Consider the following 72,089-nt stretch of genomic DNA (forward strand, 5'->3'; position numbering starts at 1 on the left):
ACTCACGTGGAACCTATGTGGGTAGGGCCCTCTGGAGTTGTACCCTGCACAAGTCACAGTGTACCCCGTAGTGACCCTGACCACAGAAACAATAGTGATTTCTTTCAGAATGCCATGTGTGGTAAATGAAACCTAAGCAGTCTGCCTGGCTTACTGGCTCTTCTTGTATTCAGAACAAGCAGATATGCAACACAAAATTATTTCAGCTGGACAAAGAAAACATATTTTTATTTACTTAGCCAGCTCTCAATCACTGTCACATTGAGTTGTAGTAAACGCACAGTACCAAGAATAGCCTGAGTTTTAATCCCAGCTTTTGCGTTTCCTACGAGTTATGTGAGCCTTGGGAATGCTGCTTAACCTCTGTGTGTATCAGTTTCCACATGTGTAACGTGAGGATGCTAATAGTACCTGATGGTAGGGTTTTTATAAGAATTGAATTAAACATGTACATATTTCAAAATCCTTAGAACAGTGCCGGGCACATACTAAGCTTTATGTATGGATTTGTTAAATAAGTAAAAAATACAAGTACCTGTTTGTTATCATTTACTGACTGTTCCAGCATAATTTATCTATTAAACAAAATATTATATTAGTCTACATGTTGAGGGAGCTCCCAGTTATACACTTCCAGTTATACACACTGGAAGTACACTTCCAGTTATACATCTGACTAAAATTTTACTGATACGATAATTAAAGCTGAGAGAAAAATAATATATTGAGAGTTGTTTAAAACCTCTCCTTCTCTAAAATAGACTAGACGACGTGAAAAATATGAGTTACATTCTTAGCAATAAGGTACTATTTAAGATTTTGAAACAAATATTAGGTTCAGTATTTTGGACATAAATTGGATTGTTAGTAAAGGTGAATACCTTCTTACAGGTTTCACTTCTTCTTTCAAAGTCATAAATATAAATTGTTTTCCTAAGCTGACTATTATCCATTTCATTATGAGACTATGTAAATTCAAAGAAGTTAATTTGCTCTACTAATTTGAATTTATTACCCAAATAGCATAACAACAATATTAGAAGGAAGGAAATACCATTAACACTTATTCCATAACATACCAGTTGTTTTTATTTTGCTTTGTTTCTTTCTATATCAAGTGGTTGGGGAGAAAAAAGTAAGATGCTTAGTAAGCCTCAGTCATCTGTCCTCTTTCCTTATCCACTGGGAGAAGTTTTTATCCATTCAGTAAATATTCGTTGAACATTTCCTATGTGCCAAGCACTGTTCCAGGTGCCTTGATATGGTTATGAACAAGACAGCCTAAGGCCTCAGTCCTCAAAGAACTTAATTCTAGTTGGGAATAAATAAGTAAATCAATAAATAAACAAAATAATTCCAGACCTTTTGGGTTCAGGGAAGTCCCCTCTGAGGATATTTGAACTGATAGAAGAATGTTAAAGGAGGTATTAACATAGGCCATCCAAACGCGCTGAAGGCATCTGGAGGAACACGTGCAAAAGCCCTGGCGTGGGAGCCAGCTTAACATATTTGAAGAAGCGAAAGGCGGCCAACGGGAATGGGATTTGTCAGCAGAGGCCCAGGAGACAGGCAGGAGTCAGCTTAGTAGGGCCTGTAGGCCATGGTGAAGAGCTTAAGATCTTATTTTAAGTGCAACAAGAAGCCTTTGGAAGAGTTTAACCAGAGGTAGCACATATTCTGTTGTTACTCTTAGGCTACGCTGGTTGTTTAGTGGACAGTGAATTATGGTGAGGCAAGAGCACCAGGCAGACCCATCAGTAGTCTATCCAATCGCAGTAGTCAAACCAAGAGAGGATGGTGGCTTAGACTCAAATGATGGCAGTGGAAATGGACTAGAGTAGATGGATTCAAGGTATATTTGGAAGTAGCACCTACAAACTTCCCAATGGATTAGATGCAGAGAATGAGGGAAAGGAAGAATCTAGAATGATTGAGATCTCAGTTTTTTGGGTTAAGCAATTGGGTATATGATGGGAGTATATACTTAGACTGAGAAAGAAGCATATTTAGGACAGAACTCGAATTCTTCATTTTAAAGTACATTTAGTTTGTAATGCCTATTTGGATTCAACTGGAAATGTCAGTTGTGCAACTGGATACACAGGTCTGAAGCTTAGGTCAATTACATACCTGGGAGACATCAACAGATAGTAACATTTAAAGCCATGGAACCAGAAGAAAATGAAGGAGAGAGAATTGAAAATTAGACCCTGCAACAGTCCAACTTTCAGACTTCAGGCAGAGGAGAAAGAGCCAGCTATAAAAACTAAGACTAGTTCAGTGGTTTAGGAAGAAAACCAAGACAATATGATGTTCCTGAAGTCCAGAGCACAAATTGAGTCAAAAACGAGAGAGTTCTTATGAATGCAGTTAACAGGTCAAGTAAAGTGAGAATGAAGACTTATCCATTTGATTTGGTAATGTGGAGACTTCTGGAGATTTTGACAAGATCAGTTTTATTGGAGTCCTAGAGATTAAAGCCAGAATTGAGTAGTTGAGATTGAATAAATGTAATGCAATTGCAGTAAAAATCTAAATAGAATATTTCTTAACAATTGACAAATTGATTCTAAAATGTATATAGAAAAGAAAAGGGCCAAGAATAGCCAAATTACTCTTAAAGATCAGTGAGGGATTTTTTCATATAAGATACCAAGACTTGTTAAAAATCTAAAATAGTTATGGAACATTGATATACGGACATGCATGGCATTGCATACTTTCCCCGGTGGCTCAAACAGTATAAGAATCTGCCTGCAATGCAGGAGACCCAGGTTCAATTCCTGGGTTGGGAAGATCCCCTGGAGAAGGGAATTGCTACCCACTCCAGTATTCCTGCCTGGAGAATTCCATGGACAGAGGAGCCTGGCAGTCTATAGTCCATAGGGTTGCAAAGAGTCAGACATAACTGGGTGACTAACACTTTCACTTTCATCAAGACTTGTTAAAAATCTAAAATAGTTATGGAACATTCATATGTGGACATGCGCGGTCAGTTTTCATTCCAGTCCCAAAGAAAGGCAATGCCAAAGAATGTTCAAACTACCACACAATTGCACTCATCTCACACTCTAGCCAAGTAATGCTCAAAATTCTCCAAGCCAGGCTTCAATAGTATGTGAACCATGAACTTCCAGATGTTCAAGCTGGATTTAGAAAAGGCAGAGGAACCACAGATCAAACATCCACTGGATAATCGAAAAAGTTAGAGAGTTGCAGGAAAACATCTACTTCTGTTTTATTGACTATGCCAAAGCCTTTGACTGTGAGGATCACAACAAACTGTGGAAAATTCTTCAAGAGATGGGAATACCAGACCACCTGACCTGCCTCTTAAGAAATCTATATGCAGGTCAGGAAGCAACAGTTAGAACTGGACATGGAACAACAGACTGGTTCCAAATAGGAAAAGGAGTATGTCAAGGCTGTATATTGTCACCCTACTTATTTAACTTATATGCAGAATACATCATGAGAAATGCTGGACTGGAGGAAGGACAAGCTGGAATCAAGATTGCCAGGTGAAATATCAATAACCTCAGATATGCACAGATGATACCACCCTTATGGCAGAAAGCAAGGAAGAACTAAACAGTCTCTTGATGAAAGTGAAAGAGGAGAGTGAACGAGTTGGTTTAAAACTCAACATTCAGAACACTAAGAGCATGGCATCCGGTCCCATCACTTCCTGGCAAATAGATGTGAAAACAGTGGCTGCCTTTATTTTTCTGGGCTCCAAAATCACTGCAGATGGTGACTGCAGCCATGAAATTAAAAGACACTTGCTCCTTGGAAGAAAAGCTGTGATCAACCTAGATAGCATATTTAAATGCAGAGACATTACTTTGCCAACAAAGGTCCGTTTGGTCAAAGCTATGGTTTTTCTAGTAGTCATGTATGGATATGAGAGTTGGACTAATAAAGAAAACTGAGCACCAGAGAACTGACACTTTTGAACTATGGTGTTGGAGAAGACTCTTGAGAGTCCCTTGCACTGCAAGGAGATGAAACCAATCCTAAAGGAACTAAGTCCTGAATATTCATTGGAAGGACTGATCTTGAAGCTGAAACTCCAATATTTTGGCCACCTGATGTGAAGAACTGACTCATTGGAAAAGACCCTGATGCTGGGCAAGATTGAAGGCAGGAGGAGAAGGGGACGACAGAGGATGAGATGGTTGGATGGCATCACCAACTCAATGGACGTGAGTTTGAGTAGGCTCCGGGAGTTGGTGATGGAGAGGGAGGCCTGGCATGCTTCAGCCCATGGGGTCACAAAGAGTCGGACACAACTGAGCGACTGAACTGAACTGAACTGATGCATGGCATTGCATGACAGGTTATTAGTCAATGGAATGGCTGGTTATCTATATGGAAAGAGTAAAATTGAATCCCTGCCTCACATCATTCTGGTGTATCAATTATAGGTGGATCAGGGATGTAAAGTGAAAGCCAACATTATTTTGTCCTGTAGGAGAAAATTTTTTGAAATTTTATAACCTCAAGGTAGAGAAGAATTTCTTAAGATAAAGTTCTAACCATTAAAGCAATGAATAATAAATTTGCATTAAAATTAAAAACAATTTATTTCTCAAAAGAGACCATTTAGAAAGTGAAAACTTAAATCACAAAGTAGAACAGGGGATGTTTGCAACAACTACAACCACAATGGATTAGAATCCAGGATATCTCAAGAACTACCAATCAATATCACAAGACAAGTGACTTGGCAGAAAAAGCAAAGAACATACAGAAAAATGTCATAGTAGAGAAATCCTTAATGATAAATTGACATATGGAAAGACAAGTGCAAGTCCATCAGTCGTGTCTGACTCTTTGCCACCCCATGGACTGAAGCCCACCCGGTTCCTCTGCCCATGGAATTCTCCAGGCAAAAATACTGAAGTGGGTTGCCATTCCCTTCTCCTGGGGATATTCCCAACCCAGGGATTGAACCTAGGTCTCCTGTATGTTAGACAGAAAAGATGTCCAGCCTTTTTAATAAATTTTAAAATGCAAATTAAGATGATAATGAGATAATACTTTACATCTGCTGAATTGACAAAATTAGGAACTCAAGCAATACCAGGTATTGAAAAGGATGCAGTAATCAGAAACTCTTAAAAATTCTTCTGAGAATTCAAATTGGTAAAACCAACTTAAACTATTAACATTATTTTATAAAATTGAATAATCACATAGCCGAACAATTCCATCCCTGATAATATCCTAATGAAATCAGTGTCTTGTTCATTGCCTCACTCTTCATTAACAGTACAAATGAGAAACAACACAAACATCTACTGACCAGAAAATGGATTAATAAATTATAGAACATTCTCATAATGCATTATGTTTAAGTATAAATGTTTTACATTTAAGAATGAACTGTAGCTACATCAAACAATATGGAAGAATCAAAGTCCATACATAGAGAATGATACTATTTTTTATAACATTCAAAACCAAAAAGAAAAAAATAAGCATCATATTTTTTGGTGATTTGTTCTTGTCGTTCAGTCACTAGGACATCTGACTCTTTGTAATCCCATGGGCTGTAGAGTGCCAGGCTCCTCCGTCCTCCACTATCTCCCAGAGTTTGCTCAAATTCATGTCCTTTGAGTCAGTGTTTGGTGATAACACTATCCAAAACCCAACTTAAGTTATCATCGCAGACCCATGTCAAAACAGGGCTTCTCTGAGGAGCAGACAGTTTGAATTGGTGCAACTGAGGAACTGAGGAATAAACTTTTTGTTCTGCGATTTGTCACCAAGGGTCTTCAAGAAGTTCACACATACACACATGCCCTGCCCTGCCCTGCCCAGGTTTGACCCAGAGGTGAGGGGCAAGGAAGGAACACAGAACACTGGAATCTGAATCTGAATTTGTGGGTGGTTCCTCCCTCACTGCAGAAGACTTTTTTGTCCTGTGGAATAGGAACTTGCTTCATATCCTATCCAATGTATTCCTGCTCTATGGCTTCTTAGAATAAACTATGGTTTATTGGCTCTTCATAGCCTTTTGTGTTCTTCCCCAGTGGCTCAAATGATACAGAATCCGCCTGCAATGCAGAAGACCTGGGTTCAATCTCTGGGTCAGGAAGATCCCTCGGAGAAGAAAATGGCAACCGACTTCAGCATACTTGCCTGGAGAATTCTGCCGACAGAGGAGCCTGGTGGGCTACAGTCCATGGAGTCACAAAGAGTCAATATTTTCTATTTCAAAAAGCCAAATTTTTGCAAATCTAAAGATCTTACCCTCTGGCTATTTTATCTCCCTCAGTTAGTCAATCAGTCGGTCATTTAGTCATGTCTGACTCTTTGCAACCCCATGGACTACAGCGTGCCAGGCTTCCCTGTCCATCACCAGCTCCCGGAGCTTGCTCCAACTCATGTCCATTGAGTCAGTGATGCCATCCAACCATCTCATTTTCTGTCGTCCCATTCTCCTCCTGCCTTCAATCTTGCCCAGCATCACAGTCTTCCAGTGAATCAGTTCTTCACATCAGGTGGCCAAAGTATTGGAATTTCAGCTTTAGCATCAGTCCTTCCAATGAATATTCAGGACTTATTTCCTTTAGGATTGGTTTCATCTCCTTGTAGTCCAAGGGACTCTCAAGAATCTTCTCCAACACCAGTTCAAAAGCATTCATTCTTCTGTGCTCAGCTTTCTTTATGGTCCAACTCACATCTGTACATTACTACTAGAAAAACCCTAGCTTTGACTAGATGGACCTTTATCTCCCTAGGTAATTAAAAAACTATTTTGAAATTCAAAAATCTAGGCAGTGACCTCTTTGTTCTCTGCTGTATCAAATACTCCTCCTTTCCTAGGACAATAAGCCTTGGATTCAAGGTATACTGTTAATGGCAATGAGGGTGAAAAAAACATAAACTACTGAAAAATTCAAGAGATATTAAAAATATTATTTTCCTTTGCTTCTTAGCATAGGATTCCCTGCCCTTCAGAACAAGATCCCTTTCTATCATTCTGGTTGCTCTGCCTGATACTTTGTCAATGCATTTTGCATTCAAGCTACAACTGATTTCATAGTTGTAATTCCCAAGAGCACAGAGCACTTTGAGGGCATCATGCCTTTGCACATGTGGTTTCCTTTTGCCTGAAATACCTTCCTTTTAAGCCTTCCTCCTCATTTTATAAGATACACTCCTAAACTGGAGATTGAGCTATTTTCTGTCACTGCCAAACTCAGCTTTCTCAGGTTGAAAGTGAAGTCGCTCAGTCGTGTCCGACTCTTTGCGACCCATGGACTGTAGCCTACCAGGCTCCTCCCTCCATGGGATTCTCCAGGCAAGAGTACTGGAGTGGGTTGCCATTGCCTTCTCCAGGGGATCTTTCCAACTCAGAGATCGAACCGGGGTCTCCCACATTCCAGGCAGACCCTTTAACCTCTGAGCCACCAGGGAAGCTGGAGCTATGCAAACCAGCTTCCTTTTTAGCCATCAGAACTCCTGTTGGTTTCTGTCAATAGGGGGCACTAAAGGAAGACCGGGAGATGGGAAGGCATGAGGAAGTTGAAGGGACTAGTTCCTTCCTATTTGCTTGCTGTTTCCGTAAAGTCACCTAGCAGTGACCTTTATTTTGACAACAGCAATTGTTTCCATCCCTTGAAGAACCAGCTTCATACCTTCCTCAGAAACACCAGCACTAGCCAGCCATATCTCCTCCTCCAAGGTCTGGGTCCCACCTGTGCATAGTATTTCATTCAGCTTCTAAATTCTAATAACTCTGATCTCTTCCTTTGGTTTGCTCAGACCTAGGAGGTGGTAGTTGCTTCCTGAAGTTGTTGTCTCTATGAAACCTCAGTGTTCCCTTTTTGCATTTTCAGTTCTCCAAGACCTGACTAACTAATTTCTAATACTAAATTTTCTCTGTTGGAATTCTTAATTTGCTTTTGTTTCCCTGACTGATACTTGTTCTCTGTTAAGTGAAAGGTAGCAGAATATGCCACCTCAAAATATGCCATTTTGACATAAGGATTGTTTAGAGCTGAAGGAAACTGAGAAGAAATAGATACAAGAAAAGCCCTGTGCCCTCTCCCTATTTGCCTAAAAGACATAAATTTGTAAAGGTGCTCCCCACTCCCTTCTCTACCAGGAAGAAGTTAATTACCCCAGAGATATCTACTTCACAGACCTTACTGGTTAGTCCTTATGTTCCATTAAAAAACCTTCCGCAATTTACTGCCCTAGAAACGCAAAGTCTTTTCCCTTTTTCTAGTCACTTTTCTAAAAAAAATCTATTATTTTTTTTGGCAAGATGCTATCGAGCACAAGTTCTAACCACCCCTTTGAGTTATTCATCACTGACTGCTCCCATGTATGTGTGCAATGCATGCACTGATAGATTTTTGCTTGTTTTTCTCTTGTTAATCTGTTCTTTTGTCAGTCTAGTTTACAGAGTCTCAGCCAATAAATCTTGGATGGGTAGAAGGAAAAGAGTTTCCTTCCCTGCATAGGACTACCTGGACCATTCATGCACTCCCTCCTCATCAAAATGTTTGTTTTTGTGCTTCCCCACTGCCTTTCAGATGACTCCTTTGAAGTGCTTATCACAGTATGTTATAATGACTTTCTTAAATGAGTGTCCCATCCCTGTGTTAGACTCTCAGATGTAGAGATTTTGTCTTATTCATCTTTATGGTACCTGTGCCTGTCACAGTAAATATACACTCAATAAACTGGTCCTTGAATTAACAAATGAACAATCAAATGATTGCATGAATGCTATAATAGCCATGTATTTTATCCTGTTAAAACTACAATGACATCTCTTCATCAATAGAATAAATCCCAAAGCATCCCTCCATCTGGCCCTTTCCTCTTCAGTTTTATCTCCTTCCCACCCCTTTTATTTCAGCAGCATTGAATGGCTCTCAGCTCTCAGAACACCCCTCCAGGCCTCCGTCCTCATTGTCCTTTTGTTGTCTGAAAAATGGGGTGTGAGAGGATCGTCATGTTCCAGGTCTCCAGTGAATCCCTAGCACTGGCCGCCAAGTGAGGATCCTTGGCTTTGCACAGGAAAGAATTCAAAAGCAAGCCACAGTAAAGTGAAAGCTCATTTATTTAGAGAGATACACACTCTAGGAACAGAATGTGGCCCGTCTCAGGAGGCGAGAGGGGCCCTGGTAGGTACATGTTCCATAGACAGATTGCAGCCCATCTCAAAAGATGAGAGGACCCTGAGGTGAGGGGGTGGTTAGTTTTTACAGACCGGATAACTTCATAGGCTAAAGTAAAGAATGGGAGGAGTATTCTAACTACTTTGGAGAAGGGCTGGGGATTTCAGGGGTTTGGGGCAGCGCCCACTTTTTGGCCTTTCAAGGTCAACCTTGGAATTGTCATGGCATCTTTGGGCATGACATTTAGCATATGCTAATGTATTATAATGAGGGTATAATGAGGCTCAAGGTCTGCTGGGAGTCGAACCTTTCACCATCTTGGGCCTTGTATGTTCTAACTGGCTTTTGTTGTATCCTGTTCTTCTTAATGGTTGTGTCATTCTTTTCATTGTCGTGCCCTGCCCTCTTCCTTTCTGTCTCACTTTCTTCCTAAAATGCTTTGTTTATGTCTGACTTCCTTACTACCCTGCAAGCTATTCATGGTGTTCCTTTATTTCCACTGTCTAGCAGGGTCCTGGGATACAGTAGCTACTCAATGTATAATTATTAAATAAGCATTTCCATACTATTGCAGTTTCCATTATAATTTTTGGTCTCTGCACAATACTTCTTGTAGGTTATGTGCCACAATTTACTTAATCACTACCTTATTATTGGATATAAAGACTTTTTCCAGGTTCACTATTATAATCAATGCAGTAGAGTATTTTTTGTGCAAACAGCTTGTTTTCTCATAAAGAGAGTTATAATTTTTTTTTTTCTTTTTCTTACGAGAAGGGTAGAATATGAGTTAGTGGGAAAAAAAGAGGAGTTTCATTTTTCCCAGTTGGTGTCGATGGTAGGCCATTGATGGTAGGTTAGAGGATGACCGGGCTTCCTTGGTGGCTCATATGGCAAAGAATCTGCTTGCAATGCAGGAGAACAAGTTTGTTCCCTGGGTCAGGAAGATCCCCGGGAGAAGGGAATGGTTACCCACTCTAGTATTCTTGCCTGGAGAATTCCATGGACAGAGGAGCCTGGTGGGCTAGAGTCCATGTGATTGCAAAGAATCAAACACGACTGAGTAGCTAACATACTTAGAGGATGTTTGGGAGGGGTCCTCATGTGTTTAGAAGGCCAATGAAATAATTTGATTCACAAGTTAAAATAGTTTCCTAATAACTTCCTAATCAAGGTATTCACATCCAAGTATTCTAGACCAAGTATATCTATATGCCTGAATCCTCATTATCTCCAGCTTCTCTTTGAGCACACAGAAGCAGAAAGAAATTAGGTGACATTTGACCTTAAAAATGGGGTGGTTGGAGTTTGAGGAACAGGATAATATATAATTAGTCAATAGAAATGAAAATCTGCAGAAACCACTATCTTTGAATCATTACCAAAGTTTGATTTCACTCTATTTGGAAACCTCCAAAATATAAAGAAATCTCTTAATACGTAAAACAGAAACACTCATGAAAATTTGTTTAAATAGAAGTTCCCTCTATTGAACTTTCTTTTCCTAAATAGTTTTCATTTTGTAATTGGAGGTGTGTTTCCAACCTGACATGAAGTCTAGCCCGCATTCTTTCCTAAGCTGTTTTCTGACCATTATAGTTTTGTTAGGTAGTTAGAATAGGGAAAAGGAGTCCAGAATGGCGGTGGCTAAAAGACCTGGAAGGGAAAAGCCCACGAAAATAGAACAAAGGAAGGTCCGAGGACCAGAGTGAGAACCTCAGGTAAAACAAACAACACTCCTGGCTGGCCCAATTTACATAAGATAGGCCCAGGGACAGAGAAACATATAAAAAGAGGAGCCAAAACCCTCTTCTCTCTCTCTCTCTCCCGGGCGATGGGACGATCTTCTCTTCGCTTGGATCAACGTGCCCTCATGCCTCGAAGATGGATTTTCCTGTTTTTATCTAAATAAAATAGAGCTGTAACACTGAGCTGTAACACTGATTTATCTAAGAGCTATAACACTGTCCGAGACCTGAGAGCTATAACACGGTCTGTCCAAGACCCGAGAGCTGTGACCTGCCGAGGTGGCTTTAATGTCCGTCACTCCAAATTTTTGTTGTGATGAGACAAAGAGCCGAGGAGCATACACTCGCCTGACAGTTTCAAACAGGTTTAGAATTGCCAAGTTAAAGAAGAGAGAGGTAGACAGACAGAGGAAAGTGATGCAAGCCTAAAATTGACTTGACTTCTAGCTTTGGGACAGAATGCTTCATGGATCTGTGGCCTCATCCATAAATTGAGTAGAAGGTCCCCAAAGCCCTTTCTAACTCTGGCTTTCCATGACCTTAGATGTTTTAGTCCTGATATGTGCAGAGACCTCAGTGAAGCTCAAATTAGCTTTTGTCTTCCCTGAGTTTCAAGAACACAGAGCGCAACCTAATTTCCTTGCAGATATAAGGCATCTTGCATCCCCCTGTCCAGATTTAAAAAAAAAAAAGCAAAAAAAGCCCAAAGAATTAACTGTTGTGATTCCTCAGGAAATGTGTGCCTACTTTATTCATTATGATTTGTATGTTCTCCTTCCTCCAGATCTTTATGGAATCTGACTTGAACTCATTTTGCATTCTTTGTTGACAGAGAGTCCTGAAATAAATCTCCTACAATCTGCAAAAGACATTGTTGCCCAATTTAGCTGAACCTAATCAGGAGAAATCTAATGGAAGTGAATGGCTTTTCCTTGCAATTTATCAGGACTGTTTTTAATTTTATATTGCTATTGTTGTTGTTTTTAGCCCAGGGTTAGAGTATATTCACTTCGATTTGGAGAAGTCGCCCTGGGCCGTACCACATGCCCCGGGCTTGGTTTGCAGATAAGGAAATGACTGTTGTCTTCTCTGCCCCTTCAGGTTTACCCACAATTTGTCAAAAGAAAAGGCATTCATACAGTTCCATGGTTCATTTTTTTTTCAGTTCCTCCAATTTCCTCTCCAAAAGCACATGCAGCTGTTTATAAAATGCCTCTATTTAGAAGTCCTCTTTAGGAGGCAAAAGGAAATCTTAGGCTTCTTTCAGATAATGTTTTGTGAATGAGGCTGAGAATAAATAATATATTACTGTTTTTAAGGAGAAAATTCACTGCTGCCACCCCTACCAAGAGGGATCAGTATCCTCACCATGGACCTCTGCTTAGGAAAGGTGGCATTCAAAGGCAACCAGCCGTCTCTGCTGCCGGCTCATCAGGGTGGGGGCCAGGACCGCCATGCTCCAGTTTAACTAGCTGGGAGGGACTGTTTTCAAGGGGAATGGAGGTCATTAAACAGGGCAGCCCTTATTTGGCTATCTCAGCATTCTGAAGTGATGCTAGACATGGAAAGTGATGAAAATCAAACAGGAATGTTCAATAAGGGCAACTGGTCACTCTTAGGAAAGCAGATTTCCCCTGTACTATTCCTCTTTGTTTGAATTCAAGCAGTGAACCTTGCAAAGTCCAACTAATGTGAAATGATCCAGTAAGTCATGACACAGTTCAATATATATTTTAAATACAAGCCAGAATTTGTCATTTAGTTTGAATGTTGCTTAAAATTAGAACTGTTCTTTTATCACAATTATAGCCTCAGTTTAGTAGAAGGCAGTATTTCGGTTCTTTGTCTTCATAAGCAAGCGATTGCATATTCAGCAGTCAACAAACTCTTATTGAACACCTACTGTGTGCTAGTCTGATTCTGATTCAGAACCTTGATTCTTGTCCCATTCACCACATTATTTTTAATGCAAAAATTAAAACTAATATGTTATATTTTAAGGTCTTTTCCTATTTTTCTGTAGGCTGGCAGAGAGAAAATTGCCCAGGCAACTTCTACTACTACTGAGATCTGGAGATACAGTCTTAAAAAGAAAGAAAAGTTCCCTGCCCATGTGGAGGTGTCTTTCTTTCTCCAGAGAGAAGCAGATGGGTAAGTAAATAATTGAAAAATAGTTATAGATAATTGAAAAATAATTATAAATAATTGTAAATTTTGGGTAATTAAAAAAAACTAAAACAGGATCTTTTGATAGAGACTGGCAAAGTAAGGGACAACTCCTCCAAGGTGATTGTGGAAGACTCATTCAGGGGGTCTCGTATGATCCTGGGCTTCCCTGGTGGCTCAGTGGTAAAAGAATCTGCTTACAGTGCAGGAGATGTGTGCAGGAGATAGAGGTTTGATCCCTGGGTCAGGAAGATCCCCTGGAGAAGGAAATGGCAACTCACTCCAGTATTCTTGCCTGGGAAGTCCCATGGACAGAGGAACCTGGCAGGCTACAGTCCATGGGGTCACAAAAGAGTCAGACACAACTTAGCAACTAAATAGCAACAACATATGATCTTAGACCTGAATTATGAGGAAGGCCCCAGCCATGGAAAAATTGGAGGAAGAACCTGGGGAGCATTCAGGGAAAGCCCCAAGGAGGTAACCTTGGTATAGTCAAGGAATAAGAAGGACAAGCTGCCTGCAGGGCTATGAGTTAAAAGAGATCTACGAGAGGAGGTCATAGAGATGGGAAGGGGCTGGATAATATAAGTCCTGTAGACTATGGTAAAGTACAACTGGATAACATTGAAAGACTGCAAGGTATCAATATTATTTGTGCTTTAAATTTATCATTCTGGCTGATTTATGGAAAACAGGTGGAAGCAAAAAGGCTAGTAATTAAATTAAAGTAATTGTGATAAGCAATTAGTAGCTTAATATTGGCAAAGACAGGAAGTAGAGTGGATGGATTTGAGATGTTTTAGAAGCAGAACCTCTAAACTTGCTGAATAATTAGATATGGAGGTGAGGGATAGGTAGGAAACCAGGAAAAAGGTTAAGGTTTGAAAAACACAGAATGACAGTGTCATGAGATGGAGAATTGAATTCACAGAGGAAAAGATTTGACGTGAAGGTGGGAATGGAGAATTCTTTGCACCTTGTTACATGGGAGATTTCTTTTGGACATCTGACTGGAGATATGAAGACTGGAGAAATTAAGTAGGTACAATTGGTTTGTAAAAGATGATCTAAAACTATGGGAGAAGAAAAAGTAGGAAGCCCAGGACTGGGCCATGAGGCACTCCAACATTAGAAGGTCAGGACAGAGTGACAAGGAAATTAGCATAGTACTTAATATACTGTAAATGGAGGCCAAATGATGGATGTAAAATGCATTAGAGGAAGAATCAAAGGTATCATACACGTGCTGAAAACTGCAGCACTCGAGCATGTTAACTTCCTGCTGTGGTGAAAATAAAGGTGAAATTCATTTCATCTGAGTTAGCAAATATCATGGAAAAATAAATGATCTTTATTCCATGAGGGTATTTATAACACGTGATGTCTCTGCATCACTGCCACCCTTGTAAGCAGTTCTTCAGGTGCCATGATTTGTCTCAGATAGGGGTGCTCTGTGTCCTGGGATGAGTTTGGGGAAAGCTATAGCACACCTGTGTTTATTCATGATTTGGAGAGTCCTGTTTGGTAATACTGAGTCATTTCCCCAATGCTTCGAGAAATTAGATAGGGTGGGGATCGTACTTATATGTGTAAAATCTCTGGCTTAGTTCTACAGGAGTGATGGTCCAGTCTAGTCAGTTCTTAGAAACCAAACCCTTCAAGTCTTCTACAGGGACAGCTCGCATGTTAATATGAAACGTGAGGCATGCCAGCACTAATCAAGACAGCATCCAGTGGCCCAGGCAGTGGCCAGGGGCTTTGGAACCAGGCCATCTGTCTTCAAATCCCAGCTCTGCCATTTTCTGGCTACGTGTCCTAAGACAAGTTACCCAAGTTCTCCAAGTCTCAGTTTCCTCATCTGTTAATGATGACGATACTTCACAAGCTTGTTATGAGCTTTAATGAGATACCATGTGCCGAGTGACTAACCCCTGGGCCTCGATGAGTTGCTGGGAGATCCTCAAAAAATCTTGGTCTCTTCTCTCTTCATCCCAGTAACATGCTCTAACCCACTAAAACCCCAAGGTAATTCTGATTCTGGCCCCATTCACTACATTACTTTTTGAATGTAAAAATTAAAACTAAAATGTTATACTCATAGATCACTTCCTGAATCAGTGATCCTTTTTGTGAGCTGGCAGAGAGAAAATTGTCTAGGCAACTTCTATTGCTATTACAGTATGAGAAAAATTGTCACTCAGAGAGCAGCACTGTTTCTCAGTCTGGTTAATTTCCTCAGCATTGGGACAGTGCTGAAACTTCCTATTTAAATTCTAGAATTTGAATTTAGTATCTAAACCCAGTAATAACAGAAAAACTTCCGAGCAACTGCTTGCCAGGTTTCTCTATGATACACGGTTCAATAAATCTGTCACCGAACCATTGCCATTTTTTCTCATTTAATTTGTTAATTCAACTAGTATATACAAAGGCCCTACTAGTGCCCAACACAAGGTAGACATGGGAGTGACCGTGATGAGCAAGGTGGACACAGTCCCTGCCCTCACTCTTGCACAGGCCGAGGTTAAACAGCCCGTTCCACTGGCAGAGAAGTGGCAGCCCTCCCCTGCTCCATTCACAAGAGGTCATTCACTTACACGCAAATGCAACTTGTTTAAGATTCCTGGAATTGTTTGGAAATAGGAACTAAAGGTTATTGCCATCTTTTCCCAGACAGCTTTCTCTTTAATCGAGGAATAGGACCTACTTCTTTGTCTGTATATTTTTAATTATAAAAATAACACATGCTTGCTTTAAAATGTGTTAATTTCTCCTAAAGTGGGAAGCTTCTTCTCCTTGCCAGAAGAGAAGCAATTAGAATTTGGTATCTACACTTTCCAGGCTTTTTTTTCTAAGAAGATACAAATGCATATCTATGCATACCCACTCCCATGTCCCATGGATACCCAATGTTTTGTTTGCTTTGTTTTTAACAAATATCATACTGTTTTGTAACTTGATTTTTTTTTACTTAGCAGTGTGTTATGGACATATTTCAGCATATTAATCTAACTGCATTTTTAGTGTGCTACATAATAGTTATAGAATTAATCAATCATACTTGTTTTTTAACCTTCTATCACTAGAACTTCTATTTGTTTCCAATTTATTGATATTAGAGACAATTACTTAGTTAATGTTCTTGTACATATATATTTTCTCATTTGTATGGCTTATCTGGACTAGAATCCTTTAAGTGAAATTGCTAGGTCAAAGAAGTTGTGCGTTTTAAACTTTGAAAATTTAAAATTGCCTTCAAGAAAGATGACACCCAATTCAGTTTCCTGTCAACACCATGTGAAAATACTCACTTCCTCCCTCTCTGAATATTATTATTCTTAAGTTTGCCAGTCTGATGGGAAAAATGGAATTTCATTCTAGTTTGCAAACTTCTGGTTTCTACTCTGACATGTAGAAAGCTTGGAAAACACCATTTTCTTACAAGGATAATCTGGACAAGCTGAAAATCAATGACTTTTCTTAGATACATCACAGAATTTAAGTTTCAAGGTAAACCACACCCTGAAATCTGGAGAGACAGGTGCATCCAGAGAGAGACAACAGAAGTCAGTGGACCAATAAGGGTGTGACCACTTAATTTAACTAGTAATTGTGACGAATAGCTGGAGGCAGAGAATGGACTAGTGTGACTGAGAAACACCTGGGGCCCCAATCATCAGAGGGCCCCCCAGTTTTGAAGTGTTTTTTCCTCCAGGAGCCCCACCGCATTCTCATGGTGAGGATCTGAGAAAAACCTCCTCCTCCCCCATGGGATAGGGAGGCAGAGGGAGGAGATGGGAACAATAGCAAAGATATAACGCTCCTGGATCCTTCTCCATAGTGAAGTCTCACTCTCCAGGGACAATACTGAAACTGTATCCCACTTGGAGGCGGGCATTTCCACCATAGCCAGCCCCTAACCTTCCTGTCTCAACTAAAACAACCTCCCAAAATGTAGTTAATAGGACACGGGGAATGGAGCATGGGAGAAAGTCGTATACTTAGTGAAGAGGGAGAGAAACATGTTTAAGACACAGGCCCGCCAAAGATGAACTTAATCAGATTATAAAAACTTCCCTTCCCCCATACCTTACTGCCATTCTAATAAGCCTTCAGTGGATTATAGCTGAAAGATCTGCAAAGCCCCATGGCTTTCTGAGTGGGAGTACAAAGGGAAGCCTGAAGCCAAGAGAGCATAGGAAAATAAGGGCACCAGAGGAATCTGAAGCCTGTGGAACTGTTACAACAAACATGAAACATAGTCCAGCTCCAAGCCGGATTAACATAAATCCTTACTCTAAAGGCCTAATTACCTCACTACCTACTACAACATATCAGGTTTTCAAGCAAAAAAATTACAAGGCATACTAAAAGACAAGAAAAAAACAGTCTGAAGACAGAAAGCAAGCCCCAGAACCAGATTCAGATATAATACAGATGTTGGAATTATCAGACAAGGAATTAAAATAACTATGATTAACATGTTAAAAGCACTAATAAAACAAAATAGAAAACCAATCCAGTAATATCAGCAGAAAGATGGAAACTGTAAGAATCAGAAGGAAATACTCGAAATGAAAAACTGTAATGGAAATGAAGACTATCTTCAGTAGGCTCATCTGCTGGATGCAGTGAGGAAAAAGACAGTGAATTTGAAGTAGCCCAATAGAAACTGCACAAATAGAAACTCAAAGAGAAAAAAGAATTTAAAAAAATAACATTCAAAAATACAGAGTGAAGTCAGAATGAGAAAGACAGATATTGTATATTAATGCATGCATGTGGAATCTAGAAAGATGGTACTGATAAACCTATTTGCAGGGTAGCAATGGGCTTCCCTCATAGCTCAGTTGGTAAAGAATCTGCCTGCAATGCAAGAGAGCCCAGTTCAATTCCTGGGTCGGGAAGATCCACTGGAGAGGGGATAGGCTACCCACTCCAGTATTCTTGGGCTTCCCTTGTGGCTCAGCTGGTAAAGAATCCGCCTGCAATGAGGGAGATCTGGGTTCCATCCCTGGGTTGGGAAGATTCTTCTGGAGAAGGGAAAGGCTACCCACTCCAGTATTCTGGTCTGGAGAATTCCAGGGACTATACAGTCCATGGGGTCGCAAAGAGTCGGACACTACTGAGCAACTTTCACTTTCACTTGAGACTCAGACCTAGAGAACAGATTTGTGGACACTAGGGGAAGAAGGTGGGACAAATTGAGAGAATAGTATGGAAACGTATACACTGTCAGTTCAGTCGCTCAGTCGTATCCGACTCTTTGTGACCCCATGGACTGCAGCACACCAGGCCTCCCTGTCCATCACCAACTCCCGGAGCTTACTCGAACTCATGTCCACTGAGTCAGTGATGCCATCCAACCATCTCATCCTCTGCTGTCCCCTTCTCCTCCCGCCTTCAATCTTTCCCAGGATCAGGGTCTTTTCCAGTGAGTCAGTTCTTTGCATCAGGTGGCCAAAGTATTGGAGTTTCAGCTTCAGCATCATGAACATTCAGGACTGATTTCCTTTAGGATGGACTGGTTAGATCTCCTTGCAGTCCAAGGGACTCTCAAGAGTTTTCTCCAACACCACAGTTCAAAAGCGTCAATTCTTCAGCACTCAGCTTTCTTTGTAGTCCAACTCTCACATCCATACATGACTACATATACATTACCATACGTAAAATAGATGGCAGGTGGGAATTTGTTGTGTGACATGGGCTTCCCGGGTGGTGCTAGTGGTAAAGAACCCACCTGCCGGTGCAGGAGACATAAGAAATGTGGGTTTGATCCCTGGGTCAGGAAGTTCCCCTAGAGGAGGGCATGGTAACCGATTCCAGTATTCTTGCCTAGGGAATCCCATGCATAGAGAATCTGGTGGGCTACAGTCATGGAGTTGTGAAGAGTTGGACATGACTGAAGTGACTTACACACACAGACTCACACACGGGTGGGGACGGGGCTCAATCCAGTGCTCGGTGACAACCTAGAGGGGTGGGATGGAGGGGAAGATGGGAGAGGGAGGGAGGGGATGTATGTATAACTGTGGCTCACTCATGTTGATACATGGCAGAGGCCAAGACAATATTGTAAAGCAATTAGCCCCCAATAAAAAAAGAAAGAAAAAAAACGGTGGGACAATATCAGAAGGGCCAACACGTGTGTGATTGGAATAGTGGAAGGAGAAGGGAACAGAGCATAAAAAAGATTTGAAATAATAATGCCTCAGAATTTTCCAAATCAGTTATAGACAGCAACCCTCCACAGATACCAAACAAGATAAAAGAAAAACTCAAAACCTAGGCATTTTGTTTCCCATCTCTTTCATTACAAGTGAAGCTTGGAATCCTTACAATTTGTCTTTTTTTCTATTAATTAACTGCTTATATTGTTTGACTATTATAGATTTACAGAAATATTTTATATATTATGTATAGTAATCCTTTGTTATGTACATGGCAGGTATTTCTCCCATAACTTTGTCTATGAAGTCTCTAACCATACTCTATTATTGAAAATATGTTTGATCAACTTTGTCAACCTTTTTTCCTTAATTTCTAGTTTTTATATGCTTAGAAATGCTCTTGAACATCCCCAAATTATAAAAAAACACTTTTTTTCTTTGAATACTTTTTTATATTCCGTGCATAGCTCTATAATGTATATGGAATTAATTATTGTGTATGTTATGAGGTAAAGATATACTTTACTATTTTCTAATTGAATAATAATTTTCTAATATCAGTTACCAAATAGTCTATTTTTCCTCCATTAAAATGCCACCTTTATTATTAAAAGATATATATTGACAGTTCTATCCTTCACCTATTTATGACAAACTGTTTGGACCTTTGATTCCACTTTAGTGAACTACTGATTTATTTCTATGCTAAAAATCACTTTTTATAGTCACTACAGCTTTATATCATACTTAAATGCTGTATTTGGTTGAAGCATGTCATTTTTCCTTGTTCTGCTTTTATAGCTCTCTTTGCTATTTTTACCCATTTGCCGTTTAGAATGAGCATGTCATTTAATTTTTTTTTTAAATAAAAAAAATCAATTATTTGGCTGTGCTGGGTCTTAGTTGCAGCACGCGAGATTTCCAATCTTTGTTGGAGCATGCAGGATCTTTAGTTGTGGCATGTGAACTCTTAGTTGCAGCATGTGAGACCTAGTTCCTTGACTAGGAATCAAGTCAAGGAGTCCCTGCATTCGAAGCATAGAGTCTTAGCCACTGGACCATTAGGGAAATCCCATTTCATTTTAAATAATGCTAGTGGAATTTTGATTGGAGTTGATTAAGTGTAGATATTAATTTAGGGAAAAAATCAACAGCTTTATAATCTTGAGTCTCTCCATCCAATAACATGGGCATTTCTGCTATTATTCAGCTCTTCCTTTATATCCTCTTGGGTAAAGTTTTATTGTTTTCTTCATATGGGTCTTGTATACTTCTTGTACAATTTTGTTGCTATTGTAATTGCAATTCTTCTAATTATAGTAAAGCTTTTTGTTTTTTGTATATTAATATAATATCTGATCACATTAGTAAATTTTAACTCTTGTTAGTTCTAATTTTTTTCCAATTAATTATCTTGGATTTCCTAAGTAGCTTTTTATAATAACTACAAATGACACCTTTTCTTTTTATTTCTACCACTTACTTCTATTAATAATATCTTTTTTCTTACCTTGTTACAATTGCCCAACACATTATTAACTAGTAATAATTATATGCACCCTTTCAAAAAATTAATGGGATTGCTTCTAACATTTCACTATTATGGATAATATTTATTGTTTCTGATATTAAATAAAAAGTTTTCCTTCGACTTTTGCCTTGCTAATAATTTCCAAAAGGTACAGGCATTCATTTTTGCTATATTTTGAAGCATCTATTAAGATGACTATGTGGATTTTTTCTTTTAACCTATATATGTAATGGGTTACTTTATCAGATTTCCTAACATTTATTAAATTTATTTTTGCATTCTTATGTTAACACTAGTTGGTTACAGTATTTTATTTCTACAATGCATTTTGATTTGCTATTATTTTAAGATTTTTTAATATTTGATACATGAGTTGTATTGATGTAGTCATTTCTTTTTCTTCTTTCTTTAATTATTTTTTTAAATTGAAGTGTAGTTGACTTACAATGTTGTGTTAGTTTCAAGTGTACAACAAAGTGATTCAGTTATATATATACATATTCCCTATACATTATATAGTCTATATATTTAATATATTCTATTTCAGTCTTTTCTCTTATAGGTTATTACAAAATATTGAGTACAGTTCTCTGTGCTATACAGTAGGTCTTTGTTGGTTATCTATTTTATATTATAGTAGTGAGTTTATGTTAATCCCAGATTCCTAATTTATCCCTCTTCCACCTTCTTTGGTAATCATAAATCTGTTTTTATGTCTGTGGATCTATTTCTGTTTCATATATAAGTTCATATGTATAATTTTTTTTTTTTAGACTCCATGTATAAGCAATATTGTGATATTTATCTTTGGCTTACTTCACTTAGTATAATCTCTAGGTCCATATATGTTGCTGCAAATGACATTATTTCATTCTTTTTTTTCCTATTTCATTCGTTCATTATTATTATGGGAATAATATTCCTTTGTACTTATTACCACATCTTTATCTATTCCTCTGTCAATGTACATTTAGCTATTTACAATAGCTTGCTTGTCTTGGCCATTGTAGATAGTGCTGCAGTGAATATTGGGGTGCATGTATGTTTTTTGAATTATGGTTTTCTCCGGATAAGTGCCTAGTAGTGGGATTGTAGGATCACACTTTTAGTTTTACTTGTAGGTTTACTTTCAGCTTTTTAAGAAACTGCCATACTGTTCTGTATAGTGACTGTGACAATTTACATTCCCACCAAGAGCGCAGGAGGGTTCCTTTTTCTCCACACCCTCTTCAGCATTTGTTATCTGCAGACTTTTTGATGATTGGAATTCTGGCTGGTGTGAGATGATACCTCATTGCATCTTTCTTTCCTTTTTTTTTTTTTTTTGGTATGTGTTTCGTGCTAAGCTTAAAATCAGGGTTATGTTGTCCTTATTCATTAGATGGGATGTTTTCTTGCTTTGTCTTTGCTCTATAACAATTTAAATAACTAAGGAATTATCTGTTCCTTAAGGAAATAGACTCTGGGAAACTGGTATACTTATATATATACTTATACCAATTTTATCTTGTATAATTTTCAAGACTTTCTCACTGTTCTCCGTGTTCTGAGTCTGCTAATGGTACCCTTTCTGGTTTCTTAGTTCTGCTGTTGATTATTCTGACTTTTTATATTTCTTGTGTCATTTCAATGAGATTTTGGGTAGGGTATTTAGTCAAATGCCTTGAAAGACTTTCCATCTTTTTGTATACTCTCAGATAGATCAAATAATATAGAAATTACCATATCCTGAAGGCTTGCTAGAACTTGCCAGTGAACCACCTGAACCTGGGCCACCTCTTCATCTATGATTTATTCCAGTGTATTTCTTCCAGAACTCATGAAAGTCAGTCTGTCCGCAGGACTTGGGATTCACCTTTGGACACTGTCATTCAGGAGGACCCACTTGATCTCACATATTGTACCCTTGGGGAAGAGTTTTGTTTTGTTCCCATTACAGCAAACCCAGCCATAGCTTCTTATGTATCTAGAATGGCAAAATCAGTCATTTGTTTTTCTATCTTAAGTGTTCCCTCTTGGTTCCACAGTGCATTTTTAACCAATATAAACAAAATACAAAGTGAGTATAATTTTTAAAAATATATCAAATATTTGAAGTGAGTATTGTCCTGATAAGTTAGATTACCAGACATACAAGCTGCAGATTTAGTCACTGGTAGCTCTTGAAAGGAGGTTGGTGAGTCCATCTGTAAGTCTGATGCGTCCTCATCACATGTGTTTGACTATCTGACCATTAAGTCTCGCATTCCCTTGGAAGGGACAACCTGGAAGATTTTCTGCAGTGAAAGAGTTAATGGATTATTTCAACTCAAAGATGAGCAATCTGTTAAGCGCATGAGGGGTTGAGAGTAAGACATCCAAAAATCAGCAATAATATAAGAAGAAAACCACCTCCAGAAATCAGGCTTACAGTACAAAATTTTTTTACTGTAAGACTTATTTTATGCTGCAAATTCCTACATGTCCTCATTAAATGGATATATGTTTGTCACAGAGAAAACAATATGACTTTAGAGAGAACGATGAAAGCTTAGTCTTGAGAAGGATGAGTCATGAAAAACAAAAATGACTAAAAAAGCATCCAGAAGGGTTTCATTCACCAAGAACTGAATTTTTCACAAGATTTAACTTTCACACTTGAGCAATTTGTATAATTGCTACAATTGCCACCAGGTCCTCATGCAAATCTTCTGATTTTCCTAAATGAGAATTGCTAGCAGTTACTTGTCAGTCATGTGCTGCTGTATGACTTACCCGGTTTGAATCACATACAACTTCTCAGCCCCATACTCAAAAAGGACTATAAGCCTGTTAGCATCTTTCCCCAGGTTCAGAGAGTTTCAGGAATCTTTGAAGTTGATGGTGCAATGGAGCAAAGCTTTCTGTTCAAAGGGCAGCATCTTCCAAAGCAAGCTGATTAAGCCTCATACCAAGCACACCCTTTCCTTGTTGCTGAATTGAGCTCCATTCCTTCTCCCCACCGTATTTGGGAAGATGCCATTTGGGGAGTGGGGGGAATCTTCCCAAATAACACCCCACAGAGTTCCATCTCCTATAGCAATTTTAATGACTAAGCATTAAGAGCCAAAGCCTAAACTGCACCGAGGAGTTCATGAACGCTGCTGAATGTTCCTGCTTAGGGAACACGGCAGGGGATTTTCTGTCTTAAGTAGCAAGGCACGCCATGCAGCTGGAATCAGAAGCAGGCCCTGAAATGTTCACAGCATGTTTCAACTGAATGTTTTCTCTCTTCTTCAGAAGATGAACTCTCTTCCTCAGAAGTTTTGATTTGTTTTCTCTGAATTTCAAAAAACTATACAGGGAGGAGAGACAAGCAAGCAATTCCATAATGTTTCTTATGCAGGATCCACTTTCTAATAGTCTGTTGTGTTTGCAAAGCTTTACTCTGCTGTATCACAAGGCATGGAGATGAGTCTGTGAAAATCCCTGAGGTGGAGTGATGGGGATAGGACAAAGAGGAAATAACCTTATATCAAATCTTAACTTAGGCCCAGAAACTGTGCCTGCACCAATCCAGAACAGCAGAGAATACCATCGTTTTTTATTTTAATCTTTAAATTTCTGTTCCTTTTTCTTTTTAACCAAACCACAAAGAACCACAACCTTTCCCAAATGAATCACAGAAAATCCACAGTTCTCAGCATTTATTTTTAAATAACACATGTAGTCATATTATGGAGCCACAAATAGCTTATATAAATCTAAAAATTCAGGTATTAAAAAATGTGTAGCCTTCTATCCTTAATTCCAAGGACATGTTAAGAGCTATTTATTTTTGAAGATCAGCATTATTTTGGTGGCAACTTTTGAGGGTTTTCCTTTACTGGTAAAAGACAGTGATTCATCTTGCTGTCACTAAGGCAAACCTAAGACAAGACAGGGGCCCTTGTTAGCGAACACTTTTCCTTGTCAAAGGCTAATTATTTTTTATGTGTGGGTTTTATCAAATACCTTCCAAAGAAACTGCAATGTCTTTCCTGACTTTTTTTCTTTGCAAGAGTCTCTTTCTAAGAGCACATCCAGTCCTAGGTAATTGTTTCTCATTTGTGTAAAAGTTGCTGTCTTTTTGTATTTGCTTGTCTATTGATTTCCATAGAAATCACGCTTGCCCTTCTGTGAGGAGTACAGGAGTCAAGACTCTGATGTGACCCCTAGTCGTGAGAGCAGGTCCGCACAGATGTGGTGTAGAGTTTCCCAGCTCTGAAACACGTGTGAGCACAGAAAACTCTCTTTACTTTTCAGTCTCAAAATCAGTGGGTTTATTGGGCTGGTGCTGACATAAAAAATGAAATGAAACATCTGAGTGTAACAGCTGCACAAAATTTGGACTCATGTAAACTGGTCTGACATCACACATTCTGCATGTGAGTTCCATGAGTATTCTCCATATGGTGCTAATACAATAACATGCCTACAAAGTCCCTGTGGTTTATGGCATGACGAGTTCCAGAGCTGAGGAAATAAAGCCAGGAAGCCCACACCATTTGCTGAATGGAGCTGGCGTTGGGTAATGTCTCAGTCTCACTGAACCACTCAGGGTCACTAGGAACAAGAAGCCGTGTTGGACACCGTACCAGCAGCAAGTTTTATGTTGGCGACTCTAGTTCCCTCCCCTCAGAAGGAGTAGGAGAGAGGTCTCACAATGCTTTTTTGCCTTACTCCATAGGAAAATAGACGTGGGAGTGTAAAGGAGTTGCCAAAGACAGCCTACTTCCTCCCATAGTCAGGAAAAGGCAGGTAGAAAGAGAGAAAGAGAACATATTAATAACAGCTCAACAGAAGTCTTGGCAAGATGCAGCAATCCTTTGCTGGAAGGCTGGATTCCTGCCCAGGGCTCACAGTGGCATTGATCAGATCAGTGACACCCCACCGTGACCCACAGCTATAAACAAAAGCTGCACGTGTTCCCTTTCTTCTGCTCAAGGTGGGTGGGGTAGGAGTAGGGGAGTACAGGCATTTGCCTAGTAGTTCCTGTTCCTCTGACAGGCTATTCATGTGGCCTAGAAAAAATTCTGTTCTTATTTAATTTTTAAAAATGACTCAAAAACACTTGTTTATCTGTTGGCTAATTAACCTGACAGAGGATGACTTACGGAAAATATTTAGTGGCAGCTTGGCTTTCCCTGTTCACTCAGCATCATGCTGGATTGCTTCCCTCACCATCAGTTTCCAGGCTCATAAAATCCACACTGCAACTGCAGCATTATAAACAGATTTCTCTGATAGACTTTCAAGGTCAGTGAACTTATTGAATGCAGCACCTATTTGCATGAGAGAATTCATAAGTGAATATATCAGGTCGGGGTCTGTCATATTTTAGGGCAGTACCTATTGGCTTATTTGACAGTGCATTCTAGCTCTGTTGGACACTAAATACACAGAGGCAGAAAGAGATCTCCCAGACTGGATTTCAAGAGTTGCAAGCGTGGAGACAGAGAATCTTTGAACCCAAGTGAGGATTTTCATGGTCTGAGAAATGGAAAGGAAAAAATAAAAGGTGTTTAAATAGGAGATTTTAAATAGGAAAATAATTTCACCTTTAAATAGGCGAAATCTCAGATCAGGAGAGTAATGAACATTCTCAGAATATTATAAAGCGTTTCAAAATACATAAAAATCAACACTACCAAGCAAATTTTTTTCCTCCAGTGAAACATATCTTTAGTCTCCTTAAATCATTAGCAGAACAGAATTACATTAACAGAAAGTGACTTCACAGACAATTTTACTAAAATTTATTCACTCCTGTAAAACTGGAAGCACCTGTGACTTTGACACAAAATGTAAGATAAAGTTCAGTTCGGTAAGAACTGTAAGATAAAAGGTGAGCTTAATACCAGAATCATTGTATAATATATTGTAAGGTCAGTTGCAAAATTCTCCTTTACTTTGACCATCTATGCCATGGCTTTCCTCTATCAGAATGGGCAATGTAAAGATGATTGTCAAAGCAAAATAAATAGGTTTATAAGGAATTCTGGTCTAATCTCCCAGGGCTCAAGTTTGTGGATTAGAATCACTGTAACTGAGATCAGAGAGTCTATTTGGGCGTTCTATCCAAGTTCTAGACCCTTCTCTAGTTGCCCCAACTGAAATCAAACAAATTAAACAGTGCTAATGAACTGTGTGGTTGTACCTGCCTCTGCCAGGCATACTATGGTCCTGATACATACTGTTAGATCACCACACATTATCTTTCAGGTTTTCTGCACATTCTTTTGCAAGCAAGGCAGCCCTAACGACTTGCCAACAGGGTGTTATTCTCTTAAAATGAACTTATTTTCTTTTTGCCTGAGAATGACTTTCTCAGAGATCTGGTAACAGAAGCAAGACTGTACCTTTCACTGCCCCTTTAATTTAAAGGAGAAAAAAAATCTCTGTAAGCTAATATGTCGCTTCATTGGTGATTATAGTATTGCAAACTTCTCTGATTTAAACCAGAAAACAGGAAATGTCACCCTACTCAGCTGGTAGAGAAGAAAAAAAACATACAGGTGGATGGTGTGAAATTGAAGCAGACTTGGGAAAGAACTAATCCATGTTTGGAATTCTCCACTGGAGATGTGTTTTGACAATTTTCTGGTAGTTTCCTGTTTTGGTTTGCCTACTCATGTTAATGCATGAGGCAGCATGACATAGCTGAAAAATCATGGGTTTTGAGGACAAGTGTCCCAGTCCTGTCATTTTCAGCTAGCTAGCCACCTGTTTCTCTGAGCTTCAGGTTATAAATTTGATAATTGGGGTAATGACACTTAATGAGTTGCTGTGAGAAGTAAAACAATAATGAATATAGAAGTACTTTATATTGCTGCCTCCTACTTGCTAGCTGTGTGACTTTGTGCGAATTATCTTAAATCTCTGTGCCTAGATTTCTTCATCTGTAAAAATGGGGTTAGTGGTACTACCCTTGCTTGAGTTGTGGTGAGAATTGCGTAAGTTAATGCATGTAAAGTGTTCAGAATAGTGCCTAACATACAGTATGCTACTGCATACTTAACTCTAAATGTTTCCTGTTATTTCTGTTTATTGGATGATATACATAGGTTATTTATTTTTTCAGGTGTACTTCACTTTATACTAATTTAAAAACAGCAGAATTTATATTTATACTTCAAGTATTAGTGAGTATTTTGTCAAAACACTAAGATAAGTGCTATTGGTATTGTTTAGCTGCTAAGTTGTGTCTGACTCTTCGGCGACCCCGTGGGCTGTAGCCCGCTGGGCTCCTCCGTCCATGGGATTTCCCAGGCAAGAATACTGGAATGGTTTGCCATTTCCTTCTCCAGAGAATCTTCCCAGTCCAGAGATCAAACCTGTGTCTCCTGCATTGGCAGGCGGGTTATTTACCACTGAGCCACCAGGGAAGCCCCAAGTGCTGTATAAAAGTATAAATCAGGGGGATAATTATCTATATTGCAAAAGAAAGTTATATTGTAAGAGGAAGTAAAAAGGCAGTGCTTCAGTTTAAGAATTCACTTTGACAGTACCCACTATTGTTTTCAACACAGCTTGAAGTACAGAAGACATGTAATACATCCTTCAAGGAGTATTTTAAATGTGTTTTTATAATTCTAATATTCATGCATGGTCATTGCAGGAAATTTTAGAAAACACTGATAAGCAATGAAAATTATTATAATGATATATATATATCTGTATAATAAAAACACACATCACGTGTGTTTTAATGATAATAATAAAATGTAATTGAAATCACCTACATTGCCACCACCAAGAGACAGCTATGTCTCACACTTCGGTTTAAATTTTTCTGGTCTTTGTGTGTGTGGTGTGTGTATGTATATAGGTGTATGCAAAATTAGAATCATACTGCTTTTAAAAACTTAATAAATCATAAACATCTTTCCATGTTACTAAATATTCTTCTTTTTTTGTTATTATTAAATTTTTGAGAAATTTCTAAATAGTTTTGGATTTAAAGAATAGTAAAAATTGTGTAGCGCTACTTGAAGACTATGCAAATATCCTGTTTCTGCTTAAATAATTGCCCACTCTTTCTATCGTACTTTGGTGGATATTGCCTGCAGCAGTGATTACTGTAGTATTTTAATGGTGATTTTCTATTTCCCTCATGCACCCTTCTGCATTTATTTATTGATATTATTCTCTGAGGAAGAGCTGCTCCTTCTTTCCCATATATTTATTTAATTTATTTCCCTGTGGACTCATGAACATTTATTTTGTTCTTTTTGTTATCATCTAATATTGTACCATTGCTTTTAATTTTGTTGTTCAAATTGTTTCAGTTTTATCATTGGGAGCTCTTTCAGATTGGCTCCCGTGCATCTTTATACCACTTACTTTGAAACACGGCAGGTGTTCCAGGATCATCAACAACTCCAGTCCCTGGAATCAAAAGAGATGCCTGATCTCTTATATTGGAGGGTGATATTCAGAAACCAACACCACCAGCAGCTAGCTGTTGGCCTTGCTACCGAGATGTCACTGGTTCTAACCCCTGCCAGGAGATAGAGCCAGGAATATGTCTGTGTGTTTAAGTATACACTAACTCATGCATAAGCACATATCTATATTTCGGTACCAATTTATAATATATATTTATACTTTCTCACATTTAAAACATGAGTGCATATTGATACCTTAAAATCCAGTTGAGCACCACAGGAGTCACTATAGACTTCCCCGTTTTCTCATATGTTAACTTCCTTCTTTCTCCAATAGTGAGAAACCTGACTCTGATTATCTACAATATATTTAGTTATTTGTTTAATACAACTATCCTAAATAAGTAGTGTCAGAATTCTTAGTCCATCCTCCGGTGAGAAAGAATTGAAGCAGTGTTTGTGTACCTTAGCCTTACGTAAAATCAAAACAGTTTATCTAAAGTTAGTTAGGTTGGCTGCTTCCGTGTGCTTGTATGATTCATTTATAATAAGTTAAATGCATTTGTCACATTCTATACCTTATCTTGCCTCCCACATTCTGATAGGTTTTTGTTATTTTTTTTAACATGGGCTTCCTTGGTGGCTCAGCTGGTAAAGAATCTGCCTGCAATGTGGGAGACCTGGGTTCAATCCCTGGGTTGAGAAGATCCCCTGGAGAAGGCAAAGGCTACCCACTCCAGTATTCTGGCCTGGAGACTTCCATGGACTATTCCCTTCAGTGTGTTTATGTGATTCATTTATAATATGTTAAATGCATTTGTCCCCATCTGCACCCTATCTTGTCTCCCACATCCTGATAGGTTTTTTAAAAAATATATTTATGTAATAAAATTCACTTTTGTGGTGTACAGTTCTATCAGTTTGGGCAAATGCACAGAGTAGTATTATGAACCATCATTTTATATGCAGTTCCATCATCCAAAAGTTTCTCCCGCTATTCCTATAGAGAAAACTTTCCCCCAACCCATGATCCATCAGCTGCTCATTGGTTTTCCTCTTTATGATTTTGTCCTTTCCAGAGTGCTGTGTGAATAGAATCAAACAGTTCTGGGTCTGGCTTCTTTCACCTTGTAAAATGCAGGTAAGATTCACACATGCTATTTTATAAATCCGTAGTCCGTTCTGTTTTATTGCTGAAAGAATTCTGTTACATGGATGTATTACATTTTGTGGAACACCAAGGTTGTTTCCAAGTTTTAAAGCAGCTATGAATATTTACTTATAGGTGTTTGGATGCACACCTCAGAGTGGGATTGCTGGGTCACATGGTAGGTATATGTTTATCTTTATAAGAAATAGCTGAACTGTTTCACAAGCCGACGCACCATTTTGCATTTTCACCATTTTTCATCCTTATGAGCAGAGCACTTGATATTGCCAGGTTTTTTACATTTAAAATATTCAAATAGATATATTGTAGTCTCTTATTGTGGTTTTAATTTATGTTTCCATAATGATTAATGATACTGATCATTTGTCTTATGCTCATTTTTCATCTGAATATGTTTGTTGGTAAAGTATATGTTCAGATCTTTCTTTCATCTATTTTAAAAAATGGGTTGTTTTCTGATTTCACAGTTTATGAATTCTTTATATATTCTGGACATTAAGTCCTTTGTTAGATGTGATGTTAAAATATTTTCTCCCAGTTTGTGACTTACCTTTTCATTGTCTTAATGAAAACACAAAAGTTTTTCTAGATAAATTTTTTAATTTTAATACAGTGCAGTTTATTAATTTTTTTCTTTCATAGATGTGACTTTGTTGTCATATCTAAAAACTCTTTACCTAACTCAGGTTTCCTTGGTGGTGGCACTGTTAACATTTTAGACTGGATAATTCTTTGTTGTGGCGGGCTGTCCTATGCATTGTAGAATGTTTAACAGTACCCCTGGCATATACCTGTTAGATACCTATAGAACCCCCCGTCTCTCACCCCTGCCACCTGCTCACGACGATCATAAATGTTTTAGACATTGCCAAATGTCCCCTGGGTATAAAGATGACTTTGTTCAGAATCACTGGCCTCATCCAAGGCCATGTACCTCATGTGTTTTTATCTTCTGTGTTTTCTTTGAGAAGACTTTTGGTTTTGTGTTTTATATTTTAGGTCTATGATCCATTTTAAATTAATTTTTTGTGAGGTGTGAGATACAGGCTGGGTTTTTTTTTCTCTTTTCATATGGGGACATTTAGCTGTTCTAGTACCATTTGAAGAGACCATCTTCTCTAATGAATTGTAGTTGCATCACTCTCAAAACATAATTGACTATGTTTATGTGATTTTATTTCTGATCTCTCTCTTCTGTTCCATTGATTTGTATATCTATTCTTTCTCCATTACCACATCGTGTTGATTACTATAGCATCACAGTAACACTAAATTATATAGTGTGAAACCACCAACTTTGTTGGCAATTCTATTTCCTTTGCCTTTCCATATAAACTTTAAAACCACCATGTTAATACCTATATACACGCCTGCTGGATTTTTTATTGGAATTACATTGACTCTATATGAGGAATTTGAGAGATTTAACATCTTAATAATACCAAACTATCTTCTAGTTCAAGAACATGATCTATTTCTCCATTTGTTTGGATCTTCTTATATACTTTTCTGAAGTATTTTGTTCTTTGCATCATACAGATCCCACATAATTTTTTTTTTTTTTTTAGATTTTACCTAAGTTGGAGCTTCTTGGTGCAACTGTAAATGATATTTTTATTTTAATTTTGAATTTCAAACATTGCATGCTAGTATATAGAAATACCATGGTTTTGTGTGCACTGACTTTGTATCATGAGACTTTGTGCTATGCTTAGTCACTCAGTCGTGTCTGACTCTTTGCGACCCCATGGACCATAGCCCGTCAGACTCCTCTGTCCATGGGGATTCTCCAGACAAGAATATTGGTGTGGGTTGCATGCCCTTCTCCAGGGGATCACCCCAATCCATAGAAAGAACCCAGGTCTCTCACATTGCAGGCGGATTCTTTACTGTCTGAGCCACCAGGGAACTTATTTATTCTAATCGCCTTTGTGTAGATTCTTTAGAAATTTCTACATGGATATTTTGAGTTGGATAATTCTTTGTTGTGGGAGGCTGTGAATAGAGATGATATGCCTTTTAATTCCATGTCTTGTCTTATTGTAATGGCTAGAATTTCCAGTATGATGTTCAATAGATGTAGTGAAAGTGGGTATCTTTGCCTTTTTCTCTATCTTAGAGGTATTGAGTCTTATATCATTTAGTATGATGTTAACAAAAGGCTTTTTGTAAATGTCTTTTATTAGGTTTTAGAAATTCTCTTACTAGTTTGCTGCGAGCTTTTAATCATGAATGGAGGTAGAATTTTGTCAAATGCTGTTTTTGCATCTATTTTCTTCTTTAGTCTGTTAATACAGTGCCTTACATTGGTTTTCAAATGTTAAGCCAATCTTAAATTCTTGTGAGCAATGTGACCTGGTCATGATGTATTATCTTTTTTATATTCTCTGCATTAAATTTGCTAACATTTTGGTAAGAATTTGTTTTCATCTATGTTCATGAGGGATATCATTCTGTAGCTTTCTTCTCTTGTGATGTTTTTGTTTGTCTTGATCTTAGGGGAATGCTGGTGTCATTTCTATTTTCTGAAAAAGGTCTTGTTAAATTTATATTATTTCTTTCTTAAATGTTTGGTAGAATTCAACAGTGAACCCATTTGGGCCTGGAGATTTCTCTTTTAAAGGTTTTTAAAGTACAAATTAATTTCTTAAATAGATCTAGGACTGCTGGTTTAACTAGTTTCTTCTTGAATGAGCTTTAGTAACTTGTGTCTTCCTTGGATTCCATTTCATTTAAGTTGTCAAATTTCTGGGCATAGAGTTGTTCATAATATACCCTTATAATCTTGTTAATGTTTGTAGGGTCTGTAATGATATCCCTTCTTTTGTACCTGATATTGGTAATTTATATACTTTTCTCTTTTTTCTTGGTCAGTCTGGCCAGAGGTTTATCAGAAGAATCGGCTTTGAGGTTCATCAATATTTCTTTATTGTCTTCTGTTTTTAACTTCATTGATTTGTTTTAATTTTTATTATTTTCTTTCCCTAGTTTATGTGTAACTTAAGTGTATTTTGCTCTTGTTTTTCTAGGTTATAAAGGCAGGAGCTTAGATTGCTGATGTGAGACCCTTTTTCTCTTCTAAAAGCACTTACTGCCTAAATTTCTCTCTAACACTAATTTAGCTGCATTGCACACATTTTGGTATGTTGTATTTTTATTTTCTTTCAGTCAAAACTCTCTTTTAACTTCTCTTGAGGCTTTCTCTTTGTTCCATAGATTATAAGATTGAGTTCTAGTATTTGAGTACTTTATGATATTGACTTGTAGTTTAATTCCATTATGGTCTGAGAACATACTTGAATGGTGTCTATATGTTAACGGTTGTTTTATTTCACAGAATATGGTACATACTGGTGAATGTTCCATGTGTAGTTGAAAAGAAAGTGTATTCTGCTGTTGTTGGGCAGAGTGTTCTATACATGCCAGTTTGGTCTGGCTGTTAATAGTGTTCTTCAGGGCTTTATTTCCATGTTAATTAACTATTTGCCTCTGTTGATTGTGCTGTGCTGTGCTAATTGCTTGAGTCATATTCGACTCTTTGTGGCTGTATGGACTGTAGCCCACAAGGCTCCTCGGTCCGTGGGATTTTCCAGGCAAGAATACTGGAGTGGGTTGCCATTTCCAGGGGATCTTCCCGAACCCAGGGATCGAACCTGTGTCTCTGATGTCTCCTGCATTGGCAGGTCAGTTCTTTACCAGTAGCACCACCTGGGAAGCAGCCAAGTAATGTTCTATTGATTGAGAGCATTCCTGTTAGCTCAGCTGGTAAAGAACCCACCAGCAATGCAGGAGACCCCAGTTCGAGCCAAGTAATCTTCCATTGATTACTAAGAGGTAATTGTACATTTCTCCTTTCAGATCCATCTCTTTTTGCTTCATATCTACTGAAGTTGTGCTATTAGGTACATTCACAAGTTGATTGGTTACATTTTCTTGGAAAACTAAATCTTTTATCATTATGTAGTATATACCTCTTTCTCCCTAGTAATATCTCATTTTGGGTTTCTTTGATAACAGCTGCTCCAGCTTTTTTTTTCTTGATTAGTGCTTGCATGACATATTTTCCTTCATTTATCCTTTTACTTTAACCAATCCGTCTTTAAATTTAATGTGAATTCACTTGTTCCCTCTGTACTTTTTTCTTTTCCTGCTTTCTCTTGTGTTAATTGAGAATGTTTAATTATTCTGTTTCATCTCCCTTGTTTATTTATAACTCTTTCCTCTTTAAAAAAATTTTTCCAGTGGTCTCTCAAGTGGTTTCACTATACATCTTTAATTAATCTGGTCTGCCTCCAAATATTATACTCTTTTATGGACCTAGCAGCAATACAGTCTCAATTCCTCCCTTCTATCCTTTGTGTTATTATTTTTATACCTTTCGCTTTTACATGCACTGTGAACTCAGAACACACTGCTACTATAACACACTGCTACTATCATTGCTTCCAACTTTGAATACTTACCTTTTAAAACAATCAAAGATAAGAAGAGAGATGAATTTTATTTTAATTCATTTATTTATCCCATCTCCATGATTTTCATTTCTCTGTGTGGATCCAAGCTTCAGTCTAATATTCTTTTTGCATGATGAGCTTCCTTTAACATTTCTTATAAAATGAGTTTCCTAGTAATAAATTTCTTCAGTTTTGTAAGCCAGAAAAAGTATTTTTCTTTTTTGAAAGGTATTTTTGCTGGGTAGAGGATTCTGGGTTGACAGGGGTTTTTTTTGTTTTTGTTTTTGTTTTCTTTTAGTACTTTAAAGATGTCACTTCACTGTCTTCTGGCTTGCATTATTTCTGAGAAGAATTTTGTTGCAACTCTTCTTTGTTCCTATGTTTCTTTTTCTGTGGCTTCCTTTAATGTTTTTTCTTTGTCGTTGGTTTTCAGCAGTTTGAATCTTATGATATACCTAGGTATGTATGCGTGTTGTTTCATCCTACTTTTATGCCCTCTGAGCTTCTTAGATCTGTGATTTAGTGTTTAACATTAAATTTAGATAAATCTTGGTCTTTCTTCAAATGTATCTTGTGTCCCCCTCTCTTCTATTCTTAGGATTCTAATTATGCATATATTAGAATATTTAATATTGTCCTGTAACTCTTGGGTATTATGCTTTATCTTTCATCCCACTCTTTTTTCTATTTGTGTTTCATTCTTGGTAATTCCTATTGACCTGTCTTCAAGTTTCCTGATTCATGCCCCATTTGTCTGTGTCTATTAATGAAACTGTCTAAGGCATTCTTTGTCTCTATTATTGTGTTTTTCATTTCCAGCATTTTGATGTAATTTGATTCTTTCTCATAGTTTCTTTCTCACTGCTTATATTAACCATCTGATCTTGCATGTCGTCCACCTTTTTCATTAGGGCCATTAACACATTTAAAATTCCCTGTCGGATAGTTCTAACATCTGTGTCGTAACTGTATCTGGTCCAGGGTTTGCCTTGTTTCCTTGGAGTATATTTTTTCCTTGCCTTTTCATATGCCTTTTAATTTCCTGTTGAAAGCTGATCATCTTGCATAGCTTAGTAGAGACTGGAAAAAGTAGTTCATAAGCCTTCATATGAAAGTAACTTTCCTTCTGTTAGACCTTTAATGTGGTGACTTAAAGCATTCTAGGTTTGGATTGCTGTGCTTTTCTTCAGCGTATCACAGCCTTCAAATTCTTCACAGACATACTTGTGCTTAGGTTGGAAGTGAACCTACCAGAACGATGTCTGTTTGATTCTGAATTTTAGGTGTTCTCTTTGCATTGTTCCTCAGCAGGCGTTTCCTGGTCTACTCTTATTTTTCTTCCATTTCTCTCTCAGTAGTGTTCTACTGCTGTTATTCAAGTAACTTGTTGTTGCTAGCTTGTGGTGGGGGAGGTACTGTGCAGGAATCTATCCTCTGTGTCCTGAATAAGCCTCAGTCTTAGGCATGCATCATGTGAGATATGGCATTTCAGTTCTCTTACCCTATCCTGGCTGTGTTTGTAGGCCCTGTGTGTAATCCTGTGCTGTGCTTCGCCGCTCAGTCATGTCCAACTCTTTGCAGCCCCATGGACTGTAGCCCACCAGCCTCCTCTATCCATGGGATCCTCCAGACAAGAATACTGGAGTGGGTTGCCAGGCCCATCCTCCAGGGGATCTTCCTAACCTAGGGATCAAGCCCAGGTTTCCTGCATTGCAGGCAGATTCTTTATTGTCTGAGCCAGCAGGGAAGCCCAGTACTGGAGTTGGTAGCCTATTCTTTCTCCAGGGGGATCTTCCCGACCCTGGAATCAAACTGGTGTCTCCTGCATCGCATGCAGATTCTTTACCAGTTGAGCTACCAGGGAAGCTCTATTATGTGTGTGTGTTAGTCACTCAGTCGTTTCCAACTCTTTGCAACCCTGTGGACTGTAGCCCGCCAGGCTCCTCTGTCCATGAGATTCTCCAGGCAAGAATACTGGAGTGGGTTGCCATGCCCTCCTCCAGGGGATCTTCCCAACCCAGAGATCGAACCCTGGCTCCCGCATTGCAGGCAGATTCTTTACTGTCTGAGCCATATCCCTCCCTTATTTTTTGCTTCTGCTCCTTTCACCCATTTGCAATGAGTTTTCTCCAATGCCTTAAGTGTAGTAGTGCTTGATGCACTTTCCTTCTAAAGATTAAGGGTTTTGCTTTTTTTTTCCCCATTGGGGGTAGGAGAGATAGATCCAACCAGTATTTCTTGCCCCTCCCACAAAATGACTCTACCACTCTCCTAGCTCTACAACATGATAGACCCAACCTAGGGCTCTTTCCAGTCTTTTCTGTGAGCAATTGTAGGGGTTGTGGAGAAAGAGCCTGAAAGAAGTATAGAATCCCCCAAATTCTGTGGCCCTCGGGTTTCACACTTGTCTGTCAGCCTGTCAACAAAGGTCTGTCTAATCAGGTTATGGTTTTTCCAGTAGTCATTTATGGATGTGAGTTGGACTATAAAGAAATCTGAGTGCTGAAGTATTGATGCTTTTGAACTGTGGTGTTGGAGAAGACTCTTGAGAGTCCCTTGGACTGCAAGGAGATCCAATCAGTCCATCCTAAAGGAGATCAGTCCTGGGGGTTCATTGGAAGGACTGATGCTGAAGCTGAAACTTCAATACTTTGGTCACCTGATGCAAAGAGCTGACTCATTGGAAAAGACCCTGATGCTGGGAAAGATTGAGGGCAGGAGGAGAAGGGAATGACAGAGGATGAGATGGTTGGATGGCATCACTGACTCAATGACAAGGGTTTGGGTAGACTCTAGCAATTGGTGATGGACAGGGAGGCCTGGCATGCTGCAGTTCATGGGATCACAAAGAGTCGGACACAACTGAGCAACTGAACTGAACTGAACTGTCAGCCGGTATTCTGTCTTCACCAACTTATCAGCTATTTCATTTAAACTCACTTACTGATATCTGAGAGCTTCCCAGATAGCTTAGTTGGGAAAGAATCCACCTGCATTGCGGGAGACCTGGGTTCAATCTCTGGGTCGGGAAGATCCCCTGGAGAAGAGAATGGCAACCCATTCCAGTATTCTTGCCTGGAGAATTCCATGGACAGAGGAGCCTGGCAGGTTACAGTCCATGGGATCGCAAAGAGTCGGACATGTCTGAGGGACTTAACACATACATTGGTATCTGATGACATCTACCCCAAGTGAATACTTTGCATTCCCTTTCTTTCTACAGACCTTGTCCCTTCCTTAGGTTTTAGACCTGTTGTTTGCTTTGCAACTTCAGCTCTTTTGTAAGTTAACATAGAAAAGTTATGATTTTGAAGTTAATACTCTCATTTTAAGAGTGGTGCTCCTTTTAGCTCTTTTCATTCTTTCCTTCCATTTTTAATAGCCAGACTTTATTCCATTAAATGAATATATAATCCACTTCCAAAAAATCAATCCCGGTCCTTTATATTGTACTTTTAGGCAATTTTCCATTTTTTTCTATTATAAATAAGGTTGTGTCACCCTTGTAGATAAATTTATCTTTGATTATTTACTTTCTATTCATTTACAACCTAAAGAGAGAACAAGCAGGAATATCAGGAACAGTTAAGTAATGATGTAAGGTACCATAAAATGAATGCCCAAAATAGCATTCTAGAATGCAATAATAATAAGGAGTCATAATGAAATTATAATGGTGCCTCACATCTGTGAAGAACTTAATATCCTTTGCACTTATTAACCTTTTGATCTTAACAATAATGCCCCATTTTCCTTATTAGGATAATAAGGCTGCTAAGCAATGGAGCTGGGACTTGACTCAGTATCTCAGGGAATATCTTCATAAAAAAGGAGATGGGCCAGAGCTGAATCTTGAAAGATAGGTAGCTTAACAATAGGCAAAGACAGGAGAAGACATCTCCTGATGAGAAGGCAATGATGACGTGGAGACACAACTATGTATAACTTTACACATCTGTACAATCTACAGAAGCACAGATTGAGACTGAAAAAGGCTTGGACTATTGAATTCTGTCATTGATGTGTTTCTTGTTCTTATTTTAGAATAAATGATACCCATATCAGATTATCTAGGTGGTTAGTACAAGGGGCTTCACCTGAGAGTAGGAAGCCTCCAGCTCAGCTGTTCTCTGCGTTGGACTGATTTAGTCCACGTGTTCCACCCAACCCAGGAAGGGAGCCAGCCTCTCCTTCACCCAACCAAGTAGAGTTCAGTGTTTGGGTGGAAAGGAAGATGCATTCCAGCTGTCCCCAAAATGAAGAAAAGCAGAAGATGGATTCCGCGCGCCCCCCCCCCCCTTCTTCAGTGAAATAAACCTGACCTTCTGATAGGAGAGTCTGCCTTGAATCAGAAATGGTTTAACTAAATCACAACAGGAAGCAGCTCCAGTTACAGCCTAACTTGCTCTAGGTCCAGATGGGTGAAGATAGCATGCCACCTGACTTCATGAAACTCTGGGTGTAGCAGGTAGTTGCCCTAAGGGGCCTATACAAAGACTTTGCCTCTGGAGTTTCTGCTGTCAGAACTGCCTGAAGGAGGAATATTTGCCAAAGGAAGAAGCAATAACCCAATAGTTGAGAACCCTGTCTCTAAATGTAGTTAATTTCTATTTAATTAACCGGTAACTACATTTAAAATAAACAACAGTTGGTAATCAAAACCAGGAGGATAGAGGATGAGCAGTTGTGCGACAGGATAGAATTATTAGGCCAAAACAAAGTTGGGGGAAAGTGAGAGAAAACAAGGTTGGGAGAGGAGGCATTGTCAAAAAGCAGCCGTGGGCCTCATAAAGATTTATATCAGCTTTTCCTTGTGTTTGTTAGCCATCAGTAAAACTGATTTTAATTACCAAGTGGTCTTTACTTATAAAGCATCTGTTCCTTTATTAAGTAAAAATTAAAAGCACATGTAAAAAACAAGTTAAAAAACTCTCAAATGGGATGAGAGTTTGGCACATCCTGGTACATCCTTGGTGACAGAGGTACAGCTTGGGACTGGTTTCCAGGAAACCCCTCAGCTCCCAGGGCTCTTGCTGATGCCCTGGCTGCTGGTGGTATGGGTTTGTAGGCAAAGGGGCTGCTCCCTCCAGGGAAGAATGTGGGATTCCCCAGAGCTGGGGCGAGGTCCCTCTCTCTACCAATTCATCCCCTGCATTTGTAATCCCTGCCTTTTCTGTACCACTGAAGATGTCCTCATGTGTCTTATGAAGACATCCTTTCCTCCATGCTCTTCTTCACTGGGTGAGAGAGAAGGAGAGAGAATGAAGAAGGGAAGGGGAAGGGACGAGGGGAGAAGAAGAGAGCAGCTCTGGGGCCCCAGAGTGTTAACAAGTTTCAGTTGAGCTGTTCTTTTAGGCAGACATTTTCTAATTAAACTTTAAACCCAAACCCTTGTTCCACCTCTCTCCAAAATGCAGGATGTGTCTCCCTTCTGGTTAGCATGAAATGATTTCTTCTCTTTCCTTCATTAGAAACTGGAATTGATCTTCTTTAAAGATAAAAAATTACGTTTCTGCTTAATTCCTATTTGATTCATTTGGAACCAGTGCATTTTCATCAGAGCGACTAAAAAGCCCTGGGAGAATCAGCTCAGAAGAAGGAATGTACAGAGGGTCACGATAAGTAGCACTTCTCATCAGACCTGCTGCCCGGGGATGTTAAAGTGCTTTTTAAAATGGGGACTAATAAGGCCACTCAGCTTTTACTGTTTTCTAAGAGCCTCAGCTAAATTAATCATGGCACAGAATAACCCTTCCTGTAAGGTAAAATAATGATTCCCGGTATTTTGAAAGCAATCGCTGATCCACAAAGAGGGAGGTAACGTCTCCCTGAACCAAGATTAAAACTCCACTCCCTTCCTGTCATCAAAGGCCAGCTTGTTTGTATCCGAGCGGGGCCTTGGGAGAGCCAGGCGCTGGGTCGGAGCAGCCGCAGCCGCAGGAATGGGAGGCCATGCAAGACTGAGGCTGTGGAAATGCAGGCTCGGGGTGGGGGCTGTTGAGGCTTTGTTTACTAATTACATATTCTCCCTGAAAGTGGTCAGGCATCAGCGGGGCTTCCAGCTCAGGGACTCAGCCCAGCCCAATCCCATCCAGGAGGGGCTGGCTGCACCCTCTGGCCCGGGCCACCCACACACTGGCACTCCAGACACACGGAGTCCAGCTCCCGTCCCGCATTAGCTACAGCGTGGATTCCTGGTCACATCTGCACAGCCAGAGTGAAAGCCTGTAATTTCCATAGAATCCAGTTCTTTTGAGTCAGAGCTGCAGATGAATGTTTGTTTTATTTTTCTTTTCAAGGTGATTACACATCCTTTGGTTGTGGGGAAGCCTGGGCTATCACAGAGAGAAGAAGTTGAGTGAATTATTTAAAAAGTATGAAGCGAAGGCCTGTGAATCACCGGGGAGGTGGGATGGCATCTCTCCCTCATTTGGGGGCCTCTCCGAGGAAAAGCAGAAGGGACCCCAGAAGGCTTGTTGGACACCAGTTTAATTCGGAAAATAGAGCAGCACTTTACCTCGAGTGTGCTGGGTGGGGAATTGTAAAAGAGGACACAGTCAAAATAGTCATTAAGGCCAAACCAGAGTCAGCCCAAAGCCAGGCCTGCCTTCCCAGGAACCTGCTGGTCTGTGGTATTTGCATACATCAGTCTCCAGTCTCCATTGTCTCCCACAGGAAGAACTTGTTCCATTGCATTAAGAACGCCTGAATATTTTATTGGCTAAAAACTAGGGGCCTGGGCTGGATGGCAAACAAGTTTGGAGTGCTGTTTTTGAGTTGTGTTTATGTTTTATACATGGAACAGTTTTAAGTATTTTTTTGTTAAATTCAAAACACTCCAGAAATTCTGCAACTTGAGGGGACAACAACTGCAAAAGTTCCAGGGCAACATTTGGACACTTTCAAGATTACTTCAGGGACTTGAATGGTGAGAAACAAGAAGGGACAACCTTTATTAAGAAAAACATTTTAGCAGCTGAATACAGAAATCAAAACCAAGAGCAGGCGTTCCAAATTCATATTGTGAAGCGCCTACAAAAAGATTCTTCTGTTAGCTTTCACAGTGTGGAGAGTTCATCTTTTCATCTCATCAAGTGAAAATATGCCCCAATTCCTGAGTAGGTATTCAGTTCATACAAGAGAACAGGGGAGGTGTTCTCATTCGGCAAACACTCTGCGGACTCCAGTCAAAGATCCCTGTGGTCTAGGCTAGTGAGAGAAAGGGGTGCCCTCTGCCTGGCTGTGGCTACGCAGGGATCAGCTTTCACAGATGCAGGCAGGAGAACAAAGAGCAGGCTTCATCTGCCCGCACCCCACAGGCCCATGTGCAGGGGGAGCGCCATTCCAATGCCCATCACATGGCCTCTGTGGCATAAAAGCCTTTTAATAATTCTGATTTTGAATATCAAATTGAAATGAAAAGTGCATTTAGGAAGGATGGGCTGTAACCACACTGAAATGCATGTTCTATGCAAACAGGTTGAGCAAGCCCTGTGTGCTGAGCTGTGGTTCCCAATTTGGCTGCACATTGCCTCACCCGCTCTAAAATGTACTGATGCTGCCTCCCCGTCACTGTGCTACCCCCTCCCCAAAAGTATGATTTATTGTAACTGACCTCAGATGTGGCCTGGGGCATCATGATTTTTTAAAGCTCTCCAAGTGACTCTAGGAAGCAAACTTGAGAACAGCTATAGAGTGATTTAAGACAGCATTTAACGCCTCTCCATCATCTAGCCCCAGCCAAGCTTTTTGACCTTATCTTTCTCCACCCCCATCTCAACCTGTACAGAAGACACAAGAGACCTTCTCACTATGCCTGAATGTACTCTGTTCATTTGTATTTTCGTGCTTTTATGCTTCCACATTGTCTCACTCTGGTCACCAAAGAAAGGCCAGTTAAAAGTCCTTCTCTGTGCAGCCTTCCCAACCTGTCACCTCATCTTCACCAGTGAGTCACTTCTTGCCCCTCAATCACAGTTCATAGCTTTCCTCACATTATATTAACAACATCTGCTTATCAATCTGCCTGTTCTCTCTCCCCAGCTGGAATGCGGACTCTGCTTTCAGCAATGAGCACCAGACATGGCAGGGTAGAGGTTTCTATGAATGTTTATTGAATGAATGAATGAGTGAGTGAATGAATGCCAATCTTGATATTGTTGATGTTCCATCACTTTGATCCCAATTCTCTGACCATGGTCACCTGGGAGACCAAGTCAGTAATTTTGAGGTGGCAGTCTGTATCTTTGGTAATCAAAGTAGGGTTCATACACTAGAGCTTGGCTATATTATCTGAGCACTTGTTATAAATGTAAAATTTGCATTTTAATAAGATCTCAGGGTAATTCATATGTACAGCACAGTTTGAACTATATTTTTTAACAAGTTCCCAGGTGGCTTCTATGTAGCCAGTCTGCCAACCAGTACTGGGACCCACCATCTTAGAATTTTATTTACTGGATGTAGTGAACCCTGTGTAATTGCCTACTGCCGTTGTTGTTTAGTCGCTAAGTCGTGTCTGACTTTTTCTTGAGCCCATGATCTATAGCCTGCCAGGCTCCTCTGTACATGGGATTTCCCAGGCAAGAATACTGGGGTGGGTTGCCATTTCCTTCTCCAGGGAATCTTTCTGACCGAACAAGTCAACAGTGTCTCTTCTGCACTGGCAGGTGAATTCTTTAACACTGAGTCAGCTGGGAAGCCCTGATTGCCTACTAGTTGCTTCTGTTCTCCCTTTCCCTTCCTTATAAAGCCTTAATTTTGTTCGGTTATCAGCCCTTCACCTGTCAAGCCAGTGCCTCAGGAAGCTTGATCCCACCTCCAGGCCAATAAGTGGACCTGATTGGTCAAAGGCATGGCTTATCCGTCTGGCCAGGGAATGGACATGAGACCAGATTCAGGAATGAATATGAAGGTAAGTAAGCTAAGGGCAATACAGAAAGTTTTCTCTTTCCCACATATGGGGAAAAAAAAATCTCTCTTCTTTAGGACATTCTTCTTCTTCCTGGATGAGATCCCTTGAACTACTTCCACCACCTTGCCACCTGCCTAAGGAGGAAGGTCAATGCTGAGGAATCGGAGCAAAGAGATGGGAAGAATATGAGTCTATGGCATTGTTGTGCCTTGCTGTCTCTGGACTTCTTTTATGGAAGGTAAATTTTTTTGTTGGTGTTTTTTGTTTGTTTGCTTCTATTTTAAACCATTTAAACCATTTCTGATCCTTGCAACCCAAAGCAGTCATTGATATACTGAATATATTACTAAATTTATTCAATCAATAAATATTTGATTTATTGTGAAGCATTATGTTAAGTACCTTATAAGTGTTATCCCCAATCCTCAAGCAATCTGTAAGTTGGGTATCATTACTCCCATCTTATAGATGAGGAAACTGAAACTTGAAGCAGTAAATTGATTCATTAGATCAAATAGCTATCAAGTGAGCTATCAAACAGCTATCAAACAAGACAGAATCTGAACCTAGGTCTAAGTCCAGAGCACATGTTTTGTCCACTCTCCCATGCTTCTTAGTTTGAGTAGATTTATTGCATGAGGTTTCAGAAGATCAATAGTTCTCAATTTTTTAAACTTAAGACCCTTTTACATTCTTAAAAATGAGAATCATGAAGATTTTTCACTTATTTAGTTTTTAACTACTGATACTTAACACACTGAAAATTAAAATGGAAAATTTTAAGGTATTTATTTAATTCATTCAAGAATAATATTGATTAATATTGAATAATATTGATTAACTCATCCAATACTCACTTCAGTCATACATTATTTTGAAAAATAATTATATGTTCCAAAACAAAATGAAGTAATGAGAAGAGTGACATTGTTTTACACTTTTGCAAATCTCTTTAAACCTGGCTTAAGAGAAGACAGCTGGATTCTATCTACTTCCTCATTTAGTCTGTATTGTTTTAGTTAAAGTATACAGAGAAAATCTGACTTTGCACAGACATGTCACTGGAAAAGAGAGGAGTATTTTATGAGCTCTTTCAGATAATTGTATACTCTTTGATACTATGCCAGAACTGTACAAGTGGTAGTTTCTTAAAGGTTAGCTGCAATGTGGAACTTAAAAACGGAAGAGTGATCTTTTCATCTCTGTTGCATTAAAACCCATTGATCCACTTTGTAGTTTGCAGTGATCTTTTACCCATGCCTAATTTTGTGACACCAGGCATTGGTCACTTGGAAAATGTTTATTCACTGAGTTATGCAGATGTTCAAAATGTAAGATATTCATTGGCTGATACAAGTTTTCAAAAATTCTAATTTTTTTTCAAAGGCTCAATTTTACCACTGGCAACAGAATACATTTTCTTGAAAATGACTGGCTTACTTGTTTATTTTTGAGAGAAAAAAAAAAAGCTAAATGCCCAAGTTTGAATAGCTGTAACTTGTTTCTGTTTTTCTTTCAAATAAAATTAATGGTTCTTGACAAAGGCAGCTAGTTTAGCTTGTAACTCAATTACGCAAGTGCCTTTCCTTGAGACAAGCATGGTACTTCAGTTTGTAGCAGATGTTCTTTATGCTTATTTTCCATTTCTTCACATAAAATATTTTAAAAATATATACCTAAAGGCCTAGATTTAATACAACAAGTAATGTTGATGGCTTTGTCAAAGACATTCTTTTTAAAATTTTATTTATTTACTATGCTGTTGTCTGTGCTGGGTCTGCATTGCTAAGCACGAGCTTTCCCTTGTTATGTTGAGTGGGGCCTCCTCTCTAGTTCAGCGCTCAGGCCTCTCTTGTTGTGGAGCACAGGCGCTACATCATGTGGGCTCAGTCGTTGCACCACGCAGGCTTAGCTGCTCTGTGGCATTTGGAACTTCCTGGGCCAAAGGTCAAAAAACCATGTCCCTTGCATTGGCAGGTGGATTCTTAACCACTGGACAGCTAGGGAAGTCCTGTCAAAGACATTCTTCCATGAAAGAGATGGGGCTTTTTTGGTACTTTGAGTGTGTGACAGTGGATGCAGTAACTAATAGTGTTGTTTGGTACCACTGCCTGGACTTGAGCTAAGGCACCGGAGGTTTTCTCCACCTTGACTTGTGTATCATCCATGCAAATGTCAACACAGTAAAAAAGGTAAATGGCATCTTAGTATTATCCTGAAACTAGTTTTGACCTCATGGGCCACCTGAGACGGTTTTGGACTCCCCAAGTGGCCACAGACCACACTTGAAGGACACCTACTGCTGCTGCTGCTAAGTCACTTCAGTCATGTCCAACTCTGTGCGACCCCATAGCCTGCAGCCTACCAGGCTCCTCCTGGGATTTTCCAGGCGAGAGTACTGGAGTGGGTTGCCGTTGCCTTCTCCAGGAGAACACCTACAGTGGGTAATAATTTCGTGAGCAAAAACTCAAGAAAATTTCTGGATACAAAGTGATTATTGCAAGAGTCTGGAAGAGACTGAGTTCTGTGTCACATCACAGTCTGGCCCTGCATCTGGGTCAACTTCTCTATTGACCCAGTAGCTTCCATCACACGGGGTCATTAACAGAGGAGTCTTGGGAGTGTCCAGGTGCTGAGGTGTTTGTGAGGCCTTGGTCAGAGGGCACAGGAAATTGGCTTAACCAGTCCCTGTGCTGCCAGTTACAAATACACTCACAACAATGCAAATCCACAACTAACTTCTTTGTTTCCCTGTTCAGCCCGTAAGGCAATTTAACTTGTATTATGCTTAGAAATGAACTGTTTAACGCGATCTGATTTCTGTTTATAATTCTTAAAATACTCCTATTTGTCAGATTGTCTAAGCCTTACTCTTGGGATAAAATTTCTTTTGTACTGAATAACTATTAAATAATGGAGGTTTTGTGTCATTCCGAGGGGCATCAAGACTCTCTCTCAAGCAGCCTCTTTCCCCTGTAGCTTGCCAGAAGCAGGGATCTTGGCAACACAAAACACCAAGTCTGAGGGCATCTCACTGAGCCAGACCCTATTTCCAAGAAAAAAAAAAAACCCATGTTCTTGAGCCAGAACTAATTCCCTAATGGCTGGGATTTTCCTTTCTCTTGCTAGAGAAGGAACAATGACAATGGTTTTCTTGAATCCCTACAATGGGAAAAGCCACCCAGAAATTCCAGCCTGCCAGACATTTCCACACCAGGGATACTGTCCCTTGACTTGTGAGTATACTGAGGAATTTGCCCTGGCACCATCTGAAGGGTTAAAGAAAGATCCTGTTCCTTACAAGCAGCTATGCCTAGGGCTGACTCAAAACTGGGGAAAAGGCCAGTCATGCTACTGGCCTGCTATATTTACTGAACAGATTTCTTAAAGTGCAGCAACAGGACAGACAACCAAAAAACTGACCTGAGTTTGTTTGGCAGAACGATAGTTTCTGCCTTGCTGTTGCATTGCTGTAAAATAATAATAATAATAAATGTGATCTGAATATGGCAGGGAAGGAAGCTTAGAGGAACGGCTCTGAGCTTTAGCAAGCTTTTTAAAAAATATTTGAGCTAAAATATTCTTTCCTTCAGGGTCACCTGGCCTTTTGTTCCCCTTGGAAAAGACAGCTGCATTATACATTCCTACTGTCACTTCTGTGTGGGGAACACAAGAGCTGTAGTGATTTCCTGGACTCTATATCTCTAAATCTTTCCAGGGAATCCACCTAACCTCCATGCATCAGGTCCGACCCACACCTTGGAAGGGAGGGAGGAAAAAGCAGGAGTTATAAAACGTACTTGGGACAATAATTTTCCAGATCTGGATCAAGTTAGTTTTATCTGTATGACATGCCTGGCCTCTGAATGCTTTTGAGTTTGAGAACAAACATTGTTCTGGGTGATCTGCCTTTTACCTCCTTATACCCTACTGCCCTTTTCACAGTAAGCTTTTTAAAAAAATATCTATTTATTTTTCTTCTTTCTTTAAAAATTGAAGTGTAGTTGGTATACAATGTTGTGTTAGTTTCAGATATACAGCAAAGTGATTCAGTTTGGTATATATTCTTTTCCCTTACAGGTTATTACAAGGTACTGAATATAGTTCCCTGTGTGATACAGTAGGCCCTTGTTGGTTCCTGTTTATTTTATCTATTTTATGTTTCAGTTCAGTTCAGTTACTCAGTCATGTCTGACTTTTTGCAACCCCATGGACTGCAGCATGCCAGACTTCCCTGTCCATCACCAACTCCTGGAGCTTGCTCAAACTCAGGTTCATTGAGTCAGTGATGCCATCCAACCATCTCATCCTCTGCTGTCCCCTTTTCCTCCCACCTTCAATCTTTCCCAGCATCAGGGTCTTTTTAAATGAGTCAATTCTTCACATCAGGTGGCTAAAGTATTGGAGTTTCAGCTTCAACATCAGTCCTTCCAATGAATATTCAGGACTGATTTTCTTTAGGATGGACTGGTTGGATCTCCTTGCAGTCCAAGGGACTCTCAAGAGTCTTCTCCAACACCACAGTTCAAAAGCATCAGTTCTTCAGCGTTCAGCTTTCTTTAAAAACATAAACATTTTATGTTTAGGGGCTTTTTAGGTGGCTCAATGGTAAAGAATCTGCCTGCCAATACAGGAGACATGGATTTGATCCCTGGGTTGGAAGACACCCTGGAGAAAGAAATGACAACCCACAGGTACAGAGAAGCCTGGCAGACTACAGTCCTTGGGGTCACAAGGAGTCAGACACGACTTAGCCAGAGCACGCATTTTATATTTAGTGTGTATACAGCGAGCTTTTGCTTAGTATTTTAGCTCATTATTTTGTTGGCAGTTCTTCCTTTCCTCATGCCCAACCCTCCAAGCACAGTCTTGGTATATTATTTCTGTGTTGAACTAAAAAGGACAAATGAACCAATAAGCTGGGGGACTCTGTATTCTAGTTCTGTCCTAAATGATCACAGATACTAGAAAACTCACATCCCTGTCTTGGGCATCATCTATAAACTGCGGATTTGGAGAAGACAGAATTTCTAGTGGTTTATAAATCTGAGGACCAGAAATACATTTTTTTTTCAAAGCCTCCTTTTCCAGCATCTCCTTCTATTGGTCATTTTAAGACAGCAGAATCTCCCCTGTGCTAAGACAAGTTTTGGGGACCACTGGACTTGATGGGCTCTAGATTCTTTTCAATCCTAACATTTTTTTTTTTCTGTCTCTCTCCAAGTGCTGAATATTCCCCCTCACCCTTCACTAACTTGTGCTTAAATTGCCAAAATGCCTTTGCCTTCCAAGTGGTCCGTATGGCTTCATGTGCCCATGCTCAGTTGCCCCAGACTCTCCGCGGCCCCATGGACTGTAGCCCGCCGGGCTCCTCTGTCCATGGAGTTTTTCAGGAAGAATACTGGAGTGGGTTGCCATTTCCTCCTCCAGGGGAGCTTCCCTACCCAGGAATCGACCCGCATCTCCTGTGTCTTATGCATTCCAAGCAGATTCTTTACCACTGAGCCATCAGGGAAGCCCTCCCATGGTTTTAGGTAACTCCCTATTTCCCCAGGCTGTAGTCTTGATCTTCCACAGCCTAAATTAAGAGATGAGCAATTTGGTGATTTTTGTAGTATCCTTTTTTCATTTAAAAGAGTGAAAGGGAGACTCCTGGAAGTCAAGTTTGGGTCAAAGCATATTCCCAGGTTGGGTCAAAGGACAGTAACTAGGCAAATAAGTGAGGCAAAGCCCCGCATTCCACAGGTCCCAGGACCTAGCAGCCACACAAAAAGGTTTCTGGAAAGAAAAGATTCCTACCGGTTTCCAGGGGAGCAGACAGCCTAGGAGAGCTGCCTGGAGCTGCTTACCCGGCTCTACCCCCTCCCCCCATCCCCAGCAAGGCACCTAGGACTTAGCTTCCCACTGCTATGACCTAGAATGGCCAGCTCGCACCCACATTGCTGGCCTGAATATCTGAGAATCTGGGGTGCACAAACACTTAATCCCTGGAGGTGTTGTATTGATGCCTGTGTGACCAGGGCCAAAATGCAGTCTCCTAAATCCCCTGATCCTGTTAAAGGGCACACACTACAGATTAAGGAAAAGAAGTAAAATAAATAAACAAAAACAAACAGGAAGGGAGAGAGAAAGGGAGAAAGCCAGTTGGCTATGCATCTGTAGAAGAGGGAAAATCTGGGTGGCTTAGGGAAAACAAAGACAACCAAACAGGAAAAGAATGGAAGCATACACAGAGGCACTGTTAACGATACATATGGAAAAAAAAACATAAAAGATAGTCTATTCATATAGAAGGTAAGCATTGAGAAGGGGAGTAACTTGACATGATTATTCCCTTTCATGTTTACTCCAGGAGACTAGTAAGGCCTCTCATTTAAAATGGAAGCACTGGAAGTATGATTTGCCAGCAAGATCAGTGCTGAAACAATATATTAAAAATTGGAACAAAATTCTGACCATATTTACTTACACATTTCCTTAGGCAGTTATAAAAAACAATCAAGACAATTTCAGTTAATATACTTATCAATCTGAACCTACTACAAGAGAATGTAAAATAAATTTATAACATTGGTCAAGGGGTTGATATTAAGAACTAAAGGAAAATATCTTGGCCAGTCAGAAAGTCAACAGTGGCATAACTGCTTAAATATTTGGGACTGCATAATGATTTAAAATCTTAGGTCAGTCAATAGTTATATAACTTTAGAGAAATTTTCCTAAATTTCCTTACCTTGGTATTCTCATAAATAAAATAGAATAATACTATGTTGTCTCTGTTGTGAGAAAATGAATGATGTAAAATGCCACCGTAATTCTCATGAAAGTGTAACCTTGTGCAGTGAGTTAAACACTCTCATCTTTTAAGAACCAATGGAATATTGTTTTTAGAAACAAAATAAACTTCCGAAAGTTAGCCAAACCACAAAGAAAAAACAGTTGAAAGAAAAAAAAATGGCTGACCCAGCTTTCAGCTGGTATGTCCTCTTTTTAATAAAGAGACAAGGCAATCATACTTTATATCTTTTACTGAGAATTCATTTGGAATGACTTCCTTTTATATTCTAATTAAGTTTCAGAACCCAGTGAGTTTAAAGAAACTACATTTCCTTTACAGGGTGTGTTGCTTATAGAAACCATTCCTGTTACCTGTCACCGGAATATTTGGCCTATTTAAATGCCGCAGGTGTGTGAGAACAGATGGTATTGGGAATTGGGACATATTCAGGTGGAGAAAAGACTGCCAAAATCCGGCTGGAGATGAATGCTTTAAGAGCAATGCTGTTTTCTCCTTTCTCTTAGTCAAGTGTGCATGGGGAGCAGGTACTCTGTTGGAGCCAAGCCCTGGAGACTTAATTTGATTTTTCTTTCTTCCTTTTCTATTCCTGAGTGTGAGAAGAGCCAGATACTTAGAAATGTAGGCTAGCTCAGAAAACCACCTTGGAATCTATGAAGCAAACCTCCCCAAGAATGGTGGATATGGAGTGAGTTGTCCCTTTATGCATAGAAAGAAAAGCAGAGGAGTGTTTCCTCCTGGATAGGGTGGGGACAGGGTTCGTGTGTTTGGGACATGATGGTGGCTTGGTCAAGGGGAGGCAGGTTGATGCTGGCGCCCATCCTGAGCCATCATTCCCAGCCTCCTGGCCTTCAGGTGTCTGTGTACATGAGCCCAATGTGCAGGTCCCTGAGAATGTCCATAGCTGGGTAGTCTGCCTAATAAGTGCAAGAAGCCCTGCCACAGACCAAGGGATGCTAGAGCCACGTCCACCCCAGGAAGTCCTGTAAACTGACCAGCTCCATCTTGGCCAGCCTCCACCTCTGCCCCCAGACCTCTCCTTCAGGGTTTGCTCAGCCAGGGAGATCAGCAGCCACTGGTTCCCGGGTCACCCTGTGCCCTGCAAATGGCACATTGATCCCAAAGTTTTCTCTTACCTAGGCCAGAACGTCCCTCACTACACACAGGTGAGTCAGCAGAGACTAGCAAAGAGCTTAACCTTCTGACCTTGGCCAGTACAATGAGAGTCCTTCGGCTTGGCCTTGCAGGGGGCAGGCCAGCCCCTGCCCACCATGAGGACACCAGGACAGCTGGTTGCTGCCTGGTGCTGGGGTCTCTGTCCAGCTTCTGAACATCCAGGCCAGCCTCTATCTGCAACCCTTCTGCCAGCAGCTCACCCGAGACCGTCCAGCAACTCACCAAGATCCCTACACATCCACACTTCCTGCTCAAGACCACCTAAACCAAACCAAATCAGGAATGGGGAAGGCCAGGTAAGGGTGTTCCTATTGCTCCGGAACTGGCATTTAGAGTCCCAGCTGAGAAAAGAGGTGCTAAATGCCTCACATTCAAAAGGGAATTAGTAGAAACCAGAAGCCATACTTGCCCCACCAACACCAACCCCTACCCCTTACCTCCCTGGGCTTTCTAAGGGGCAACAGATTAGGCTTTCTTTCATAATCAACTAATCAACACCCATCAGATCACCTTCCTGCTTCTTTTACATGGTAAAGAACCGGGGTGGGGGGGGTTGGGGGGGTTGGGGGTGGGGTTGAGGGGAGGAGGGTTGGGGGTTGGAGGTGAGTTCACAGTAGGAAGTGATTTCCTTCTGTGCCCCACTGTCCACCCCTGCTCAGGCAAGAGAAATGGGGAGGGGTATGCTGAAAGAAGGGAGAGAGCATCTCCTTCCCCAGGTGGCCATCTGCTTGGGCTGGGGACTTGCAGATCTCTCCCTTTGCCTGCCTGAACTGGAGGTGGTGGCAGGGAGTCTGTACCCAGAGAAGTCGCTGGTCTCAAGCTGCCTCACCAGGATCCATTCCAGAGGGCTGCCGTCTAGTAAAGGAACCCAGCAGCTCACAACCCAGTTGTGTGGTCGGACACTGGGCTGAGCTGAGAGGTGGCAGAGGCAGCCTTACCCAGCTGGATCTCTCAAATCAGGGACCCATGTGATCCCTTCTTCTCTACCCCTTCTTGTCCCAACAGGCTGGAGGACCTTAAAACTGACAGAAGTTCAGTTCAGTTCAGTCGCTCAGTTGTGTCTGACTCTTTGAGACCCCGTGGACTACAGCACGCCAGGCTTCCCGGTCCATCACCAACTCATGGAGCTTGCTCAAACTCATGTCCATTGAGTTGGTGATGCCATCCAATCATCTCATCCTCTGTTGTCCCCTTCTCCTCCAGAAGTAGGCTGGCATAGAACTAGATTATGAGAAGGTGGTTGTCTCTTTTTTAATGGACTGAAAGTGACCAGAGAGTAATGCAGTCTACCCAAGATGTGCTAAGGGAAAAGCTTTTTGTTTTTATTTGTAAGTTTGTTTTGTTTGTTTCAGTTCAGTTCAGTTCAGTCGCTCAGTCGTGTCCGACTCTTTGCGACCCCATGAACCACAACATGCCAGGCCTCCCTGTCCATCACCAACTCCCGGAGTCCACCCAAACCCATGTCCATTGAGTCAGTGATGCCATCCAACCATCTCATCCTCTGTCAGCCCCTTTTCCTCCTGCCTTCAATCTTTCCCAGCATCAGGGTCTTTTCCAATGAGTCAACTCTTTGCATCAGGTGACCAAAGTATTGGAGTTTTGGCTTCAACATCAGTCCTTCCAGTGAACAGCCAGGACTGATCTCCTTCAGGATGGACTGGTTGGATCTCCTTGCAGTCCAGGGGACTCTCAAGAGTCTTCTCCAACACCACAGTTCAAAAGCATCAATTCTTTGGCTCAGCTTTCTTTATAGTCCAACTCTCACATCCATACATGACCACTGGAAAAACCATAGCTTTGACTAGATGGACCTTTGTTGACAAAGTAATGTCTCTGCTTTTTAATATGCTGTCTAGGTTGGTTTCAGAGTAAATCAAATTTAAAGGTAGTGATTGGAAAAATTAAAACCACTTCATGTTTAGACCCCACTGGGTTGGGACTGCTCAGTGAGCAATTATGCAGTCATAAGCACTGAGGGGCCCATGAAAGTATGGCCTAGATAAACTTCTAGATATGTTCCCACTCTGAGATGCCAATAGTAGGGTATCCCTTTGAAAGTGGGCCACACCCATCACTGGGATTCAGTTGTGTGGGGGCACCTCTGGAGGACAGTGGGATTAGTCAGTCTTTGGCTCCTGTCTGAGTCCTGAGAGGAAGGTGGGAGGAGATTCTGAAAGTAAAACTCAAAGGAACGACTTCCATTAAATTTGGGATGACACTGGTTTTAAAGTTTTTCCCTAAAGTTATATTGATCTTAGTGCAAACTTTCTGCTCAAGATGAAAAGTGTTTTGATTGACAACCACTGCATCTAAAGCTGCACTGTCTAGTACAAAAGTCACTCATCATATAATGTTTAAATATAATTTAACATTAGATTTAGCTAATATAACTCATCAGACTGTTTAAATATAATTAAAAATTCTACTCATATCACACTAGTCATATCTCAAGTGATCAGTGATCACATGTGCCTAGTGTATACTGTATTGGATGGTGAAGATATAGAACATTTTTGTCTTGACAAAAATTCTATTAGGCTGCTCTGCTTTAAATAAAGTTATTTATTCAACGATGGAAGAGAAAATGGCCAAGCCAGACCTCTGAGATATCATATGATATAAACAAAATTACACATTCCGAACTTCATGGACAAGTCAACGGTTAAAGTGACACAGAGAGAGGACAAGAAGTGGTCTCATTATTGCAAGGGTCATGGTGAGCCCTGAGTTCACACAAGTCCAGGAGGCCTAAGTTCTCCTGTGGAAACTCAAGGGCTACCATGGACGAGGCCTCAGGGCCAATCACTAAAGAGGCACTGACCTGGGGAGGTGATGCCCAGCAGAGGTGGTACTTGAGGAAGGCGAGGACACGTGGTGGGAGGGACTCCACTATGCTAATCACTTCCCTTCTGGCAACTCTCAGAAGCTAAGTGAGACTTTGAGGGATAGAGCCTGGGACACCTGTGTTAGAGCATCCTGTGTGTCTCATCAGGGCAGGACGTGAGAAGTAGAAGATGAGGTCTGATAGTTGCCTAATGTTGTGTTACTCCACGTTACTCTAAAATTTATCAACTACACACAACAATAATTATTTCTCGTCTCTCGCAGTTTCCCACAGTGGGTCAGGAATTTGGGATCAAGCTGGTCGGGTAGTTCTAGCTCAGGATCCCTTGATTGCAGTCAAGATGTCAGCTGGGCTGTAATCATCTGAAGGCTTAAGTGGGGCTGGAAGGTCCACTTCCAAGGTGGCACATGCACATGTCTGGCTAATTGGTGCCAGTTCTTTATAGGACGCCTGAGTGCTCTTCATGTGGACCTCTTCACATGAGCTTCCTGAGTGGTCCCCCAACACTGTGACTGGCTTCCCCCAGAATGAGAGCCTCAAATAGCCAAGGCAGAAGCTGCAAGGCAGTTTTTGGACCTAGACTTGGAAATCATATACCATTTCTTCTGCTGCTCTGTAGTCACACAGACCAGCCCTAATTCAGTGTAGGGAGGGACTACACAAGGATAAGATTTTTAGGAAATAAAGTTCACTGAGGGTCATCTTGGAGGCTGGCTACCATGAAGTCTTACAGAACCAAGAACTGCACATTATCAGGATGTATAATCAAAATCCCTCAGTTGCAAGTAAAAAAATCTAACTCAAATTGTTCCAAGGGGAGGAAAATGCTAAAAGAGAATGTGTCTACTAGCACACCTAACTGTAAAGTCTTGCTATGGCTGGATAAAGGCACTAAATGATGTCTACAAGTTCTGCCTTATTCTCAGATCAGCTTTTCTCTTGTGGTGGTAAGATGACCACCTTGCTCCAGGCTTCCATCTCCAGTTTAAAAGAGAGAAACGTCCTCTTTCCTGTTAGCACAGACAAAAATCCTAGCAGGCCTTCTATTGGCTAAAATATTTATCTTGGAACCAATCACGGGATCCCTTTCCTATATGGTGCTCTGGTTGGCCAGACCCAAGTTACATACCCATCCCTGGACTGGAGTGCTGTTATTAAAGGAAAGTAACAGTGCTGAGCTGGCAAAATCCATCACAGTTCACTACATCTGTATGTGTCTGGCTTTATAACAGACAATTACATCACATTACACTCATCCCCTTATGATGAAGACTGGCAATGCCAAGCTGCCAACCCAGAAATACATCATTGTTTTTTATTACCCCCTCTTACAGAGCCAGAGGTAGACATTCTTCTGTGAGATTTGTTTTCCACAGTCAAGAGTAGAGACTTCTCCTGGGTTAACAAGCATTAGTCAGTCAGTCAGTTCAGTTGCTCAGTCATGTCCAACTCTTTGTGTCCCTGTGGACTGCAGCATGCCAGGCTTCCCTGTCCATCACCAACTCCTGGAGCTTGCTCAAACTTATGTCCATCGAGTCGGTGATGCCATCCAACAATCTCATCCTCTGTCGTCCCCTTCTCCTGCCTTCAATCTTGCCCAGCATCAGGGTCTTTTCAAATGAGTCAGTTCTTCATATCAGGTGGCCAAAGTACTAGAGTTTCAGCTTCAGCATCAGTCCTTCCAATTAATGTTCAGGACTGATTTTCTTAAGGATTGACTCATTTGATCTCCTTGCAGTCCAAGGGACTCTCAAGAGTCTTCAACACCACAGTTCAAAAGCATCAATTCTTCGGTGCTCAGCTTTCTTTATAGTTCAACTCTCACATCCATACATGACCACTGGAAAAACCTTAGCTTTGACTGTATCTCTAAATCTAGGTGGTCTTTGGAGGAGCCATGGCTTGGTTTCTGTTGATCACAATACATCACTTTTGTGTGCTCTGGTGCTCTGGTGTATCTCTTTGCCAGGAGGTGGAAAGAGAGAAACTTCCCAGCAAGACCTTAAAAATGTATGATTAAGACTACTTTATTCCAAAAAAATATATGCTTGTATATGTAGGGAATAATAAATACAGTAACAGCTCACTCATCTAGACCCTGGAGAACTGATTTGTAATATATTCAACCCTTCCAATCACAGACTATATTCCTGTGTGGGAGAAAGCTTTTATAGACCAGATAAAGCACTCACACAACTGTACGTTTAACCACTCATTTGGATATTTATTGATTCTAATTGAGCATGTAAACATGTAATTCTGGACGTGTTTGATTTTTCTAGTTTTGCAGCCCACAACAGACTTAACAGGTGTGACAGAGTGCTGTAGAGCGTCTCAGGGTGTCAGTCCAGGAGATATCTGATGGCTGTGGTTGCTAGGACTGTGGTGGTATCCTCATTCTTGCTGCTATTTATTTAACTCTGGTAATGGTAAGGTGCTGTACAAGGCACTTTTATAGTTCATGTCTCCTTCAGTCATGACAATATCCCTGTTAAGTCAGGGCTATTGTTTTCTCTACTTTATAGGTGGAAAAATTGAAGTTTAAGGGTGATGTCAAGTTATTATGAACGGGTAGAAGATTCACTTACAAGATCTATGGTATTTTCTGACCAGGCTTGAAAAAATGACCCTGCGATGCCCTCTGAGTCTGAGATTCTCTCTTCTTGGAATGTGGGCTTCTAAGTTCATAGAACTTTACAAGTGGATCTGAGGAGGTTGTTTAATGGAACTGCCAATGTCCCTGTTGGATGCCTTTAGAGTCCCCCCATCCGGGCCCATGAGGGGAAGCTGGGACAGTGGCTGACCATGCAGTCTCCCCTCAGAGTGATTATTTGAAATGGATCCATATCTCTGTGGTTTGTCTGATTCCTACAGGTACATTTTTCTGGTCAACCCGGCATCCTGGCTGGATGAACACGAGATCCACTGCTACTTCGGGTGTGTGTAGCCTCAGCCACCTGCATCCCCCATGTCTCAAGATAAAATGGAGGCATTCAAAGAATTCTTTCTTTAAAGAAGGTCATCTTTGGAGGTGAGGTTGGATGCAGGAATTACTGAGGCTCCTGCTCTCATTCGCTCCCTTGCCCTTGGTTCAGCTGGTTGAGCAAAGAAGCCATCAGCTTGAATGTTTTCTTAGCCTTGGCCAGTAAGCACATGGGGGGAAATCCAATGTTGGTTTTCTTCTCTCACAGTAGCAAATTATGAGGCCCTCTGGATCCCTCACAGTGGGGATGGATGTGTTAGTGGGAGGGAGAAATGTTTGTCAAGACTCTCAGGAGTCACTGAGATGATGTGGTTTTCATCGATAGGGTATGTGGATATGTGTGAGTATGTGTGTGTATCTGTGTGTGTGTGTGTGTGTGTGTCTGTGTCTGTGTATGTGTGTGTTAGTTCTTGAAGATCTTCGCAACCCAGTGCCATCCCTGAGACCTGAAATGAAGCTGGAGTCATCCATGCCTCTGAACACCAGTATCTCCAAAGAGTCAGGAATGTCATGATTTCCTGCTACTCAGACCTGTGATGTGAAATGCTTCAGCTTCTGACCCTTGGCAGTTCTAATGCGCCCATTGTTCTTTTTGGCCTGGAACTGACCCTTACATCCATTCAGCAAACACTCGCTGCGCTGGGCAGGGAAGAGGCATCGATGAAGAAAATCCAGATATCAAAGTTTGGCCTTTAAAAAATAGAATTAATTACTGGATTCAAATTCTCCACAAAAACTGAGGGCACAATGTTCCCTTTCAAAGATGGGTCTTTTATTTTTAGACTTTACAATGTGTAAAGATCAAACATTCACCCATAAGGGTGTGGTGCTGACTGCTGCTTGGGGGAAACACAAAGGAGAGGACACAGGATTTCCCCATTTTCCTTTTTTGTAACCTTTTATCACCTCTTAGTGACTCCCCTGCCCCAGATGTCCTTGCTTTTAGGACATTCTCTCCCAACGGGGGGAAAAAAATGAAGCTGCATAATAAATTAACTCAAAGGGAAAAAAATTAGCAATGTGTTGAAACGTTTTATGGTACCCAAAAGCAATACATTTTTAAAAGACAACCTCTAAAGAGGAGACAGTGCTTCCCAGGTGGCTCAGTGGTAAAGAATCGGCCTGCAATGCAGGAGACCTGGGTTCAATCCTTAGGTCAGAAAGATCTCCTGGAGAAGGGAATGGCAACCCACTCTAGTATTCTTGCCTGAAGAATTCCATGAACAGAGGAGCCTGGCAGGCTACAGTCCATGACGTTGCAAGAATCAGACACAACTTAGAGGCTAAACAACAGCAACAGCAAAGAGGAGACACTTTGGAGAAGCAAGTTTCCCAGTTTTTTGTTTGTTTTTGGCAAGGGGGAACCCAAGAGCCTCAAATCAAGGAGAATGGGAGAATTTCCTAAATTCTCTTTCCAGGAGAATCACTTCATTGACTACGTTAAAGCCTTTGACTGGGTGAATTACAACAAAGCTGTGGAAAATTCTTAAAGAGATGGGAACACCAGACTACATTACCTGCCTTCTGAGAAAACTGTATGCAGGTCAAGAAGCAACAGTTAGAACTGAACATGAAACAATGAACTGATTCAAAATTGGGAAGGGAGAAGTCAAGGCTGTTTATTATCACTCTGCTTATTTAACTTACATGCAAAGTACATCGTGCAATATGCCAGCCTGGATAAGTTACAAGCTGGAATCAAGGATGCTGGGAGAAATATCAACAGCCTCAAATATGCAGATGATACCACTTGAATGGCAGAAAGTGAAGAGGAACTAAAGAGCCTCTCCATGAGAGTAAAAGAGGAGAGTGAAAAAGCTGGCTTACAATTCAGCATTCAAAAAACTAAGATCATGGCATTTAGTCACATCACTTCATGGCAAATAGATGGGGAGAAAAGGAAGCAGTGACGGATTTTATTTTCTTGGGCTCCCAAATCACTGCGGATGGTGACTTCATCCATGGAAGGAAAAGACACTTGCTCCTTGGAAGAAAAGCTGTGACAAATCGAGACAGCGTATTAAAAAGCAGAGACATCACTTTGCCGACAGAAGTCCATCTAGTCCAGTAGTCATGCACCAATATGAGAGTTGAACCTTAAAGAAGGCTGAGTGCTGAATAATTCATGCTTTCGAATTGTGGTGTTGGAGAAGACTCTTGAGGCTCCCTTGGACTGAAAGGAGATCAAACCAGGAAATCAGTCCTGAATATTCTTTGGAAGGACTGATGCTGAAGCTGAAACTCTAATACTTTGGCCATCTGATGCAAAGAACTGACTCACTGGAAAAGACCCTGATGCTGGGAAAGATTGAAGGCAGGAGGAGAAGGGGACGACAGAGGATGAGATGGCTGGGTGGCATTACCGACTCAATGGACATGAGTCTGAGCAAGCTCCAAGAGGAGATAGTGAAGGACAGGAAGCCTGGCATGCTTCAGTCCATGGGGTCACAAATAGTCAGATATGATTTAGTGACTGAACAAGAAGGAGAATTGCCTGAAGGTAAACCTACATAGCTTCCCCCTGCATTACTCCTGACCTTGGGAATCACCAGTGCAGGGAGTCATGCCCTCTGCACCCAGACAAAGCTGAAGGCACGTGGAGTTGTGGAAAATTCTGCTTCTTCAGGAAAGATAGATCTGTGGTTCATTGTTGACTCTGTTACTTGACAAGTGATTTGAGGTAATCATTTAGCCTCTCTGAGTCTCACCTATAAATTGGATTAGTTATCCTGTTTTTTTCAGGGTTGTAAGGCTTGGAAATCACATATGCAAAGCCTTGGCACATAGAAGATCCTTAGATCCAAGAGTGAGTGTTCGTTAATGACCATACTTAACAGTTCCTGAGTAAGATTTTGTATGTCAGTTGTCTTTGCTATCATTTCAAATGGGTGTTCAGAGTCTATTTAAAAAATTTCACTTCTTTCAAACACATGTAAAAGGATAGAAAATAGTATAATAACTCTCCCTGTGAGTATTACCTGGCTTCTGTAAGGATCAGCATATTGCCTTGTCTTTCTGTAAATCTGTTCAGTTTTTTCAATGATAACAAATGTTACAATTCCTGTGGTAACCTATGCTTTGTATTTTTAAAACATTCTGACAGCTGATGCTACCTTCTAGGGAAGACCAAAAAAAGCAAGATAGAAAAACCTAGGGTTAAGTCAGCCCCCTAATGACAGATAAGCACAGTGATTCTCTTTTTTGACTCTACACAATTCATCTCAACTGGCCCCTGAGTCTATGAGATATGTCCACAGACAAGCTGACTGCCTGCACCATAGTCAACACTGTCGGTAGCATTAACTCCACCTGAGACAGATGTGTTTCCAAAAAGCACAGAGGGATTTGCTGGCCTGAGCATAGCAAGAGTGTGAAGACTGGGAAAAAAAAAAAAAACATGAAGTGGGATCATGTCCACCCATCCCTGTGGTTAGACTGCGTGTTTTGTGCAGAAAACTAGTCGGGGTAGCTCCTCCTCGGGGTAAGGAAAGAAAGAGCTATGTGCCCGAAACCCTGGGCCTGGCGTGCTGGGAGGAAGGTCTGCTCTTCCAGGGTGTGAAGCTGCTTGCAACAGAGCCAGGGGTGAGCATGCATTGTTCAGCAAAGTGCTCGAGGTTTGGCACTTGCGAGTAGTTTCTAAGGCTCAGCAATCTTGAATCGACAATCTGATGCACTAATACCCTCCCATGAGAACTCATAGCTCCTAATGTTTATTTATTCAAGAGTTAACCATTGAATGGAACACAGACCGGCCTATAAAGACTCTACCCCAAACAAACAAAATACAAATAGAAAAACAAACAGCGCTGTTCAGAGCTCAGCTCTGTTGACGGTTCAGAGTAGAAATCAGAATTTGTCATCATCTAGTTCTTTCAGTGAGTCCACGGCAGAAGACAGCTCCCGGGGTGTCAGCCGTGGTCTGAAGTTACCAGAATCTGGAACCCATGAGGAGAGGGTGCAGGGATTCAAGGTAAAGGCAGCCGTGCGTTTGGTTTGGTTGTTTAGTTCTGGCCCTGCTCACCTCAGGAACACGTGAGGTCAGACGCCTGGCCCTGAGAAGGCCGCAAAGCACCTGATCCTACTGCACATCTGCCTGGTCTTCTGGAAGGAAGGGCTTTCCCATGGCGGAAGCTGGCTTACTGTGACGCCTACCAGAGCTCACATTTCCGAGCGGTCACTAGCCTGCTCACCGACTCCCTCCCATAAACAATGCCGTCTGACTACAGAGTGGTGAGACCTATCTCGGGAGCCAGACTTGGAAGTATGTCTCGTTACTGTTTGGTTGCCCTGGGTAGGTGACGCACTTGGAACACCTCAGAGGACAGAGAGGTCAAAAAGGTGTCACTTTTTACCTAAAGCACTAAAACCTGTTAATCATGGTTGAGAACAGGGAGAGGAAAGAAGGGTGACAGGAAGGAGAGGAGGAGGGAAGGACAGGAAGTTTCTTTTACATTGTGGGAGAGTCTTGGAGAGACAGCCCCTTAGTGATGCCACATCTTGCCCTGACCGTCTTCAAGCTTGTTATGTCCTTTGTTTTTTTTAATTGAGGTATACTTAGTGTATAATATTACATAAGTTACAGGTGTAGAACATATTGATTCACAATTTTTAAAGGCATACTCCATTTATTGTTGTCATAAAGTATTGGCTATATTTCCTGTGCAGTACAATATATCCTTGTAGTTTATTTTTTTATGCTGCTTCAAATTATGTTTTATTCAAAGTTAGGACACCAGTCCAAAACAATGCAGAAATAAAATGGACCGTTTTCTTTTTATGAGAGGGGATAATAGTTTATAGTTATTATAAAATACTGGCTGTATTCCCTGTGTTGTACAATATATCCCCGTAGCTTATTTATTTTATACACAATAGTTTGTATATCTTAATCCCCTATCCCTATCTTGTCCCGCCTTCCTTCCTTCTCACCACTGATAACCACCAGTTTCTTCTCTATATCTGAGTCGTTTTTTTTGTTATATTCACTAGTTTGTTTTATTTTTTATGTTCCACATATAGTAATATCTTACAGTATTTGTCCTTCTCTGATTTCACTTAGCATAATATCCTCCAAGTCCATCCATGTTGTTTTAAGTGGCAAAATTTCATTCTTTTTATGGTTGAATAGTATTCTGTTGTATATGTAGGTCACATCTTTATCCATTTACCTGTTGATAGACACTTAGGTTGCTTCCATATCTTGGCAAATGTAAGTAATGCTGCTGTGAACATTGAGATTCATGTATCTTTTCTAATTAGGGTTTTTGTTGTCTTTGGATATACACTCACGAATAGAATGCTTGGGTGATAATGGTAGTTCTATTTTTAGCTTTTTTTTTTTTTTGAGAAACCTCCATACTGTTTCCCAAGGTGACTGTACCAGTTTCCTTTCCCATCAGTAGTGCACAAGGGTTCCCTTTTCTCTACATCCTCACGAACATTTGTTATTTGTATTGTTTTGTTGATGGCCACTCTGATAGGAGTATGGTGATAGCACATTGTGATTTTTATGTCTTAATTTCATGTGAAGTTTACCTTTGCATTTTTCATTACTATTACAGCAACATGGCTTTCTCTCACACTTTCTGTTTTAAAGTTGCTCTATTCATCTTATCACAATATTTGTTATTTCCCCAAGTGAAGAAAAACACTGGACAAAGTGGGAGATAGAAATTTAACCATTAACTGCCACCCATCCCCCATCTCCGTCAGCAATCACAGGACCAAACACAATGCGTCTTCCACGCCCTACTTAACGTAGCAGACATCACCAGACATCACCATATCACAGAATTTGTTGGGGGTAATTCAGGTAATTGCAACTTCCACCCGAAGTATCTGGACAAATGCCCATAGCCACTGGCTACCCATGGCTTCTTGGAAAATAAATGCCTGCCAGGGGTAACATTTTGTTTTTTCTGTGTGGAAGAAACTCAGCAGTTCCGGGAACTATTTGCCCACATTTAGTAGGTCACTCCTCCCTGGAAGGGATTTGAATAAGGAGCCAGAGGAAAGGGCTCTTTCTTTCACAAAGCCTGCCCGAATGTCTCTCTCCTGGGCCACCTGGCCCTCCTCAGCCCTGCGCTTTTGTTCAGCTGGTGTTGACATCAGGTTAATTACACGGTCCTATGTTTACACATGGATCTTCTAAAAGGCAGGCAGCAAGTGAGCTGCGTGGAGGCAAGTTGTAAATCTCATTTACTTGTCCTTCCATCTTTCCAGTCTCCAACTGGTAGGAAAAATTCACACACCTCCCTAGGATGCAGGTAAACAGCATCATCCCTTCTGTGCCAGTGAAGAAATGGGGACATGGTGGAACTTTCTGATTCAGGGTCCCTGTATGGTCAGGCCATTCAAGATGGCTATCCTCTTGTCCTCTGTATCCCCAGCTCGACCAGGCCCTGCTTCTCTCACATGACTACCCGATTCTCTTAATTATAGGGCATAAGTAGTCCCTGGTAACAGCCCACCTGACATTAATTCCCCCAGAAGATCTTGCCAATGTAGCGAAGATGGCGGCTACATCCTGCTCACTGTCGTCTGCCACACTGGGCGAGGTGTCTCTCCAGGACTCTGAGTAAGGCTCCCCCTGTCTGATAGACCACTGGCGTCTCTGTCTCTGCTCTGGGCTCTTTCTTCAGTGTCTGGACTGGATGACCACAAGGCTTGCAGCCGGGCAGGGTGCAGCCGAGCGGCTGCACACAGCACAGTCAGCCACAGGCCGAGCAGCACCCGTGGGGCGCGGCTCCCGGGCCTCTGCTCCCAGCCTGGGCCGCTCCGCCTCTGAACAGCATGTTCTCCCAGCGTGGCTCAAGATTTGACAAAGGGAAGAAACATGAGGCAAGGCACATTTTAAAAATGCAGCACCGATGGAGTGCTCAGAACCTCAGCTTGTCAAAGCCTCTCGCTCTGTGTTGGAATTATTGAGTGCCAGGCTTTTGGTGGAATATGTAAACCGGAAGCTTTACAAAGGCAGGGAAGGTTGATGTGTTCTTGGCTGTTGTATGGCCAGCGCCTAGACCTGCTCCTGACTCACGGTAGGGGCTCAGTAAGTACTAGATGAAGGATGAATCTGGGCTGTGTTCTCTTAGCCTCCATGCTGACAGCTGGGCCTTGGCTGGCGTGTGCCTCTGTGAGTCCTGCGCCTCCTGCAGTGGTGTATTAGGAGGATGGTCTTCGGGTGGGGCCCTCACGTTTTTGTCTCTTTCTGGCACAGTAAGAACATGACCATTCACAAACCAGAAAGAGTCTTCACCAGAGTCGGGTCAAACTGGCACTCTGATCTTGACTTCCAGCCCCCAGAACGGTGAGAAAATAAGTTCGTTTTTTAAGTCAGGGGTCCCCAACCTCCAGAATCTAATGCCTGATGATTATAGAAATAAAGTGCACAATGAATGTAATGCTCTTGAATCATCCCCCATTGCCAGACCATGGAAAAATTGTCTTCCGTGAAACAGGTCCCTGGTGCCCAAAACGTGGCGGACCGTTGGTTTAGGCCACTGAGTATCCTGTATTAGTGGCCCCAGCTGACCAAGGTGATAACCCCACATGGGCTTTTCTCATACAAACTTGATGCAGGGTTAGACTATAGTCACAGCTGCCCTGGAAACCCACCCACAGGTCCTTGACAGAACAGTTCTGTAGAGGATTTAAAACTACAGAGAAAGCCTCATCCTTAATCTTGTGCCCTCACCTCGGCACAACTGAGTGGAGACACGGGTTCTTATTTGGTGCTCATTCAAAGGGGAGGACTTGAGCTGGGCTTGGCGAGATGAGCCTTTCTAAGGGGCAGCTTTCTTAATTAGAGGGCATTTGGTTTCAGAAAGATTCAGTGGATCATATGAGCGGGAATCATAACCTCACTCCTCATTCCACATGCCAGGAAGTGTGTTTCTCCCTCCACCTTTTCCCCCTAGGCAATTTAAGTCACTTGTGGGAAAATTCTTACTTCCTGGACAGAAAATCTAAGGCAGGCAGACAACCTGCCTTAGATGTTTGACAACCAGTACGGAAATGTATTGGAGAATCTTAACTGGGACACGATTTTAGCAATACCTTTTTCCAAAAGTGTGTATATTTCTTAAACATAAATATACCCTTCATTTTGCTTTGAAGGGTATTTTACAAAAGGTCTGAAAAATATATGGTATGAAAAGGAGTTACCTAGAATCCTTCAGGCCAACTTGGGTCCCTACATCTTTTTTAAAAAATTAATTTAATTTTGACTGTATTGGGTCTTTGTTGCTGTGAGGGCTTTCTCTAGTTGCAGTGGGCAGGGGCTACTCTTAGCTGCAGTACACAGGCGGCTTCTCTTATTGCAGAGCGTGGGCTCTAGAGCATGTGGAATTTAATAGTTGTGGTGCATGGGCTTAGTTGCTCCATGGCATGTAGGATCTTCACAGATCTGGGATTAAACCCATGTCCCCTGCATTGGCCGGTGAATTCTTTACCACTGAGTCACCAGGGAAACCCCTGTGAAAGGCTGCCAGGAATGAATTCCCTGGAGGTGGTATGTCTGGTGGGGAGGAAATAGAGAGCTGACAACTCAGGCTGTCTTTGGACAGATGGCCCTGCAATGGCTGCTTTCTCCAGGGTCTTCAGATATGGAGAACTAGGCCTGGGGGGTGACTTCAGAACTACTGTTTGGGGGGTGCGTGGGGGACTTGCAGCTGGAGGTGGGGGTCAGCTGGGAGACTTATTCTAGAAGCTGTGCTTTCATAACACTTTAAGCTTGAGAAAACACTCACTGTCTGTTTAAAGTATTGGCAAAGGTGACTAACGAGGATTAAAGGGTCTAAACTCCAGAAGCCTCCCCCTTGACTTGGCACTGGCTGCTGAAAGCCTACATGCACGTGCTATATAAGCAACTGAGTTAGCAGGCTTCTCTAAGAATTCTGAAAAATGTACTTTCTTTAGCAATGAAGATGAACCTACTTCCTGCATTAAGACTGAGAAATCTTTTCCAGTGGGAAAATTCACATGGTATTGCCCTATATCTCCCAGAATACATAATGTCCAGAAAGCTCAAATGACATTTTCTTGTGTTCCTGGTGGCAAGCCAGTTAATGGGCGGCAAGAAATGTTCATACCAACAGTCATTACTAAAGTTTCCCACACGGCTGAATCTAATTAATTAGGCCTAGCTGAGGCTGCCAGCCACACCCGGGACCCAGCGCATAACCCTTAGAGGATTTAGAAACACCCCTTCGACAAACACTCATTTATTACCACCTGTATTCAGTGAATCACCTCCACAACAGATACCGCCTGACAGAACTTCCTCAAAATAGGGTACTTTATGAACTGAAAGTCCAAAACTGCTGCTTTTATTTTTCATTAAGAAGATCTCTCTAGGCTCTTAATAGAGCAATGGTGCTTGACGTTCTTCAAGCCACTTTACAAATGTTTGAAAAGTGTTTGACACTTTGACACATCGTTTGCTCAAAACGAAGGATAATGCGATTTATTTTTGTTCAGGCTCAAATCAAAGAATTGGATGGTTTCTACCAGCCCCATTTGTTTTCGTCAAAATAGTGGGGGCCTTGTTTTCTCTCTGAGGCCTGTAAAATAGTCTCAGAATGAGTTAAAAACTCCTCTAAGCAGCACCCACCACCCCCTCTCTTGTTTGAGGACTCTGGAAAGTTATCCCAGAGCATATGCGCATCCTTTGTACCAGAGGTACCTTTGAAGCCAGGGCTTCATTCAACATATGCATATTGAGTGCCAGTTTCCTGCCAGATTCTGTTCAAAGTACTGGGTCATTGTGCTTCCTGGCTTACCTTCTCCCAAGGCTTACCTTCTAGTGGGTGGTGACAGGGTAGAGGGAGATAAAAAAGAAGCAAGGTAATTCTCTGATAGTTACAAATGACGGTGATACACAAAGGATAATGCAGGGATTCTCAGCATCAGGGATCGAATGCCTGATGATCTCAGGTGGAGCTGATACAATAATAGTAGAAATAAAAGTGCACAGCAAATGAAATGCACTTGAATCATCCTGAAACTATCCCCCTCCAAATCCCGGTCTTTGGAAAAACTGTCTTCCATGAAACCGGTCCCTGGTGTCAAAAAGGTTGGGAACCAAGGGAATGGGCTAGAGTGTGCCTGAGGATGTGTGTGTTGGGTGGTCAGGGAAGCTTTGGAGGGAGTAACATTTGAGTGGAGACGTGAATGACAATATTATGTCAGTTGTATCATGTTCTGATATTATCTGTACTTAAAGCAATTCCACAAATACAAACTCAAATAGAGCAGAGACTGATTAGGAAAGCATTGCTCTTTCATACTTTTTTCTTTTTTGAGTTGAGGGAGGTAGGCAAGGAGTGCTGGTAAATTGGTTCAGTCTCTGGGGAGGTCAAAATTGTAATATCTACTAAAATTAAAAGTGCATTATTAGAAATTCCCTGATGGTCCAGTGGTTAGGACTTGGCACTTTCACTGCCAGGGCCTGGGTTCAATCCCTTCAGGGGGAGCTAAGATCCTACAAGCTGCAATACGCGACTTTAAAAGAAAAAAAATTATCCTTAGACCCAACAACCCTACTTGTAGAAATTTATTCTGTAGGAACAATGACATATATGCAGGAAGACGTGTGTGTACGTATGGATGTTCATCACAGTATAGTTTGTAATAGCAAAAGCCTGTGAACAGTCCAAAAGTTTATCACTAGGGGATTGGCTAAATAAATTATGGAATATTCATATGAGAGAACACTTTGTTGTCATTAAAAGAATGAGATTGAGCTCCAAGATAAATTTAAAAGAGGGAAAAACATTCAAGAATTATGTTTACTATGCTACAATCTTTTTTAAAAAGAATATAGACACGTTATCTTTGGAGGGGTATACAAGAAACTCATAAATTTTCGCCTCAGCAGGGGTTAGGGGAGAATTAGGGAAATGCTATATATTCTTTTGTAACTTAAGCATTTTTCACCCTGTGTATGTCTTAGCTATTTGATAAACATGTTGAAAATAGAGCATTGCAATATAATTATATATAATCTTCATACAAAGATCTTTTCATGTGTACTCACACATCACAGTTCTGGCTGGAAAGAATTTTAAATGTTAAAAGTGGAAAAGCTCTTAACATAGTGTGTAATCGTCTTCTTGGCTAGCTCGACATGTGGGCATTTCTCAGTCAGGCTTGGATATGGCTTCAGTGAGAGTGAGTTTAGGACATGTTGTAGGAAAGGCATTTTCCCTTAGAATGGGCCTCCTTTTTCGGAAGACAGGGCACTCATTTCTAATCCATTTGAAGATTTGAACAACTGAACTGACCAGTGTTCAGAAGAAGTGGAAAAAAGATTTTTCTTGAAAAATACCTTCTAATGCATGTACAATATTATAATCTTCTAAGTCATAAGAGGCCTGGGTTTCTAAGAGTGAACTTGTTCCAGCAGGAATGTTTTTCTTAGCTCTCACAGCTATTTCATGTTCTGGTCCATTTATAATTATGGCCTGATAAGAGTCTTAAACTAATAGTAAAATTCTTAAGAAATATGATGGAAATCAAATGTTTTCAGATGTCTGTGTTCAGAGCATAGTCTGTATGGTTTCCTACATCACTGTGCCAGGGAGGACAGCAAATAATACTTATAACCTCTATTCTTCATGGTAATAAAATCTGCCCCATGTTAAATAAATCATATATGCATATAAAAGTTTTATTGAAAAGAAAATTTGCCATCGATAATCTGTAATAGCCATGGAAATGACATTCAGTATCTATTTTAAAAATGCATTAAATATGTATCTAGTAGAAGCGTGAGGAATTAATTTGCTTGTGGGAGGAATTTCCATCAGCTGCAAGGTGGCTGTGAGAATCCAAGCCAAGGCAGAGCCTGGTGAATTAGTAGAATGGCCTGAGGTTTGAGTCCCAGTGGGGCTGCAGAAAGGAGAAATGGCTCATTAGGAAAAAAAAAAAAAAAGAAACTATGGTAACACCCCGGGGAACAGCTGCATGTGAAGCTGAGTCAGAGCACAGTCTGACCAAGGAGAGGCACAAGGGACAGAAAGGGTTCACCTTCAACACGTGGCAGCAGCTTTGAATGCTCCATTCAAGAAGCGAATGCCTTCCATTCTTGGCAGAGGTTCCCCGCGCTGGGAGGCTGGCACCGCACTGGTGAAAGGTGTGTTGGACCCTTGGGCTCCGGGGCCATTGGGCTTGCGCTGCCGCCTGAGCCCCAGAGGAGGAGGCCAGAGTCAATATCCCTGAAGGCCTTTCCAGTGGCAGTCTGTTATCTATTAAAAAGTGGGTCACTGGCGAGGACTGGGCCCACTCCAGATCAGGGTACCCTGTCCTCATGATCAGGTTTCAGGGCAGGCTTTGGTGGCCCTTGCAAACACACATTTTCTGGTATTCTTGGAGGAGGGAAGGAAAGAGTTATGGTGTGGGCACTGGCTAGTGGACGTGGAGAGAGAAACCTGAGGAAGAGAATAATTCAGACAAAACTCTAGAAATCAAGACTAAGATTGGTTGACTCCAAGAGGGGCTGCTGATACAGACAGTAAATGTTTGCACGTCCCGTGGAGATCAGGGAGAGTGAATAATCTGGGTTTTGACTTGTATTTTCCACCTTCTATTTTTGAGATTCCTGTTTAGAGTCACAACCCTGAGTCACATGACTTTGTGAAGCATATTATGTCACTAAAGTCAAGGTCTTCAGTATTAATGACAGACTTATTTCTTCATTTGTCTTAGAGTCACAGAAGGTTGAGTAGAGTCCTGACTCAGTCATTTGACAGGTAAGGAAACCGAAGACTGTAATGGCTGGGTAACTTAGATGAAGCTATCAGAAAAGCTGGGACTAGAGTTCAGCTTTCCTCCTCCAAGCTGAGTCCTTTGCTACTTGTAAAGTAACATTAATTTCCTACTTTCACATTCTACCCACACCTCTGTTCCCTCCATTTCAAACTGGTCCATTTCCCTATCCCAAAGAGAATGAATATGTTGATTCAGCAGGAGTTTTTAGAGAGCTGAGCTGAGACAGCACACAAACCTATAGATAAGGCTCACTAAGATTAGCATGACTGGAAGATTCTTAATTGACAAATAATGTCCAGGCTTAACAACACTTGAGATATATAAAATGACACCAGCTCAAACATATGAAATACAGAAGATAGGGTTAGCCTTTATTTTCAGGGGAAACCACGCCTTGGTTAAGGACCACACGTCATCAGCTGGCTGGTGTTTTGACACGGTCTGGGACTCTGCCCTTAATCATTGTAGGTAATATTCACGCGGTGCCAAGTGCAAAGGGATTTGGCATTTTCCAGTTCAGTAAATCTAAACAAACCAGATAATTTGGCATGAAGTAGGTTGTGTTTTACCAAAATTTTCCAGTTCTGCAATCCGTGTTGATCAAATCAACTAAATCATTGCCACTTAACTATCTGTGAAAAAAACCTGGTTTAAGCTTACCTTGCATCTCCTGCACATCTGATGATGATGGTGAAATATCCCTTTCTCCTGAGTCATTGTAATTTCTTCCCTCCCTCTCTCCCTCAATGAAGTGGTGCTGAGATGCACAGGGACACCTTGGAGACACAAACTGCCTTATATTTTTATGTGTCTTATTTTGAAAGGGAAAGGGTTAGTCACTCAGTTGTGTTCAACTCTGCAACCCCATGGACTATAGCCCGCCAGGCTCCTCTGTTCATGGAATTCTCCAGGCAAGAATACTGGAGTGGGTAGCTACTTCCTTCTCCAAACGATCGTCCCAACCCAGGGATCAAACCCAGGTTTCCTACATTGGCAGGTGGGTTCTTTATCATCTGAACCACCAGAGAAGTCTTGTTTTAGCTAATCTTACATTAACCTTATTCCTTAAGAAATAGTTGCAAATTTTGTGGCTCTTCTTCTGTTACCTCTGTATTCACTCACTCAACAAATATGTATTGACTGCTCATGACACTTGGTTTCTTAAAAAAAAAAAAAAAAAAAGTTACTGAAGATACAAAGATACCATCACGGAGCACCCAGTCTAGTGGTAGAGACATACCTTTAATTAAATTACAGCAAAAGAGTGTGGTAAAAGCACAACAGCCTTTGTCTGGATGGCGATGAGAAAGTCTGTCCAAAGCCCAAGCCCTATTTTGTTTCTTCTTCCACTGGTTCATCTGTAGTCCTCGACCTTTGTCCTTGAAGGAAGCCGCTACATTGCCTCCCCCACGCCACCCCCCCATCTGAAAGATGGCTGGTGTTAGAGGCAGTAAACACCCACTCCTTCACTTCACCTCCCCTTTTATCTCAGTGACCTGCTTTCACAGGCCTATGTGCTATAGTTCTGAGTGAAGATCTCCGAAGTGGGGTGTAAAAAATGATCAATAGAGATGAAAGACAAAACTTTGGAATATCTATTTGCATTCATTTTAATCTAAAACTGTTTAAGAAAAATCTTGTTTCCCCAGCTTTGAACTTTGACATAGGCTGATGGACAGGGAAGCCTGGCGTGCTGCGGTTCATGGGGTTGCAAAGAGTCGGACGCAACTGAACTGAACTCAGGCCTGTCTGTTGGAGGGGCACACATCGTGTCCAGTAGGCATGGTGCCCTCAGGAAAAAGGGAGACGTTCCCAGAGCAGTTGGAGGCACTAG

The sequence above is a fragment of the Cervus canadensis genome, chromosome 7 (assembly GCF_019320065.1).
Source record: "Cervus canadensis isolate Bull #8, Minnesota chromosome 7, ASM1932006v1, whole genome shotgun sequence".
Classification (NCBI taxonomy): domain Eukaryota; kingdom Metazoa; phylum Chordata; class Mammalia; order Artiodactyla; family Cervidae; genus Cervus; species Cervus canadensis.